This window comes from Lygodium microphyllum, chromosome 19 (genome assembly GCF_053477565.2).
Source record: "Lygodium microphyllum isolate KBCC chromosome 19, Lygodium_microphyllum_v1.1.10, whole genome shotgun sequence".
NCBI lineage: Eukaryota > Viridiplantae > Streptophyta > Polypodiopsida > Schizaeales > Lygodiaceae > Lygodium > Lygodium microphyllum.
Genome location: NC_141153.1, coordinates 62,410,849 through 62,482,937, shown reverse-complemented (window position 1 = coordinate 62,482,937; position 72,089 = coordinate 62,410,849). Strand labels below are relative to the sequence as shown.

At 41.3% G+C, this 72,089-nt stretch overlaps 1 protein-coding gene across 1 annotated transcript; it reads right to left on the bottom strand.

Moving 5' to 3' along the window:
* Window positions 1-40,166: 40,166 nt before the first annotated feature.
* On the bottom strand, window positions 40,167-41,882 carry LOC148019941 (large ribosomal subunit protein eL32z-like). The gene is made up of 3 exons (XM_087700146.1): window positions 41,723-41,882; window positions 40,571-40,752; window positions 40,167-40,468 (listed from the first exon to the last, which is right to left on the bottom strand). The coding sequence occupies exons 1-3, from the start codon at window positions 41,810-41,812 to the stop codon at window positions 40,339-40,341; spliced, it is 402 nt and encodes a 133-aa protein (XP_087556272.1). The 5' UTR covers window positions 41,813-41,882; the 3' UTR covers window positions 40,167-40,338.
* Window positions 41,883-72,089: the final 30,207 nt, after the last annotated feature.

Below are 72,089 nucleotides of genomic sequence, written 5' to 3'. Positions count from 1 at the left end.
TTTAATCCATCTTCTCTTTGAGCATACACCAACAAGTCCTATCAATTAGGCATATACCTAGCTTGGCTTACTCTCTGGGTTCTTTATGCCAAGGCTTGTATCCTTCTACTGGCATTGATTGCTCTAACACATTTAGGTGTTTGGCTCATGGTTCTTGGCTGCTACAGTGTTTATTACATGCCCGCTTCATGCAGGATCTAACCTGCAGACATACTTGACTTTGGATCACTATTAGCTCATTTTTTGCTCTCTTTTTCTCACTACTGTGATTTATTACAACAAGTTATTTTATGTAGACTATGATGTATTTACTAAGATTAATCATGTCATTTTGATGTGCTTTTGGTGCTATTTGGTGGACAGCTGGTCATTTTAGCAGCTTCTTTTATTTTCAGCCTATTTTGGAAGTGGTTTTGACAAATTTACTACTAATTACAACAAGTTGTTTTCTACATAGTTTGCCTCTATTTGACTCATTATGGCTAGTCATCTCAAAGATATGGCTTTGTTTAACATTGCCAAGTTGGATGGCACCAACTATGGCTAATGGAAGTCTCAAATATGGCAAGTTTTGGTGCAAAAATTGCAAATTAAGCCACTAACAAACAAAGGTATTAAACCCAAGAACATGGATGATGATGACTGGGATGATTTAGATGCACTATGCAAGACCACTATCATGTTATCACTCTCTAAAGAGGTCCACAATAATGTTGTTGAAGATGAAGGTTAGAGTGCATGGAATCTATGGGAAAAGATTCAAGAACTTTATGCAAAGCAGAGCCCTACTTCACATATCTATTGGCTTAAACAATTGATGGATCTTTGCATGGAGGAGACCCCATTGTCTCCTCATTTTAACTAGTTTCATTCTATCATGAAGAATCTACTTCAACAAGGTATTGAGTTTCAGGATAATCTGCGTCCTTTGTTTCTACTTGGCACTTTACCTTAGTCTTGGGATGTATTTCGCATTGCGATCTGTACCAACAAACTTGACGGGTTGAAATTGAAAGATGTAGATAGTGCTCTTTTGAATGAAGAAATTAATAGGAAAAACAATTATGCTTCCCACAATTCACATGCTCTATCCATTAGAGGTGGCAGAAGTGGCAAGAAAGATAATGATCATCATGGAAAGGACTCTCAGAAGTCCCGGTCTAAGTCATGTGGATGCAGCAAGTCCCATGGGCATAAGTTTGACCTTACATGCCATTATTGTGGAAAAGCATGATGCATATGGCAGCAGCGCCATAAGATGTGTGATGATAAGCATAGAAAAGGGGAAAGAAAAAGTGTAGGAGAAATCCAATAATAGCAATATTATATGTGCAAAGTCTAATGTAAAGATTGATGAGGAGATAAATGTTATGCAACCTGAGGAGTTCGATGGTGACTACATCTTAGCAGTCTCTTCATGTGATGCCTCTCAGAGCTAACTGAGGCTCAGTCTATGCATGCATAGTGTTTGCTCTTGGATTCAGGTGTGTCTTCTCATGTGACCCCTACCGTGAGTGGTTTCATCTTAACAGTCTCTTCATGTGATGCCTCTCAGAGCTAACTGAGGCTCTGTCTATGCATGCATAGTGTTTGCTCTTGGATTCAGGTGTGTCTTCTCATGTGACCCCTATCGTGAGTGGTTTCGTACCTATCACAGTGTATCTAGTAATGTGCATTTAGGTGATAATCGGTCTCTTGCTATTGTTGGCATTAGTGATGTCACTCTACAGCTTCCCTCTAGCATCACTTTTGTTCTACATAATGTACGTCATGTACCTACACTGACTAAAAGCCTTATGTTTGCTACGCAGCTTGATGTTGCAAGTTATCATATATGCTTTGGTGATTCTACATGGAAGGTCACTTGTGGCAGGCTTGTTCTTGCAAGAGGTGCTAAGTCTAGCAGCCTCTACCCCTTGGTTGTATCTAGTACTATTGACCATGTTTTGTCAGTGGTTTCTATCCCACATTTATCTCTCTGGATTCTCCTCTTGGGCATACGTCGCTTAAGGGAATGAAAATGCTTAGTGCTTTGTAGTATCTTTTGCCTTTTGACTACTCGCATTTTGAGTCATGTGATCATTGTTTATATGGCAACAAGCTAGGAATTTGCATAAAGAGTTTGGTATTCCATTCATGGGTGAGCCTTTGGCTCTTGTACATTCAAATGTATGTGGACCCATGCCCTATCAGTCATTAGGGGATGCAAAGTACTTTGTCACATTTATTGATTATTATTCACATAAGGTTTAGGCTTATCCCGTAAAGCAAAAATCAAATGTCTTGGCAGTCTTTCAGCATTGGCTTGCTTTAGATCTAGATATCAGCTAAAATGCCTAACGACCTATAATAGGGGTGAGTACATCTCACAGGCGGAGTTGACTTTAATGAGGTCTTATCTCCTATGGTTAGGATGACTACCCTATGCTTAATCTTGGCTTTGGCTGCATAGCTTGACTTGGACTTGTATTAGTTGGATGTTAAGATGGCTTTCTTACATGGGGACTTGCATGATGAGATATACATGGAGCAACCTATGGGCTTTGCAGAGAGCGTGGTAGGGAACCACCTCGTGTGTAGATTGAGGAAGAGTCTTTATGGCTTAAAGCAGGCACCTAGGGAATAGTACCACAAATTTTATGCATTCATGGAGTCATAGGGCTATAGCCATAGTGCTATGGATCCTTGCTTGTACACAAAGAAAGTTCATAGTGGTTCATTATTGATTTCGGTACTCTATGTGAATGACATGCTTTTAGTAGAGAAATCTCATGATGAGCTACATGCTCTTAAGGCGGCTAAATGAAAGATCTAGGAGGACAGGCCTCTCACATACTTGGTATGTGCATTACGTGTGACAAGTCTCAGAGACTACTCTATCTATCACAGAAGGAGTATATCCATAAAGTCCTTGAGCACTTCCTTATGCAGGATGTGAAACCTATTGGCTATCTATTGCCTTCTCATATGAAGGTATCATAGGCCGATTGTCCGCAAAGACAGATGAGCAAAGGGCACCTATACATCCACAGTGGGAAGACTTATGCATGCCATGATAGCCACTAGTCCAGATATTGCATTTGCAATTGGTGTTGTGGCACATTATATGGCTACACGTGGCAAGAGGCATTGGGATGCCATGAAGGGTATCATGATGTACCTAAAGGGCACTACTAATATGTGCATATGTTATGGTAGCCAGGATATAGGAGTTATGGGATACACTAACTCTAACTATGCAAGACATGCAGATAGTAGGAAGTCCACTTTTGGCTATGTGTTCACTTTTGCTAGAGATGTTGTTTCATGGATGTCCAGGGTGTAGAAATACGTGGCCCTTTCTACTACAGAGACCGAGTATGTTGCAGCCCACTGAGGCTTGCAAAGAGGCCATTTGGTTGGGTCGTTTGGATGCGGACCATGGTATTGTAGATGCTATCCATACACTACATTCGGATTCTATGAGTGCTATCCAGTTAGCTAAGACGAAACACATTGAGGTGAGGTATCACTTCATTTGTGAGGTCATTGAGGATAGGTTTGTTGACCTTATCAAGATCTCAACTGACTAGAATCTTGCAAACTTGCTCACGAAAAGCCTCTCTACAAAGCGCTTTGCCTTCCTTAGGAGGTTGATGGGCGTTGGATGAAATGACATCTTTCCTCATCCTTCTGTATCTATATATGTGTTATAATGTCTTTTCTTTTTTCTTTTCACTCCTCAGTGAGGTATTACTACATTGACAATACCTGCACAGGCACACTATTATAGGCGATGGGTGCCCATCATTGTCACTTCCTTCTTTATTCTTTTAGTGACATTTGAATCAAGGAAAGGCTAGTCACACATTGTGACTATTGGAGTTTCCACATTGTGTATGTCTCTCTCTCTTGCTCTTGCTCCTTCCACCATAGCTCTTGCTCCCACTCGTGCTTCCACTTCAAGACTCACCTCCCTTCAATCCTACCTCCTTTGTGGGATCTAGACCACTCAATCCTCATAACATGCTTTTACCTTAATCTAAAAAGATGATGCCAGGAGGCATATTTCACGGTGGATTGCGTGCCACAGTGGATTCCGTGAGGTTTTACGGTGGATTCCATAAACTTTGTTGACCGGGGCTCATACACAAAGTGGATTCTTTGTGAGAGAAGTTGATGGGAACGCCTATCCTTTTCGGGCGTTTCATTAATTTAGTGTGTATATGGGTGATTCCATAGTGGGTGATTCCGCAAAATACATATTAAATTAATAAACGTTATGAGTTTAAAGTGCACACTCGTGATAAATTAAGGTTAGGATTGATTTCTAACCAGTTGATTTATTTATGTAGCTGAAGACTGCTAGGTATTCACTTTTGTCAGTTTAATTGTATTATTTTACTAATGATTGTGAATGCTTCAGTTGATATGTAGAGATAGCAGCAATGGTGGAGGAAATTATTGGAGGATAGCGTGTATTCGAGTTATCACTTATATTTTGACGGGCGCATGCCTTAGGCGTGGCGCCTATATTTTGTCGCGCCTATTTATTGAGGCGTTGGATATTTATTTATTATTTTGTATGCGCATGGGCGCATGATTATGATATTTGTATTTGGACATTGTATTGGGTATGCCTGACTCTTTAGGTGCCCGTTCATTAGCTTTATTTCTATTTGTGCTAAAGCAAACTCAAAAGCCAAAAGCGTGCTATTTTGTAATTTGGGCTATTATTTGAGCTTAAAGATGATTAATACATAAAATACATGCTTTGTGGAGCGCTCACACAAGGCATGGGGAGAGATTGCACCCAATTGGTCTCTTGTTCATGTCGTGCATGCTTTCTACCTTGAGTTTTGTGCAAAAAGTAGAGTTCTTTTGTTCTTGGGGACCTTTCGGCGTTCACTACGCGAGCATATAGCATCCGATCTATGCACCAGTGGTATCAGAGTGAAGCTGAGATCGAGAGCTTCCAATCGCTACCCATCTTGTACGAAGGCGGAGCTCCTAGAACGATCGAGCTCTACGGTCAGTCTCATCGCGAACGGTCGATATGGGTGGATTCCTGGCGGTCAAGAACCTCTGTTTACAGCCTCTGATCATGAAGGACTAGCCTGCAACGGCGGAGGACCACTCCAATATCTTCTTCTCCAAGTCGTCTTCTCACAGTCAACATAGATAAGTCCATATCTTTCATAAAGCTTAAAAGCTTAAGTTTAAAGCTTAGAAAGCTTCAATCTTTTAAAACGGCGGCAGGGCGGCAGCATCCATGAAATTCGGCGCAAAAAAACGGTCCTCCCCCCCTAAAATTCATCGTTTACAGTAAGACTAAGCTTAAGCTTAGTCAAGTAATTTCAAAGTCACACAAAGCTCCGAAGTTTCTTAAGTTTCATAAGTTTTGGTACTCTGCAAGTCCATCAAGTCACCAGAAGTCAGAACTGACTTATGCCCAAAACTCCCATAAGGACTGTTCTTACGCAAAAGCACTGAACTGCAAAGTTGTTCCCTAGAAGACTCTCTTCGCATATGCAGACTTGTTGAACCAGTTTCAGCACACGCAGAAGGACATACACAGAATTTACAAAGATTTCAAACCCCGCAATTGCCAAAGTTGAAGACCGTGAAAGCCAAACAAAAATCTATAAGCCTTGTACACCCGACTTTAACCTACGCTCATCCCGTTAATTGGATTTTGAGAGTGTGAGTTCTTTTGAAGTTTTGCAAGATGACGGAACAAAATATGGATGATTTAATGGCTGAAGGCGATCTTCCTGAACCTACGGTGGAACAAAAGTTGGATTTAATTATGATGTAGTTGGATGAAGAATGAAGAGCTCGGCAAGCATTGCAAGTTCAATTGGCTAATTTACAAAGATCGACTACCGACAAAGAGAAACCACAATCCGAAGATCTTATCCGACGAACCATCGATGCGACTCTCGAAGCTCAATCTATCCGCAAAGAAATAAAGATAAGTAAAAAAATTTCAAATTCTATACTTTCAATGGCACTCGGGATGGAAAGACTGTTCTTGCATTCATCAGTCAGTTTGACGATTACTTTCATGAGGAAACATACGCTAAAAAAGATAAAATCAAGTGTGTCACTAATCACTTAGTGGATAGAGTATCTCTTTGGTGGACCGTGGTTCGTAAGAGCATAGATTGTCCCACTACCTAGGAGAGTTTCAAGAAGAAGTTTACGTAGAATTTCCTTCCTCCACAATTCCATGAAAAAGCCATAAAGCAATGGGACCTTCTTCAGCAAAGAGATCGTGAGCCTATTTCTCAGTACACCGAACGCTTTTGAAATGCCTTACTCCAATTATGCATGCTTGAAGACGTACCTAAAGCAACTCACAAGCACAAGTATATGTCTGGATTACTTGGGCATTACTACGCTGAAGTCAATATGTTCAAGCCTGCAACTCTTGAAGATGCAATTTCTTTAGCTCATGACACTAAAGACAAGCTTCGAGGAAGAGACAAGCGTCCACAACAATTTCAAACAAATGGTAACTATGGTTCTAAGCAATTCAATTCAAATTTTAGAAGATTCAATCAAAGTCGATTTCCTTCATCATCTTTCCGTAAGTCTTGGACAAAACCACCTGCTTTGGCATCAAATACCAATCAAAACCCTAAGCCATCTTCACAGCCAAATCCTAATATTCCTAGACTTCCTACCATTGCAAACAATGTATCTAAAGCCAAACCTATAGTGTGTTACAAATGCCATCAACCTGGACATCTAGCAACCAATTGCCAATCGAAGAAGCCACCTGTCCATATTAACTATCTTGCAGCAATGGAAGATGAAGAACATGAAGAAATGTCTGACTTTATGGAAGATGAGGATGACGTAACTACTCCTTCGGATACTTTACCAGGTATGCCAACTCCACATTCTTTGTTGACAATGAAATGTTTAGTGCATGGAAAAGAAAAGATTATTTTGCATGATGATGGTAGTACACATGATTTTATTTCTGCAAAGTTAGTGAAAGAATTGAAATTACAAATTGTTCCTACTCATTATCACATTAAAGCAGCATTCTTAGGCACAAGGTATAATGGAACATAAGAGGTGCATGATTTAGAAATTCAAATTGGTGAATATACTGAAAGAAGGAATTTTCTAGTTGTACCATTACAGTCCAGTGATATTATTTTAGGTATGCCTTAGTGTCATCAGCATAATCTTGACATAGATTATTTCATGCATTCAATTAATATTCATTTTCAAGAAAAACACATTATATTGTATGGTATGCATGCATCTAATGCTTTTCCACTGCTTACTCATACTCAAGATAAACGTGCAATACGTAAAAGTAATAAATCTTATCTAATTTGGGTGAATGAACTACAAGCTAAAGAAAAACATATGCACCCTAGCCATAAAGAATTCCTTGCACAATTTAAAGATTGTTTTGCTGAAGATCTACCACCTGGACTACCTCTTTCACGTCCTGAAGACCACTAGAACTGGTCATAGATATTCTAGATATTTGGTCAAGTTTAAAAACCATCCTGTTGAAGAGGCCCAATGGATGCACGCTAGAGACTTAAATGCTTTCCCCACTCTGTTAGCTCCACATTGAGCTAATAGCAATTGAGGACAATTGCTATCTCACCCCGGGGGTATGATGCCAGGAGGCATATTTCACGGTGGATTCTGTGCCACGGTGGATTCGGTGAGGTTTTACGGTGGATTCCGTAAACTTTTTTGATCGGGACTCATACACAAAGTGGATTCTTTGTGCGAGAAGTTGATGGGGACGCCTATCCTTTTCGGGCGTTTCATTAATTTAGTGTGTACATGGGTGATTCCGCAAAATACACATTAAATTAATAAACGTTTATGAGTTTAGAGTGCGCACTCGTGATAAATTAAGGTTAGGATTGATTTCTAACCAGCTGATTTATTTATGTAGCTGAAGACTGCTAGGTATTCACTTTTGTCGGTTTAATTGTATTATTTTACTAACGATTGTGAATGCTTCAGTTGATGTGTAGAGATAGGCTCTCTCTCTCTCTCTCTCTCTCTCTCTCTCTCTCTCTCTCTCTCTCTCTCTCTCTCTCTCATAAGGTTACCATTTAATGGGGATATTCACATATTGAATAAGAGAAGGGTGTGTTTTATTCATGATAAATTTTTATATAGGGGACTTTTAAATTTGGGCTTGAACAATGTGATACTATGGGTTTACTTATAGTAAAGTAAACCCTTGAGTTATCTTACATACGTGTAGGAAAGTCTGGGTGAACATAGCCTTCAGGTTGCTCCATATATACTTCCTCAACCAAATCACTGTTCAAGAAAGAATTCTTGACGTCCATTTGCCATAATTTCTAGCCTTTGTATGCTACCAAAGCAATGACAATTCTGACTGTTGCCATTTCAGCCACCAAACTGAAAGTCTCCTCATAGTCAAGAGCATATTGTTGCGCATACCCTTTTGCAACCAGCCTAGCCTTATAGCGTTCTAATGAACCATCTGACTTGCACTTAACCTTGTATACCCATTTGCAGTCAATGGGGACTTTTCCTTCAAGAAACTCAACAAATTCCCATGTCTCATTTTCAACCATGGCTGCATACTCCTCATCCATGGTAGCACACCAGTTATCATCTATAACTACATCATCAAACTTTGTAGGTTCTTTGTAACCTGTCACACTAGCCATATATGCATAATGGCGGGCTGAATAACTAGTGCATGTAAACCTATCAACTGGATTTCTAACTCTCATAAATCTCCATAACTGTGGCTCACTCTGAGCTTGCCTCTCATGAGGCGGTACATAACGACTCTACCTTGCTCCAAGCATCATAACAAATGGAATGCCCAACTCACTATCCGAACTATCACAATCAGATGACTCATAACCTGTTGTAAGTGGACTTGTCACATCCTCAATCATCTTTTCTTTTCCCTTATCCAATCTCTCCCTCATTGACATATCCGTGTCAGTGGATGTAGGAGTACGACTCCTCAAGCATACTGACCAAGGACTTACTATAGATGACCCATCACCTGTAGGACCACTCATATATGTACTCATTATAGGTGTATTTTCAGCATTATTAGTGCTTGCGGATCCACTAATAGCCACTGCAACAGGATTACCATACCATGATGCCAACTCACCAAAAACAACATCTCTGCTAATCAATGTCTCATGTGTAGACGGTACATAACACTTGTAAGCTTTCCGGTCTTGTGCATAACCAAGGAACACACTCTTGAATTTCTTCCTCTTTTCATCAGGAACATGCACATATGCAATGCTACCAAATACCTTTAAGTGTGAAATGTCAGGCTTATGACCATACAACCTCTCATATGGAGTTACTCCATGAATCCCTACTGTAGGGGTTCTATTCAGCATATAGACAGCAGTCACTAGTGCTTCAGCCCAATAACCATTTGGCAAACTCTTCTCATTCAGCATAGCTCTTGCCGATTCCATTAGTACCCTATTTTTTATTTCTACTACACCATTTTGCTACGGTGTATAGCTGCAAGTTAACTGTCTTCTGATCCCATGTTTAGCAAGGTACCTGTCAAAGTAATTAGAGATATATTCTCCACCTCCATCTTATCTAAGACATGAAATTTTACAACTCAACTCATTTTCAGCATGCTTCTTGAAGTCCTTGAATGCATCAAACACATCATCCTTATGTTTCAGTATGTAAAGCCAAGTATACCTACTACTGAAATCATCAATGAAGGATACATAGTAATGAGCACCACCAAACGAAGCATTATGAGACGGACCCTATACATCAGAATGTACCAACTCAAGGGTCGTGAGCTATTCTGTAATGTCTCATAAATGGGAACCTTGTCTGCTTTCCAAACTGACATACATCACATACATATCAAAAGTCATGATACTTGAACTCAGGCATTCCAAGCACAATCTCCTTCTATTGCATAGATTTCAGCTTTTGTACATTCACATGGCCAATCCGCTTATGCCATATCTCAACATCCCTTATAGCACCATCATCATGTGCAAACATGGTTGCTTTCAATTTTGGAATTGACACATCAAGAGTAAACATTCTGTCATCTCTTTGACCTCTAGCAATCAATTTGCAGTCATTACCATATTCTTCAACAAAGCATCCATCTCTATTAAATCTCACCTGCAGATTCTGTTCTGTCACCTGTCCAACTGACAAAATATTCTTGGTTATTGTAGATGCATGTAGTACATCATGCAGGCTCTTTTTCTTGCCATCAGGCATCAACAACGGAACAATTCATGTGTATTGAATGTCATGTTGGGTGCCATCCCCAATACACACATAACCATGTGAATCTGCAACGATCTCATCAAATCATTCTCCATAGGGTGTCATATGATTTGAAGCCCCTAAATCAATGTACCATCTCTCATATCTGTTCTGCTTAGATGCATTCTTAGACACATGCTGCATGACAAAAAATCTGTCAACCTGCTCATCATGAGCACCACTAGAAGATGCATAGCGCCCATGTTGTTTGCCCTTTGCCTTCATATCTCCCTACTTCTTGTAACAATCCTTTGCAATGTGTCCATATCTGCCGCAGCAATGACAATCCTTATCTCTGTTTGACTGATCATTTGACTTCCATGAACCAGATCCACCATCTCTACCATGGGGTGATCTCCCCCTACCTCTAAAGCCACCAAATTCGCGCTGGCCCTGTGTATTTGTGCCATGCCATGCATTTTGTTGATGATGTCCATAAGCATTTCGAGTGTCTTATCGACCTCGAAAAGAGCCATGGCCTCTGTCGCCTCTACCACACTGGCTAGAGTAAAGAACATTGTCTCTGCTTTGAGACGTATTACAACTTGTATTCAGCCCAAGCTTAACTTCCTCATGTAGCAGCAAAGCAATCAGCTCATCCCAATCAGGGGATTCAGCTCTCACAAAAATAGACATATCAATTTCTTTATACTCTTTGCCAAGTCCATTCAATGTCACTGCAATTATATCATCCTCAAACACTGAAGATCCAATGGTGGCAAGCTGATCCGTTGTGTTCTTGATCTCTGTAGTGTAGGCCTGAATGCTTTTGCCATTCCTAAACATGTTATTGAACTATTGCTTTAGCTGAATCTTTCTTGCATGTGTTACATTTCCATAATTCTTCATGAGTATGTCCCATGCATCCTTTGGGGAACTCCATCCAGTAATTTGTATAACCATAGCATTTGATTTTCATAAGGAAAACCGATGCAACACCTTGCATGCTCTCTCAGTCTATAGCTTATGAGCCCTTTTCTAATCATTTGTCGGATTTCTTTCATGCATTTCAGGTTCAGCCTCATCACCTGTACATAAATTACAATAACCTCTGCGAACCAAAAAAATCTTCATACGGAACTTCCATAAAGTAAAATTTTTGTTGTCCAGCTTTTCTCCCACAATTTGAGTGATATTGTCAGTGCCTTGAGCATTTGCCATAGTTGCAACTTAGGTATTCAGTGATGTATACAACCTGTAAGTATCTAACTCCTTTTCCTACAGTTCAGGACCAGTTTCTTGCTATTCAGGACAGTTTTCTGCAATTCATGACAGTTTTCCTGACAACCTGCTTACTATAAATTATATTCCAACAATTAAAATAACACAGTCAACTAAGCATAAACCAAGCTCAAAACAGCTAACCCACTGCTATAACCAATAGTATTTTCTTTGTTAAAACAGGAGTATTCAGACCTCAAAACAGCCCCAAAACATCTCATTCAATTGCCACTCTATGCAAGAGTTGATACATGTCCAACCGGTCAGAATATATTGTATGTATGTCAAGTGAAGATGATAGGTATCCTTCCTGCAGACAATAACCAGTCAATACCCTAGTATAACCAGCAACAAATCAATCCAAACTTTGGACTTTCAACACTCACAATATCCCAAAAAGCATCTACCACTCAAGTGGTATGATCCAAGCATTTGTCAGTAGCAAGTAAGCATCATAGATACTTCAACCCTATAGGTATATTATTTCCAATTTCAGGATAGTAACCAGTTCACTATTTCCAGCTTGCAAAGAAGCTCCAAACTTGAGCATTTAACACTCCAATATCACCCTCAAATGCATGATAATAAGGGCATATACATTGTTAGAATGAAAGCCACCAATGCCCTGGAATCACCTGTAAACAGTCAATCTGCAAAGGTTTGTGCTGAATATCTTAAATTCTGTGAAGAAATTGAAAAAAAATTCTTCTACAAAGTTGTAGATCATGTCGAAATGGTCAAGAATGGAGGGTCGTTTCTCCAAAAACCATTTCTATAGCAAGATATAGCTTCTACAAAAAAATGAGCTGCAGGCACAGTCTCCTTTGATGACGTTTTCTTTAGATATGATATCTTGATGTCAAATGGCCACTGCCAAGCCTTCAGCCTTTAGGTGTTCAAGCTCCGATACCATGTTGGAAGAGAGGGAGAGAGATAGAGTGGAGCGGAAGATGAGTCTCAGCTCATTGTTGTTCTTCTTCCATTATTCTTCCGTCATAAAAACTGAAAGAGACTTACACACATAGGTATAACTAACCAAGACTAATTGTGGTTAATTCACTGACTACACCGACTTATTGAATGTCACGCACATGTACAGCTGTATCCAGCTAATGTCAGTCACACACATAAAGATAGACTGGCTGAAGGGTAGCGGGAGCTTGATATTCTAACAATTTCCACTTGTAGGCTTGAAGACTTATTGAAGGTTTATGCTCCTAGATGTATACATGATGTACTTTGGGCACTTGGATCCTATGAGCTCTATACATTGAACTTTATTTGCTAGTTTGGATACTGTGGATTTACTCCAGTGGGAGTACTTAGTATTTTTTAATGCAAATCTTGGTTCATTTGAGTCAATGGGAGACTCTCTTATGCTTGATTGGCTTGTGATATACTATCAATGCATAGGTTTGTGACTGTGGACTGATTTGCCTTTGATTTGGGCACCTTTGTACCATTCATTGTCATTGGGTTGTCAATGGTGAATACATGCTTGGCATACATCATGCTATGCATCTATGTACCTAACACCTTGGATGCTTTGACAATCTTTGATACTTGGTGATTTATGTTACACTCCTAGTTGCATTGTTCATCCCAATTGCTACCCTGATTTTCTTGGCAATGGAAGCTTATTCTTTTGCATGTTTTTTTATAGTTACATGTTCATTTATTGTAGTTTTATGGATAACCATATTAAAAATCAGTTTTGAGCAGTTCTTTTGAGAGCAGACACTCATATTTGACACTCTAGTGCTTCTTGCTTGTGGACAATAGTATATTAGCTCAATCTTCCTCCTATTACACTCTTTTTGGATTGGCTTTGGGGTGACTTGTTCTTATTACAACATCCCATACTTTCTTTGTTTGGCAAACATAATGGTAGGTGCTCCAAATGCTTCCAATGGCAATGCTATCTTCAACATAGAGAAGTTCGATGGTAATAACTTTCAGTATTGGAAGACTTAGATTTGGCAGGTATTGGTGTAGAAGAAGAAAGTTAAGACATTGAAATTAGAGGGCATAAGTCTAGAACTTTATGATGTAGAGAAATGGGAAGAGCTTGATAAGTTATAAGTCTACCATCATTTTATCATTATCAATGAAAGTGTACTTCAATGTCATTGATACTGAGGAGGGTGCTTATGCATTACAAAAAAATATTTGTGATCTCTATGATAAGTAGAGTCATGCAACACTGTTGGCTTAAGAAACTCATGGACCTTTGCATGAAGGAAGGGATGTCTATATCTTCTCATTTAAATGGGTTTCATTCCATTTTCAGTTAGCTTACTTTGCAAGGTCTTAAGTTTGAGGAGAATGTAAGTCTCTTTTCTTGCTTGTTACAATACCTGAGTTTTGGAATACGTTTTGCACTGCTATGAGTGCAAACCCTCTTGAAGGTGGCTTTTAGCTCAAGGATGTAGAGAATGTTTTGCTTACAAAGGAAGCAAACATAAAGAATGTTGGTGTAGCTTGTACTTGTAATGCACTTATATTGAGAGGCAAACAAGGTGGTAATGAGAATCATAATCAAGACAAAAACTCATAGGCCAATAGGAGCAAGTCTAAGTCTCGTGGCCAATCATGTACTAAGTCCCTGGTCCTAAGTCATATCTTACTTATCACTATTTGTGGGTAGTAGGTTCACATAAGGCCATAGTGCCTTTCCACAAGGTACACAATGATAGGGGTGAAAAATGCAAAGGGAAACTACAGGATAATGTCAAACCTTTTGATGATCATAGTATTATTCCTAAGTCGAGTGTTAAGATAGAAGAGATACATACCTTGGAATCTAGCTCAAATGATTACATACTTACTGCTTTATCACTTGAAGCTACTTAGTTGACCGATGCTCTGTCTTCTTACTCTCAATATGGGCTTCTTGATTCAGGGGCTTCATTTCCTATTACCCTATATTGTCATTTGTCTTATACATCCCATAATGTTACAGGTTCTATTAAACTAGGAGATGACACTGCATTGGATATTACTGGCATAGGTGATGTGAGATTGCAATTTGATATTGGTGCTCCATTTTTGCTTCATGACATATGTCATATTCCGTATTTGACTAAAATCCTTATCTTCACTCATCGACAATTGGATAATTATAGGTACCATGTCACTTTTGATGATTTTGCATGGAAGATTACTCAGGGCAACCTTACTTTTGCTGAAGGTGCCAAGGTTGGTAGCCTCTATCCTTTGCTTGTAACTAGATATGTTGATCATGTCTTAGCCATGACTGATCTTCCTCATGTATCTCTTTGGCATTGTCATCTTCGGATATGTCTCTTAAAGAAATGAAAGTACTCACTCGTTTACAATAGTTACCGCCTCTTGACTACTCATGTTTTGACTCTTGTGATCATTATCTATATGGCAAGTAGATATGTAACTCTCATAAAATTTTTGGCTCTATGTGCATGTGTGAGCATTTGGCTTTTCTTCATTTAGATATTTGTGGTCCCATGGCCTATCAATCACTAGGTGATGCTAAGTACTTTGTGACATTCATTGATGATTATTCGTGTAAATTTGGGTCTATCCTATTAAGCAAAAATTAGAGGTCTTAGCTACATTTCAATGCTTTCTTACTATGGTTGAGAATTAATCTGGGTATAGGCTAAAATGCCTAAGTTCTGAAAATGGGAATGAACATGGCTCTAAGGCATTTGAGCAATTTTTTTATGAGAGGGATATTAAGCATTAGTTGACTGCCCCTAATAGCCCATCCCAGAATGGTGTTGCAAACCATATGAATAGGATTATTTAGGAATGAATCCGCAGTATGCTTAGTCAAGGAGGCTTAGTACAGTACTTTTGGGCTCAGGCACTTACTACCATTAGGGGAGTTTTGAGGTCTCAAAAATGCCTTTTAGGATGTGGAGAGAGAGTGCTCTAGACCAATAAGAGCAAAGCCTCTGTAACGGAACTTCTATTTTAAAAGTTTTTAAAAATCATTTTACAAAAACATATAAATGTAATAATATTATGAATTTGTATTTTTATTATCTATTTTTAGTCTCTTATATTTGTGATTATAACATCTTTTGCATTAATGGCATAGAGTCTTGACTACTTTTATTTAATGATATATCTAGATTAATGATAATGACTAATGTAATCGAAATTCAAATTAGTGAAAAGCATGGCGCTCAGTTTTTTCCCTCCTTTCTTTTATTCCTCTATTGTTTTTCCCTCCGTTATGGTAGCCTAGTCCTCTCTCTCTCTCTCTCTCTCTCTCTCTCTCTCTCTCTCTCTCTCTCTCTCTCTCTCTCTCTCTCTCTCTCTCTCTCTCTCTCTCTCTCTCTCCTACCATAGATACAAAAATTCGACCTTCAACAAGGCATCCAAGCTCCCAAATCACATCCATATCAGTGTTTAACTCATTCCAAACTGATGGAAGATGGATTCCTACTATCATTAGCAAAGGTAGTTGGATCACCATGCAACAAGCAAAACATGGAAAAAGGCAAAGTCATGAGAGCTCGTTTATCTCTACTTGGAAGGGCAGAATCTGAGATTTTAAGCTTGGAGCAAATAAGAATAGCATCAAAGAGGTACTAGTGCAACATGTGTTCATGCATAGAGAGCTGTATTTGGAACCTGGATCTTCAAAGCTTCCAATGCATAGACCAAATTGTAAGAATTTGATTCTTAAAGTTTTTCCTTTCTTAAACATGGTTTAGGTTTTTCCATTATAATATTTGTTTGTCTTGTAGATGTCTATCCCTCTAATCTTGAGGAATGGCAACCAGTGGAGTCTATTATTGATGTTATTGATGTTATACATGGTTCAATTGGAGAAGAAATGTATAGAGGCAGAAAGAAGACAGGGCTTGCAGAGAATGGAATATTCTTTTATAACCATTCTTATGTTATTCCTATGCGGCGTTGCCAATGGGGATCAATAAACCTCCTTCCTTTGCCAGATTTTTCAAGCTTTGAGTGGCCTTTGCCAAGTCCAGCTACTAGTGAGGGCTATAGATGTAAGATATTTTCTGAGATCCAGAAAGCACTAAAATCTAATATCTCAAGTAGGCTAAGCAAAGTTACTTTGTTTATGCCTATTAATATATTTATTGATTTCTTCTCTAATATGGAGATAAGAATAACAAAAACCATGCTTTCAGTGAAGAGACTAACATATGATCATATCATACAATTTGTTGATGAAGGATGGGATACAAGGACAGAAGGAAAAATTATATGTAAGATAGATCAAGACTCTATAGCTTGTAAATATATGATTGCTACTCAAAATTTTATCCTTAGCTTTTACTATAGTCGATGGCATTTTGTTGGTAGTAGTCTAGTTGCTTTAGACCAGAATCTTGATGATTTCAGCAAAGATCCTATAGTGGATCTTGATATTTGGTTCAACGAGGATATTATTGCAATCTTAAAGATCAGAAAATCATGTACGCTACATCAAGTGAGGATGGATTTACAAAATGAAGACATTGAACTACCATGCTCCTTCGTATTCCAACTTGATAAGAAACGAGTAAGTTTTCACATCATATTATATCTACTTAGATGTATATTAAGATCTCACTTCCTAACTAACAAACATTTGTAATTTATTTTTTACAAATATCAAAAATGAGAGAAAAGAATATACACTACAAGGACATTCAAGAAAATATATCTTTACTGTCAATATAAAATATATATACAAATTTTGTAGCAGATGTCTATTTGCCATCTCTATGAGATATACAAGGGCTGAAGGGAAAATTTCTATATATGAAGGCTTACAAGGCGATATGGCAAAGCTATTTCTTTTTTTGAGAACTATCCTTTCTAGGAGTCCTTTTGCCTTTCTTTGATTTCTTGGGTATAGAAGGTGTGGGTAAAGGTGTTAAAGCTATGGCTTCACCTTCCTTATTATAGGCACCGCATCTCCTTCATTGTGTAAATCCCCACCAATCTCTGTTGTTGGTTGTATACAATTGACCATTATATACTTCAAGAGCTTTGCTCTGGCATACCAAACATGCTCAGATGCATAGCAATCCTTCGAAAACTGTCACACATTTATAGAAAAAGAGTTTTAGTTCATTATTGTTCTTACAATAGACTATATTTTTATCATCAACGGACTATTTGCAATGAATATCTATCTTAAAGTTTAGCATCTTTCATATTACCTTTACATGTTTATCATCATTAAAATAAACAAAGTTAGTCATTCTTCTAGCATTTGCAATCACCGTCCAGCCCACAAGAATGGCTATCATCCTGATGAGGACACTGCAACCACCAACACAAAGTAAAACTATGAAATTTACGAATGGTAGTTCATAGAATAAACTTATGTTTTAATTATTTTAATCAATAACTTACCGCAACTTGTCTATATTGCATTGTTGCAAGCAAATCAAACGGCATAGGGGGCCTTTTCTCTAGCTCTTCAATTAATCTTTTTGCACCTCTATATATAAAATATATTGAAATTTAGAGTACTTACAAAAAAAAAAAAGAATTGAAATATCAAGGAGCCCTTGGATAATATAACTTACAATTTAGCATTTCCATGGCTTTCTTTCATAGAGGTGATTTAAAAACATTGCTTATCCACACAATCTATTGCAATCAAGCTCCAATGAGAACTGAAAGCAATCATATCTCAACAAATTAGTAGGATAAAATCTCAAAAACTCTAATAGAATATTAAATCACTTACTTTTCATTATATGGAATTATAAGGAGCTCCAAAGTATCGAAGTCAATCAGATTGAGCCACTGCTCAACAAAACTTGTATCAAGCTCGTTCCTCAAAAAAAATGAGATAGATGAATCAAGAACCTCAATTTTTTGTTGCATATTCAAAGGAAACTCATGCATTACACACCTAGAAAAGGCATAGAAATAGTAAGTATAAACAAGAAAAATCTTATTGTTAAAAAAATATCAAAAAGTAGAAGTAATTATGGGTGGATATACCTTAGGCTAGCAAGAATAATACTATCATTTATTTCTCTTCTTTTATCCTTAAGAATTTGAACACATGCAGCATTAAAGGAGATAATCTCAGTTCTTTTACCTAAGTCACCAAGTAAGAAACAAAACACATTGAATCCTTTTGGATTAGCTGCTTCAAGAAGGGTGGCCAACTCATTTTCAAAGGACTCTAGTTGCTCTGCTTCCCTTTCTTCAGCCCTTTGCCTCCTATACTCTCTCCATTTATTTGCTTGTTCCTCTTTAGCTTTCTCCTCTTTTTCATGTTGCCTTGTATCCCTCTCATGGGTGACATCCTCAACCTTGGGACCCGAATCATCTTTCTTTCTCCGAGCTGGGGGCACATTAAGGATATTAAATGTCTTCTCATCAGTGTGGGGAATTGGCTCAAGTACCTTTGAAAATCTATATCTTATCCTCCTAAGAATTACCATGTCCTTGTCCATGAGTGTGAGCCTATGAGCATGAGCAGCACAAATATAGGCATCTTGAAAAAACTCAACTAAAAAATCCTCTGTGGCTTCTTGTATACAATTAAGGGTTGTTCTTGTCCATCTGAAACTATCCAAACTATATTTGTCACAAATCTCCCTGACAAGCCTTTGAAAAGACAGCTTTGGAATTGCATTGTTAAGAGCCTTTATTGCCTTCCTAATCTCCCTTAGGCACCTGACATTTTGAGAAAACTTTCTCTTTGGCTTTGACTTTCTAGAGAGCTTCTGAGGCTTTGAAGATTTATGAATCTTTGATGTTAAACCCCTAGGATCAATATTCTTCTTCCTTGCTATTGCTTTAGTCCTAGCCATCTGCCAAAAAAATACATGTTACTTCTTGTCCAGTGTGTCCAGTGAAACACGAGTTTCAGATAAGAGACCTCCTTGCAGCATGTTGTTTTCGCATTTCACCAGACAACACATAAATAGCAAAAGAATCAACAAAACGAAGAAAAACAAAATATTAATCTAAGGAATGCCATTACAATTACCTAAAATCTCCACACCATTAAAGCCATAGAAGCAATGTTATAAAACATTAGGGAAAATAATTCTTTATAATTCTCATAGGCTCACACTAGGGAAAAAGTTCGTTTATAGTGGTCATACGCTCATAATGTTATAAAACATTAAGGAAAAGTATCAAAAAAAGTGCATTGAATGGATGCCTGGGCATTGAGAAGGACGGATGCAGAAAACCATACCTTTTTTGGCCCTTTGCTGGGAAAAATCCGTTTAGAACCAATTTTGGTGAAACGCGAATACATTCTTCACAACCACAACTCGAAGACCCTATTGCATGACCACAAAAATGTGCTCCATGACCATAAAAATATGAAATGAATTTGGCCGTTGTTTCCCTTTATTGGGGGATTTTTTTAAAATCGATGGTACATGCATTACTTGGCGAAGTGTTAAGTAAAGCACGTGCGACGTATTCTCGAAAAAAGAGAGTGTGCACGTCTTCTGAGAAATTTGATACGGTGTGTTAAGTGAGACACGTGCTCACGTATTCTGAGGTATTTCGTGCGTGCAAAAATATTAAAAATTTCATCCAAATTTGCAGTAGCGTTTATTTTTCCATCATTACGTAAAATTTTTCGTTGGAACTATCAACACACGTTTGGCAATCAATATAAAAGCTTTTCGAAGTCATCCTCTCCGATATTGTCTTTCTTTCTCCGGAAATTTTGTTTCGATTTCCCTTCAAGGTCCTTGCTTCCTGTTTGAAGAGCAGTTCAACAATTTTTTATAGGTAACAAAATTTTGTTATTACAAGTATCTGAAAAAAATCTCATTGATTAGTATAGAAAGAATTTTTAATAACACTTGAAAAATTATAGATGTCATGTGCTTTGTGTCTTTTAAAAGGAGCATGGCACTTCCAGAAAGGATTTTATCATAAATTTCTATATTTTAATAGAATTAATTCATAGTTCATGTTTCTCTTCTTGTTCTACATCTATTAACCGATGAAACGCAAAATAATGTCTCTGGTTAGTGGTATGTTGCTAACTATCACGTTTCACCGGTGAAATTTTGAAATAACTTTCGTTTTCAAGTAGTGTCCGGTGAAACGCGATTTCTTCACCAGCTTTTGCCTCTGGACACCTTGTTTTCGCGTTTCACCGGTCACTTAAAAAAATTTCTCCTTTTTTTATTTTTTGTCTTGGAAAACACAATTTTGGGGTCTCTTTCCATGGTTCTATCGTGTTTTATTGGACATTGTTGCCATTCTGCTTTGTTTTCAGGGAAAAATCTTTTGTTGGTCGAGATGACAAAGAGAAAGCTATCTCTGGAAGGAATGGATGAGAATGAGCTAATGGAGACTTCTGATGATAGGCTCTTTGATTTCTTACACACAACTGGAAATTCTTCCAAGTTTAGCTATATCAGGGAAATTTTCAATGTTCCTTTTGATTTGAAGGAGTTATTTGAGGATCTTGAAGATAAACTTAAGGAGTACATATGTTTTTATGATAGACATGTGCAAGGTTTAGAAGTCAATGGATTTGTTCATTATAGTGATGTCATGGGAGCCACCAGTACAGCCAGGTCAACTTTGCTAGGCAGGTTCAACCTCATTAATGAGGAATTCAAGAAGAGAGAAATATGTTTCCCTTTCCACAAGTATCAACACCGATGCCTTCTGATCCACAAGGACGTTGGATTTATTGTGTATCTTCAGTACATGGAAAATTCTTCTCCAGATATAGACCAACAGGGAAAGCTAGAGGATATTGCAAGTATGGATAAGGAGGTCGAAGAGAATGAGGAGATGTTCCAAGAAGATATTGAGAATCAACTTGTCCAAGGTTTTGATGTAGGTTTGTTTAAGAGTGACAATATCACAATGGTGGAAGAAAAGGAGATCGAGCCAAGTGCACAGGTTGATGAAGAAGGTCCTCTTGCATGTGTTCCAACATTTTCCACTTATCTTATCAACAAGAAGAGATATGTGTTGCTAAATGATATTCAACATCTTTTTTATCTTAGAGAAGATTATTGCTTAGCAATCCTTGCAGGTTGGGGCCAAAATGACATGAATTTTATAGGTTATAAACAAGAACCACTAGCAAGTCTTGATGTTGAGGGAGAGAATTTCCAAGACAGCTCTATAACCTTACATACATGTATTAATCAGATCGTAGAATACGAAAAGGGGGGGCTACCTACTAAAGAAGAGTTCTTGCAGGTCTAGAAGAAACTTCATATTGATGATGTAGGGTATGAAGAGAGATTGAAGTCTCCATCAGATGAGAAATCCAAGAGTTCAATAAATCTTTATGATGATAGTCTTCTCGAAGAAGACGAACACCCTAAGGTATGAAATATAATTCAAAGTTACCCATTAAGTTTATGTTAGACTTTATTATGCATTATAGATAAATATCTTATATTTTATAATGTTGTGGTTTGTTGTGTAGATTGAGATTGAAGATTTGGACAACTTTCTTGGAAGGGCCAAGGGCTCTAGGCCAATGAAGCTTGGGAAAAATCAAAGCCTTGGCCATTATATTGGAAACTTAAACAATCAAACAATTGTAATATATCATAGTAGATTGTCAAGCTCTCCAAGTCTACCAATGATGGCTTTGAGAGCTATCTCAAAGGTAATTGGATCTCAAGTTTTCAGCAGAGGTTTGGACAAGATCATTTTAGTGGAGAAGGAAGAAGCCATAAGAGTTTTTGTCTTCATGCCTAGATATAGCGGATCTAAAGCTGGATATTTTGGAGTTCTTGACTCCTATTTGCTCTCTTATGTAGAAGATAATAAGAATTTGAAGCTTCTTCTAGGCTATCGGAAATAGGAGTTTTTGAAATACATAGGTCTTATTGAGTGGGATGAAACAAAATATTCCTCTAGAGGCCCTGTCGAGCTACCTAAAACCAAGGACTCCTCTGAAAGCCCTGTTGAGGTACCTAAAACTAAGGGCTCCTCTGGAGGCCCTGTCGAGGTGCCTGAAACTAAGGACTCTTCTACAACACAATCAGACTAGAAGATGCCAAAGATCAAGGGTTTCTTGAAACCCATCTTTTCTCAACTTTTTGTTTGATTTGTAACCATTCTGTAAATCTTTGCTTTGCGCAAGAATTTAAATATCCATCTTTTCTTCTTTGGGTAACAATTTGTATAGTCCTTGCTAAAGATGATGTATTGCTTGATGTGGTTGTATCTTTAAGCTTGAATTTATGCCAGATTTGTCGATAGAACCATTGAAAGACCTCTAATAAACTGTTGGCTTTGTGTCTTCCACCTCCATGTCTTGTGTGTCTGAAATATTTTGTTCTTGCTTGATAATGTGATTTTTCCATACCTTGGGTTGACCAGATAGATAGAGATCCATATTGTTTAATAAAGTATGGAGCATGGTTGTATAAAATATGCCGCATAGTCAACAAATAAAGAAAGTTATTAAAAAACATTATATGAGTTCGACAATGAAGAAACAGACATATACAAACTTCTTACCATATAGTGAGTAAAGTGTTGATCACCCTAAGCTTCTGTCATCGCTTTTTTGATTAGGTTCAATTGGTTTTTAAAGTCTTTGAGATCATTATCATTCCATTCAGTCTTATCACAATAAAAAAACACTTTGTCTAGTGTTTCCCAAACTTTAGCTTTTCTATTCCGAGCTTGTCCATTATCAATGTGATCCTTAACTGCATTATGTAGGGATTTCCGCTGATTAAATTTAATAGTTGAGCCACCATTTCTCAAGTTTATCTTGCCAAGTCTCCCATGAAAGCCTAGAAACCTTCTAGCCTTCACTCCACCAATAGATGGTTTTTTTGGGACACAATTACCATCCTTAGACTTTTGAAGATCTGGTTCAATAACAACATTGCCACCATGCAAACCAATTGCAGAGAGAAACTTTTCAACCTTTGTTATAGCATCTGTTCTAGTTGATAATGGCTTCAGCTTCCATGCAAATCCTATATAGAGATGAACAAGATTTTTAATTATCCTGCAAAGTGTATGAAGTGTACAAATATGGGCATTCGCTAAAGGAATGTCCAAGTCTGGTTTAAACTATGGATCCTTATTGTGCCTAGAGGGAGCTCTATTCCAATTGCTTGAGTTTAACTCTGTAGATGGCGACATGCAGTATAAGCAAGGAGATCTCGAGTTGGCTCCCTTTGATACATTATACATACATTTCAGTGTCTTTAGGTCACCAGCTATGTGCCACTCAATCCTATAGTTCCCAAATCCTTCAACGAATAGCTCTTCTCCTGCTTATTGCCTTTGAATAACATTAGGTATTGATATTTGATGAAAAACCCAATATAATATATCAAAATTCTCAGTATCTACCTCAAATGCTCCTAGCCACCAGATGTTATATTCAGATTGAACACTAAATGATGTTGAATGATTGCAATGACCTGACGAAAGTGCTCTATTCATCAAGGTGATAGAGATTCTCTCCAATTTTTTACATTTCAAAATCTCACTTTCATCAAGTTTAATCACAAATCTAGCCACTCCCTGTGCCTCTGCTACTGACAAGTCATAAAATTTGATCATTAAGCATTGTAGGGTGGGCAAGTCAAGGAAAATATTGTTAAATTCATTGAATGTGGTTCCTTTTTCTTGCCCTTGAAGGTAGCCTTGATATGAAAAGGCTCACCTAGAATCCCCATCACTTTGTTATTAACTCTCTGTCTGATAGTCCTAACCACAAATAGCTTCGGAAGTATGCAATTGTGTACCTCTCCTTGCTTCATATTTGATTGTAAAAGCTGGAAAAGTTGCATATAAGCATCTCGAGACTGATACCAATACTATCCAGTGTCTTCTGTACTAACTCAGAATCCAAAGAATGATCCTTTACAAATGACTCCAAGCATTGTTTCTTTGCCTTTTTAAATTTTTTCTTCTCCAAATATCCTTTGAAACTACTGAAGGAAGAAGTAACTCAATATGAAGATGATAGAGAGGTCTTTTATGAGAGCTACAGAGATCATTGGATGATTGATCCATAGCTGAGTTACAGAGATCATTGGGTGATTGATCCATAGCTAAGGATATGATTAGAAGCAAGAACGAAAACAAAGAAGAGACTACTAAGGAGGAGAAAAAAAGAAGAGAGAAACGATGGAGGGAGGCAATCGAGTATCCATCGAAATTCAAATTGAATATTAGTTTTCACTTTAATGAGGAGAGGTAAGATCTTCATTATGACAACCTTTGCCAACTTTATGATGACCTAGATTTCTAGGTTTGATGTGACCCCACGAGAATATCACGACAATGACTTATTAACGAATTTTGATATTTTAACTTACCAAAATATAAACAGTTTAAAAATTTTATAAAATGATTTTATTTCTTAAATTGTTTTCTCTCTCTAGGATCTCTTACAGGGCATTTTCGAGACCTCAAAACTCCCCTAATGTTCCATTCACTTGATTAAAATATCCTCATGCACTGCTCTTGGCAGTAGAGTTACAGAGATGGCGTCGTCAAGGAAACCTCCCTCATATGCATACTTGAGTTTCTTTGGATTGTGAGGATTTCTTCGATATCCCCAAAGACAAATGCAATAAGCTAGATCCGAAGTCCATCGAATGCATCTTACTTGGTTATGATTATATAGGTGAGATGGGCTATCACCTTTGGGATCCACACGCTCAAAATGTTATTCATCAGCCATGATGTTGTGTATCATGAGAAAAAAATACATATGAGACCAGAGCTAATAGTTGAGATACACATGGTGATCTTTTAGGTGGAGCCTCTTATTACAATATATAGCCAACCCCAATTAGACAGTGTGTTGCTATATCTATTGATGATATAGTGGCCTAGGATCCACCTAGTATGTAGGATCATGATGTTTGATAGAGAGGACAAGACACATAGGTCCCAGAGCCAAACAATCTTGAGACACTCCACTAGAGTCTCACATTCTCTTGATCATTTTTGAGACCTCTATACATTATATCATGATGACAAATTTTGGTGAGCCCCTTACTTATGAGGAGTATATATGTAAAAGTGATAATCACTCTCAAAAAAGGGCTATGTAGTCTAAGTATAATTCACTATAGAAAAACCATACATGGGATTTGGTTTCTTTGCCCAAAGGGATACATGCATTGGCATGCAAGTGGATACACAAATTGAAGAGTACCCCTAGTCACCCTAAGCCAGCATATAAGACCAAATTAATTGCTAAGGATTATGCATAGAAGAAGGGAGTTGATTTTGATAATATATTATCTCATTCGGTCTAGATGACTACCCTATGCTTGTATTGACCTTGGTTATGCAAATGGATCTGGACTTGCACCAAATGGATGTAACAATGGCTTTCTTTCATGTGGACTTACATGAGGACATTTATATACAGCAACATGAGGGCTTTGAAGAAAAGAAAAATAAATACCTAGTGTGCAAGTTGAGAAAGAGTCTTTATAGACTTAAGTAGGCACCTAGGAAATGGTATGACATTGCGAGTAAAGACACCTATGCCTAGCCTGAAAGGGAAGTGGAACCCAGGAGAAAGAAGCTTCGCAATGAGAGCTATGACTGGATGGAGAGCAAGAGCAAGAGAGAGTGTGAAACTCAAAGTGGAAACTCCAACAACCACAATGTGTGGTGGGCCTTCCTTTATTCAAACTATCACTAAAATAATAAATAATAAGTGACTGTGAGACGGGCGCTTGCCACCTGCAGTGTGCATTGGCGGGTACTGTCAGTGTAGTAATACACGGGCGGCTAGGCGGAGGCACCTTTACCCCCAACAACCTTCCACTTAAAGGCGAATTTGCCCCAATGAGAGAAAAAAGAAAAGATAGTACAACATGTACACATGTACAATAGGATGAGGAAAAAGACGCCATCTCATCCAACATCCATTAGTCTCCTGAGAAAGGCAAAGTGCTCAATAGTAAGGCTCTTCGTGAGCAAGTCTGCAGGATTCTGCTCAGTCGGAATCTTGACAAGGTCAACAAACCTGTCCTAAACAACCTCGCAAATGAAGTGATACCTCACCTCAATATGTTTCGTCTTTGCATGGAAGACCGGATTCTTGGCCAACTGAATGGCACTTATAGAATCTGAATGCAGTGTAGGCATAGCATCTGTCATACCAAGGTCTGCAATCAAACAGCCTAACTAGAGAGCCTCCTTGCAAGCCTCTATGGCTGCAATATACTCGGCCTCTATAGTAGAAAGAGCCGTACACTTCTGCACCTTGGGCATCCAAGAGATAGCCCCTCCAGCATAAGTGAACACATAGCCAAAAGTGGACTTTCTACTATCTGCATGTCCTGCATAATCAGATTCAGTGTACCCCATGACTCCCATATCCTGGCTGCCATAGCAAATACACATATATGTTGTGCCCTTCAGGTACCTCATGATACCCTTCACAGCATCTCAATGTTTCTTGCCAGGTGTAGCCATATAACATGCCACAACCCCAACTGCAAAAGCAATATCTGGACGGGTGGCTATCATGGCATACATAAGACTACCCACGGCTGATGCATAGGGAATCTTGGCCATCTTGGCCCTCTGCTCATCTATCTGCGGACAATCGGCCTATGAAACCTTCACATGTGAAGGTAATGGATAGCCAATAGGCTTAACATCCTACATGTGAAAGCACTCAAGGACTTTATGAACGTACTCCCTTTGTGACAGATAGAGTAGTCCCTGAGATCTGTCACGCGTAATGCGCACACCAAGTATATGAGAGACCTATCCCATGTCTTTCATCTCAAGGCTCTTCTTAAGCTGAGCCTTAAGAGCATCTAGCTCCTCATGAGTTGTCCCTGCTAAAAGCATGTCATCCACATAGAGTACCAAAATCAATAAAGAACCGTGTCACGGGCTTTCTTCGTGTACAAGCACATATCCATAGCACTATGGCTGTAGCCTTGTGACTGCATGAATGTATCAAACTTATGGTACCATTCCCTAGGTGCTTGTTTCAAGCCATATAGACTCTTCTTTAGCTTGCACACTAGGTGTTCCCTGCCAGGGTCTGCAAAGCCCTTAGGTTGCTCCATGTAAATCTTGTTGAGAGTCGTGGACTTAGAACTAGATGAGCTATGGTGGATGCAAATCAAACACACGATTATTAGAATGAGAAATTGTAACTCAAGTGAATTAGGTTCCAAGATAGATTAGCTTGGACTCATAAACACAATCTTGAGTGACTCAAATTGATTGTACCATTACATTGAAATTAGTGTCAAGTACATACCTTTATAGCTTTTTGGATAGTACCACTTTTCTTTTCTGTGCTTATGGGATTTTTGACATGTCTTCCTAGAGCTTCTAGAGCATACATCTTTATTATATGTCTCATACAAAGCCTCTTGTGGGCAAGCCTCTTTTGGGCATCATGTTAATCATCATTTGTTATTATCAACACCCCTCCTCAAATGATGAGTTCCTACACTTGCTGGCTTTTGCCCCCCCTTCATGATGACATGGCCCGGGAGACTAGCTCATAGGCATCCTAGTCAAGTTAAAGCTTGAAACTTTACATCTTTGGCAAGGTTTTTACAACGTCCACTATGGGAAACAAGATCCACCAAGGGAGATCCACTATGGAAAAATTTTCAGCAGCGAAATGTATCTTCTTCATCTTCCTTTTGCTTTTTTGGCATCCTTTGGTGATGTCCTAATGCTTTTTAACTTGTGCTCTAGTATTCTTTCTTTGCTGGTCTTCATGATATTCTTCCTCTTCTTGTCGTGCTCTTTATCTCTATGTTGATGTGTGGTACATGCTTTCACCGATGGGTACGTGGTCTTGTCTTGACAAGCTCTCCTTGACATACATGGCATAGATCTTCAAATACATACATTTTAGGATTTTCTAAGTAGTGCAATGGCTTGTGCATACATGATGGATACATATTTCTTTGGATAGCATTGGGGTTTGGAGTACATTGACATTGGACATTTTAGAGTGATGTAGGCAAACCATCTCAAGTGTGGGAAGGCCTTACCAATCGACTCAATGGCAATGTCTAATCCCAATGTGGTTTCACAAAAAGATGCTAGTAGTGATTTGATCAATAGAGCATTTGCATATAACGAATCTTTTGTGAATGAGTGTGAACTGCCTATTAGAGTGAGTACACCAATGAATTCAACCGCTACGAGTGTGAACAAGGCTTATAGCACATAGATTTGGAAAATAAGTAAGTGTTTAAAAAAAAGGTTGAAAAGAGGAGAGAGTTTTGACCTTAGTAAATAGAGTTTTAATTTAGAAAGAAAAGATAATGCAGTCGTGAAGCGCCGTTTTTTTTTTCGTCTCCTCTTGGTCTGATCTGCAAACTTCTCTCTCCTCTGTGGACTCGTGCTGCAGGGATTCATAGGCACTCCTTCTCTCAAAGGTCATGGAAGTAACTCTCTACACAGGCGAAGAAGCCCTTGTCTCAGCAGAGATGCAAAAAGGAGGAGGAGAGGCTAGCCGGCAAACTTTGGCATTGACGTGTGAGACTGGGGTCGTTTTATCCACTTCTTTGGACCATGTCCAAGAAGCTGTGGCAGCTCTGAGAAGTGGCAAAGTCATCATAGTACCAACTCTATGACTTAGCTGTGGATGCATGTTCTGAAGAAGAAATCAAGAGGATTTATGCCATCAAAGGAAGGAGTAGTAAAAACCCTCCCCTTATCATTGGTGATCTTCGTCAGTGCGTCGGCTGTTAGGTTGGAGCAGCGTGCAATAAATCGAGTGAGTGGCGATTGGCTAATTCATCCGTGGGAGGATAGTTGTGCTTGTTGTGCGAGATGTGACTATAGCCATGAGAGTCTGAGCATGTCACTGACTACGGGTAGATCTGGACTTCGACGTAGCAGTTTCCTTTTTAGCGGCAAGCAGCAATGATAGATCTCTTCTTCATTCTCTTCCTTTGCCACATAACAAATCTTTGATCTGGATCACGATTCACTAGGCTTTGAAAGTTCCCTAAGAGTGTGGTGTGCCACAGCTGGCTCTAAGAGGGAGTAGTTGACTAATCAAACTCGTTTTTAATAGGAGCCCTCTTCTTCTTTCTCTTTTGTGGTTGAAACAGAGTAAGCAACACCAGTAATCTTAACCCTTCTCTTACTAGTAGCCTTATTGAGTCATCTGCAAGCTTGACATTTCTTTTGAAGTACCAAAACTTATGCTAGAGAAATTGAATAGAGGCCCGTTATAATGTCTACAAATCAGCCTCAATGATGGCTTTGAAGCAAGGCAACTTCAAGCCTCAAGTAGATCCCTCAACTTGCCCTCTTGCTTGATAATAGCCACCAACCAATTTTAGCTAAAGACCAGTCTTCCTATCTTGAGCTCTATGACCTTGGACCTCTTGAGCTCCTTTACCTCATATGCAATGGTAGATGGCTTTGAGAGATAGAGGAGATGATAAAGAAGGAGATTGAGAAAGGACACACTCTAGCTAACTAGCTCAGCCATGGCTCTGATACCATGTTGAGAATCATGGACCTAGAACTAGATGAGCTATGGTGGATGCAAATCAAACACACGATACATGATTAGAATGAGAAATTGTAACTCAAGTGAATTAGGTTCCAAGATAGATTAGCTTGGACTCATAAACACAATCTTGAGTGACTCAAATTGATTGTACCATTACATTGAAATGAGTGTCAAGTGCATGCCTTTATAGCTTTTTGGATAGTACCACTTTTCTTTTCTGTGCTTATGGGATTTTTAACATGTCTTCCTAGATCTTCTAGAGCATACATCTTTGTCATATGTCTCATACAAAGCCTCTTGTGGGCAAGCCTCTTTTGGGCATCATATTAAGCATCATTTGCTATTATCAACAAATCTCATCATGCAAGTCCCTATGTAAAAAAGCCATCTTGACATCCATCTGGTACAAGTCCAAGTCAAGGTGTGCAACCAAGGCCAAGACGAAGCGTAGGAGGGTGGTCATCTTGACCACAGGAGAAAAGACTTCATCAAAGTCAACACCATGCTCCTGCTTAAAACCCTTAGCAACCAATCAAGCCTTGTATGCCAGCTTGGGATGTCCAGGGGTACTTTTTAGCTTGTACACTCGCTTGCATGGCAAAGCCTTCTTACCCTGAGGCAAGGAAACCAAATCCCAAGTCTGATTCTTATGCAATGAGTCAAGCTCAGACTGCATAGCCCTCTCCCAAGAGTGACAATCACCCCTGTGCATCGCCTCATCATAAGTGAGAGGCTCTTCTACATGATCTGTAACCAGTACGTAATCCATAGAGGGCACAAAATGGTCAGGAGGTTTTCTATCTCTAGTAGAATGCCTCAACCCAAGATCTGCGCCTAACCGACATCCTGTCTAACATCAGCATGTCTAACATCTGGGCCATGAGCATCAGGTGATGTTGCACGCTGTCTAGCTGGTCGTGGAGCGGGCTGAACGGGAGTAGGTGGCTCCTCCTGAAAGATAACCTGTGTACCTCAACCACTTTCTCAGGCTGCATATGCATTTTGTCCTCATGAAAGATGACATCATGGTTGTGGATCACTTTCTACGCCTGCGGATCTCATAGACGATAACCCATCTCTCCTGCATCTCCATAGCCAATGAAAATGCATTTGACCCATCGAGTGACTGACAGGGCATGGTCTTAGCTTTAGTGGAGATTTCACTACTATTCATAGTGGACAACAAGCTATTGTTTGATAAAGATTATGCTCACTATGCTTTGAAGCTACTCCGATACCACATATTGGATGTACTGACGCTTTGGTTGTCATGTATGCCTATGGATATGTTTATGACATGCTCCTAAGTTGATATTGGAGCCTATATACTTTGAAATTGGCTATCATTCATGTCCTTAGATGCTACTTGGACACTATAGTCAGAATCTTGCAGACTACTTGGGTTCAATGCTTCCGGATGTATGTTCTATAGATCTTGGATACTCAAATGTCTTCACATGATGTTTTAAGCTTTGCTTGCTCAGTTGGTATTTGACTTTTGCTTCTGTGGAGCTACTCAACTTTAAGTACTGAGACACATTAGCACTTGGATGTATTATAAAGCATTTGGTCTATGCATCTTGAGCTTATTACAATGAGATAGTGGGACTCATTGTGACATGTAAATGCTATCTTGATATTTATTGGATGCAATTACCCTATCATGGGATGATTTGATCTCTTGGCTTGGACCTAGTACTTATGTCTATCAAAGTGTTGTCGGTGGTACTTACGCGCTTCTAGGTTATATATTGACATTTTCTCAATGGGTTATGCATCTAGCAATTCTCTTCATTTATCTTTAAGACCTACCCTATGCATGATGTTTATGCCAATTGTATGTATGATTTCTAACACACTGCAGTTGTAATAGTCTTCAATGATAGTTGTTCCCGGATTCTTCCTTTCTAGTTGCTCACAATTGGTTGTTGACATATTGCTACAATTTATTACAGCAACCTATCATTTTAGTTATATGCATTCTATTTGAGGGCAGTCACCTAGACTTGACAATCTTTTGCTTTAGTTTGTGGAAAGCTCGTTACTTTGGTTGTATTTCCTATCTCCCACTTGATTTAGCAGTGGTTTTGGGACTGATTTGCAAGGTATTACAACATCTCATCTTGCCCTTCTATATACTTGCTTGGTCTCATTATGGCTAGTGGTTCTCACGACGATGCTATCTTCAATATTGAGAAACTAGATGGCACCAATTATAGCTATTTGAAGACCCAAATATGGTAGGTTTTAGTGCATAATTTGTAGGTTAGACCACTCAAATATGAGGCTGTCAAACCCAAAAATATTGCAACTGAGGATTGGGATAAACTGGATGAGCTATGCAAGTCCACAATCATTTTATCACTCTCTAACCAGGTTCACTACAATGTTGTAACTGAAAAGCAGACTGCATTTTGGTTCACTACAATGTATTGGTTGAAACAGTTGATAGATCTTCACATGAAAGAAGGGGCTTCTATGTCTACACAGTTGAAAGAAGGGACTTCTACGTCTACGTACTTGAATGAGTTTCACTCTATCACTCATCAACCATTTAGCTTCGTAGGAGATTGAGTTCAAGGATACTTTGTATCCTTTATTTTTGCTTAGTACTCTACCTGAGTCGTGGGATAATTTCCATAAAGCTCTTTGTGCTAAGAATAGGCTAAAATTGCAAGATGCTAAGAGTACCCTCTTGATAAAAGAGGTGAATAGAAAGAATGTGGATGCTTCTCGTATGTCCCATGCATTGACTGTGGGAGGCCAACAAGATGGAAATGGCCATGGTAGAGACTCTAGCAAGTCCCAGTCTAGGATACATGGACAATCTCGCAATAAGTCCCATGGCCGTAAGTCAGGTCTTGTCATTATTATGGAAAAGCAGGTCATATTCGGCCATAGTGCCATGAAATGTGGGAGGACAAGCACAAGGAAAAGGGAAAGAGTAAAGTGCATGACAATAATGATGATCACAACATTGTGCCTAGTAAGTCCAATGTCAAGATTGAGGAGATCACTATGGTGCAGCCTCTAATGATCTTATCTTAGCAGCTTCTTTGGATACTTCATAGGCTAACTGATGCTTTCTCACAACATACTCAATGTTGGTTGATAGATTCAAAGGCTTCCTTTCATGTGCCCCTCATAGAGAGTGGTTTCACTCCTATTGCAATATGACTGGATATGTCCATTTAGGTAATGACCTAGTATTGGACATAGCTGGTATTAGTGATGTCGAGCCGTGTTTTGGTTTAGACAGCATGTTCACTCTTCATGGGATTTGACTGCCCCCTACACCCCTCCCTAGAATGGTATTATCCAACGCATGAACATGACAATTTAGGAGAGAGTTTGCAGTGTGCTTAGCCAAGCAGGCTTACCCTAGCACTTTTGGGATAAGACAATTACTACTACCGTATGCTTGATCAACGAGTCTCCTTACACTGCTATTTATTGCCAAATTGCAAAGGAGGCCTAGCCTAGGAAACCCCCATCATATGCTCATTTACACGTCTTTGGTTGTGAGGCATTCTACCATGTTCCCAAAGATGTTGGATCCTAATTCCATGAAATGCATCTTTCTTGGTTATGAGGATGCAAGTGAGATGAATTCGGTTCCTTTACCTAGTGGCAAGAAGGCATTGCCTACAATTTGAAAAGTATCCCTCCATACCCCAAGCTTGCTTATAAGGCCAAATTGGTAGTTAAGGGTTTCAAGAAATAATGTGGTATTGACTTCGATGAAGTCTTTTCTCTTGTGGTCAAAATGATAACCCTATACTTAGTACTAGCATCGATTGCTCAACTAATTCTAGACCTTTATCATATGGATGTAAAGATGAATTTTTTACTTGGAAACTTGCATGATGAGATCTATACGCATCAATCTAAGGGCTTTGAAGAACAAGATAGGGAACACCTAGTGTGTAAGTTGAGAAAGAGCCTTTATGGCCTTAAGGAGGCACCTAAGGAATAATACCACAAGTTTAATGCTTTGATGTATTCACATGGATATAGCCATAGTGGTATGGATCCGTATTTATACACAAAGAAGACTCATGATGGGAGCCTCATGATTTTGGTACTATATGTGGATGATATACTTATTTCTTGGAGAGCTTGTGATGAACCAAATGCTTTAAAAACTTAGCTCAATAAAAGCTTTGAGATGAAGGACATGGGACAAGTCTCGCATATTCTTGGAGTGCGCATTACCCATGATCTCTCTAAGGGGCTCCTTTATCTATCACAAGAGTATATCCAGAAAGTCCTTGAGTGGTTTCATATGCAAGACGGTAAGCCTATTGGCTATCCTCTACCTTTTCATGTAAAGTTATGGAGTACACTAACTCTGGTTATGTAGAACGGATAGAAAGTAAAAACTCCACCTCTGGTTATGTCTTCACTTTTGCTAGAGGTGTTGTTTCTTGGATGTTAGGGGTGCAAAAAATGTACATCCCTCTCTACTACCAAGGCCAAGTATATTGCAACCACTAAGGCTTGCAAGTAGGCTCACTGGTTAGGCCGTCTGACCTTGTTATTATTAATGTAGTCCCTACACTCCGTTCGAATTCTATGAGTGCTATCCAATCAGCCAAGAATCTGATCTTTCATACGAAGATGAAACACATTGAGGTAACCTACCACAACATCAAAGAGGTCATTGAGGACAGGTTTGTTAACCTTGTCAAGATCTCAACTGACCAAAATTCTACAGATTTGCTCAAAAAAGTCTCTCAACTGAGCATTTTGCCTTTCTTAGAAAATTGATAGGTGTTGGATGAGATGACATTTTTCCTCATCCTGTTGTACTTATGCACATTTGTACTTTGTCGGTTTTTTCGTATTCTCTCCTCGCCAGGGGCACATTCGGCTTTAAGTGGAAGGTTGTCGGGGATAAAGACGCATGTGTCTAGCCGACCATGTATTACTATACTAATAGTACCCACACACCTATGCACTGCAAGTGACAAGCACCCATCACTGTTACTTCATTCTTTATTCTTTGAGTAACATTTAAATAAAGGGAAGGTTGGTCACACATTGTGACTATTGGAGTTTCCACATCTTGTGCGTCTCTCTCTCTCTCTTCTTGCTCTTGCTCCTTCCACCATAGCTCTTGCTTTCGCTCACGTGCTTCCACTCCGAGCTCACTTCCTTCATAATTTTAATACCTTTAGGCATTCATTGGGTATGGGTTATTCTTGCAAAGATATGGATCCAAAACTTACACAAAGAAGGCCAATGATAGTGCTAGCCTTATCATTTTGGTGTTATATGTTAATGTTATGTTAATTGCTCGGAGTGCTCATGATGAGTTGGATGCTTTGAATACTCAACTAAAGAAGAGCTTTGAGATGAATGATATGGGGTATGCCTCTCATATACTTTGTACGTGTATTATGTACACTCTCTCTAAGGGACTCCTTTACTTGTCACAAAAGGAGTATATCCATAAAGTTCTTGAGTAATTTTATATGCATGCAGTAAGCCTATTGGCTGCCCATTAACTTCTCATGTGAAGGTCACTCATGTAAATTGTCAAATGATGAGAGAGCCAAGATCTCATATGCATCTGTGGTGGGTAGCTTGATGTATGCCATAATATCCGCTACACCTAACATAGCATTTGCAATGGAAGTCGTGCCTTGCTATATGATGGTAACACTTAGCAAGTAACATTGGGATGTCGTTAAGGGTATCATGAGATATCTTAAGGGCACTGCAGATATGTACATTTGTTACGGTGGCCAAGATACTAGAGTCATGGGCTACACAACCTCTAATTATGCAAGAAATACAAATATAGAGAGTCCATCTCTTATATCTTCACTTTCGCTAGAGGTATTGTTTGATGCAAAAATGCACGATCTTGTCTCTTAGCAAGGATGAGTATATTGCAACCACTAAGGCTTGCAAGGAGGCCCTATGGTTAGGCCACCTTGGTATGACTATGACTCCTACATTGCATTTAGATTCCATGAGTGCCATTCAATTGGCATGTAACCCGATCTTTCATACAAAGACCAAGCACATTGAGGTATGTTATCACGTCATCAAAAAGGTAGTTAAGGGCAAGAAAATAAAGCTTGTCAAGAGGTCAATTGATGAGAGTCCTATAGATCTGCTCACTAAAAGTCTCCCAATGGAACGTTATGCCTTCCTTAAGAAGATGATAGCCATAGGATACGATGATGTCTATTCCTCATCCTATTGTACTCACATGTTCAGATTGTACTTTCTTACTTTTTTCTTGGTTTCTCCACACTCATGCACATTCATCTCTAAGTGAGAGGTTATTAGGTATTGAAGGCTGCTTGTGCCTAGCCACCTTACTGCCTGTATACTTGTACTCTATAGGTGGCAATCACCTATCACTGTCACTTTATTCTTTATTATTTACATGACAACAGAATAAGGAAAGGCAAGTCACACATTATGACTATTGAAGTTCCCACACACCAATCTCTCTCTTGTTTGCTTGAACCTTCATAGCTCTTACTTCTGCTTGTACTTCCACTCCTATGCCACCTTTCAATTACTTCGCCCCTATTAATAGCCATTAGCTATTGGATGACAAGAATGAAATGCATTGAGCAAGGAAAAATGCCATCCAAGCTCAAGGTTTTTCTACATGACCCATGGAGAATGGTCAATCGGGGCCACATTTCCTATAGAGGGCTGCACAAGATCATGGCGTCGAACCATGTCTTAGTTATATTGTCACTCAAGATGTACGAACGTTAGTGGTCGTTTTCCTTTTAGATTGAAAAACTTTGTCAATGATATTGGTTTTGTGAGGGCTGCCAAGAGAGCCTATGATCTTGGGGGATACACTCAAAAAAGGTAAGTGTACTGCATGCAATCAACAAAAGGATTAATACTTTAATTCAATAAAATGTATATAAATTTATAGAATTACATTAACATGAGGGGCTTCTTATTACAAAAATGTCATTTTATTTCCTTGTAATACATTATTAAAGGGTATTTTTTAATATCCTTTAAACACAAGTGATATGGAGGGTTTCTTATAAGTGCAACCTTTGAACTTAGAAAAGTGCTAGAAATCCCCAACTACCCTTGACTTCAAATGGAAGAAATGTGTTGAAGCACTTACTTTTTGTGCAGATAATCATGGAAGGCAAATGACTACATGCAAAAGGAGAGATCTTTAAGCCACCACACATAGTAGATACTACTTGCTATAAGCATTGCTTGTTTTACCCAACATTGAGTACCTACCACAAAAGTTCTTACTTAAGAAGCATTTTTGAAATCGCAAGAGAACATGACTATGCAAACAACCAAAATCCAACTTAAAGGAAGTTGGAAAGTTTGGGGGACACCCTGACCTAATTTTTTTGTTAATGCCCTCAAATTAAAACAAAAAAGAGAACATGACCATGCAAACAACCAAAATCCAACTTAAAGGAAGTTGGGAAGTTCAAGGGACACCCCCACGTAATTTTTTTGTTAATGCCCTCAAATTAAAACAAAAAAAAAGAAACAATAACAAGCATAAAAGATAATAATGGTGTCATCACACATAAGCACACAATTACATGTCTTTTTGTATCACCTAGCATCAATGGTTGGCTTTGAACCTCTTATTGGTGCAACATAGGAGTGTCAACTAGCAAAATTCCTACATGAATAGCCCTAATTCTTGCACAAGAGGCCTTACTCTTGTAAAGGCCCTTCATAGAAGAAGTTAAGGGAATAGTTATGAAAATGAAAGTTGAGAGTCCTAGAGTCTTGACAACTTAACCATGAAGACATTTAGCAACTATAGGAGGTGTACTCCAAATTAGTTGGGATGATGAATTATCTCAAGAAATCAAGTCCCATGCTTGAGTGTTTCAATTGGCCTAATTAAAATTGTTCTTAAGTCTCCCAATAGATCTAATGTTGCCAACTGGCATCAACTCACCATGCTAATCTTCTCCTACAAAGTGATTGCTAAAGTCCTTGAACTAAGGATAAAACATCTTCTAGTTAGGATAATTTGCCCCAAGCAAACTGGGTTAATGTTTGGAAGGAAGATCCATGACACTACGATCAACTTGGTCTTTTCCCTATCTCATGCCCCAAGTCTCTAGTCACTTTGTCCTAGTCAATATGGACCTAGACAAAGCATAAGATAAATTTGGTTGGTCCTTTATCCTAAGAGCACTTTATGCCCTCAACTTTCTATTGGTAGGGTGAGCACATTATTCAAGAATGAATCAACTTCTATTAATAAAAATGGTATCATCACTAATCCCTTTATGTAGAGGTCTATAAAGTAGGGATGCCCTCTCGTATCTCTATTTTTTGGCTCTCCATGGTCTCAACTCAATTTATGTGAGTCTGTAGTGGCTACACAAAAAGCAACGACTGATGCACTCCTATAGATCTATTCAAATTTTGATGAGCTCTCAATTTTTAAGATCAAACAATCCCAAAAAAAGCTAATCTCTCTCTTTGGGGTGAGCATGAGAGTTGGATCCTTGGTTATGGCTTTAGGCTAGGTAAGCCTTGCAAGATTATTCATTTTTTGGGTGGGCCTAATAGGAATCAGCATCTCCATGCAATAAAGGTACCAATGGCTTTACAATTAGTTGATGGGGAAATTTATCAAGTGGATCCCCTCCCCCGCTGACCTTTGTTGAAAGCCAATGGTCATCAAGAGCATACTTTATAAACGCATTCCTAAGCTGAGTTCTATACTCCCCTCATTGAAAACCCCGGCCGGCAAGTATTTGTAACGATGCAAACAAAGGAGATGGTTTAAGGGCCTGTCCCTTCCCATATCATCCCCATGAGCATCTGGTCAGAGTAAAGGAATCCCCATTAGGCCAAGGTTACAATTAGGAGAAGGCAACTGAAGAGAGGTTGGAAAGTCATGCCCTCATTCAAACTTAATGCTTTCCAAGTGGAGGCTTACACTTGAAGAACTGCTGCTGCACTCTTCATTGACTAAAATAAAAAGATTTCTGTAACCCCACTTTGTCCTTTCAGCAAGAAGAAAACCATAAAAGCACATCTTTTGGAACTGCATTCACACTGCCCTGGTCTGGAGGAAAATTAAGCGAGGGCTCATAACACTTGGTGCCATTTCTCCCAAGTTTATAAGGGCCAGGAGAAATGAATTTGCCTCTAAAAGGGTAACCGGGAAGACCCTCTTCTAAATGTGTTGGGCAGCTGGTTACCAGCTGCATAGCTGTCCTCAAAGTCTGTTCAATCTAAGCACTGCAGTTGTAAGCTGTTCTCTCCAAGGTCAAGTTCTATCACTTAATGCTGTGCTGCATCCTATGATGTATCTTTCCACCATGTTCTTTTTTTGAGTCAGTTACCTCTTACCACATTACAAAAAAACTTCAAATACATATGAATTCAACATCAACATAGACATGCAGAGTCATAGCCTTCACGGATGTATTATTGAGAGTCTTCACCTAGTAGGTATGCAATAGAAATCTCAATGCCATTTAGATGCTTTTCCCATGAGTAGATCAATCCTGGCATAGACATTGCACAGTTCAACTTCATCCCAGTTTAACACAGGATCTCCGGATGGTTATTGGAAGACCCCAGTTTAACAACAAGAGCTCATTGCAGCACAAACTACTGTCAGCGTGACTAACCCATTGTTCAAATCTGTGACGAGCTAGCAATATGCAGACTGAATCAGAAAAGGAGCAGGCAAGAACCACTCACTAAGAGAGTAAAGGTACCACCCAAAAAGGACCACTCAGCTTTGCAGGTACACAACCATGGATTGCCTGCACAATTAACATACTTACAGATGATGTATGACAGATGTATTAGCCATAAAACTTTTCACATATGCTTGCCAGTAACTTTGAGAACACTAGCCTTGAATCCAAAAACAAGACAGTGGTTAATACTAAAATATAACCTTAAAATTTGACAGAGGTCAACAGCAACATCTGTAGCCAGATTCTGGTTACCTTGAAAGCTTCAACAGTCAGACAAAAAGACATTATAGGTGTTTAACATAAAACAAAACACCCAAATTAACATTCAGTTCAAGGGCAATAGCGACACATGTTCAATGGTAATAGGTGAACTATCACCATGAACAGAAACCACAAAAAATGGGAAGGAAAGAAACCACTGGAACCAGACAATACAAACATAAATAAATGAATATTAACTACATAGTCAGGAGGAGAGAAAACAAGAACAGACTGAACAATCACAACAACATGAGAACATATCAAGATTTCCAAAAATTAAATTTCCAGGAGGTAGGGTAGAAAACAACCACCCTCAGTTAAACTACAAAAATAGAGAATAGCTTGTATTGTTCTTTTCCACTGCTGTCAGCTCAAAAGGAAATATGAGCTTTGCACTCTCTCTAGTTGCTAAGACAAGTAACAGCTCTACTCATCCTCCTGACTGCGCAACCTCGCAGAAGCATTTGTCACAGAGATGTTAAGCTGAGCTGCACGCTCCACAATTGACTTTCTTTTCAATGTGGATACATTGTGCGCTATCTCAGCACAGAACTTCCTGTATTCAGCAAGGCGATGGGTACTCAATAGGGTTTCTAAAACCATGGTCATTGAAATATCCAACCTGACTTTAGAAACAGATACTAAAGATCAAATGTACCTGTTATGCATCATCAACAAATCAAGCTCTGCAGGATTGTGTACCAAAAACTTCTTGAAACCATTTGGAAGCACGTGCCTAGTCTTCTTGTTGGAACCGTAACCTATATTTGGCATCAATATGCATCCTTTAAACTTCCTTCGCACCCGTGAATCAATACCTTTTGGCCTCCTCCAGTTTGGCTGTCGATTAAAGAAACCTCAGTATTCATTAAATAATTACCATCCATTAAATAATATACTACTGTCAGGGAGACGCACTCACAAACAAGTATACCCAGGAAAATCAACTGTAAGTCCATATTCAAATAACCTCAAAACAAACAGCAGCCACGTCCAATATTTAGACTCTACATTTAAGAAGACACATCCAACTGTCAACGTTCCAGGTGCATACCTTAGTGCAGAGTTGCAAAAAAAAAAGCTCTATAGTGCGCTACAGGATATGCCTATAGAATGAGACTACAGCAAAACTAGGGGGTTGCCGCTCTCAACAATGCATGATGATAATCGGCAAACAATTAAAAAAGTTTGGAAACCCATCCAAATATTGCTGCCACGTTAGTTATCAATAACCCTTGGCGATACGAAAAAACCAGCAATACAAGGCAAATTTAACGAAATAATTTCCTGGCCTGTCCCAACATTTAGAGGGCCTTGCAGGCACTAAAACAAGAACAACCTTTAAAAGCACTTCTTGTCTCCTCCAAACATGGAGGTCGTCTTTACAGGGAACCTTGACTTTCGGGTTTAAGACACCTCAACTGAGTTCTCTGAGTTTAAGGTTTTGTAACTGTCCAGATCGTAACTCAGAACCCTTGGCTGCATCTCTGTAGATAAGCGATTGCATATCACAATATATAACACCCTAGACATCACCTTGATCCACCTTGTCAGGAAAGGGAAACGCCGTAAATGCAGGCTCTCGCGGACCTCCAAAGAAGGGTTGGGAGATGCAAAGAGCAGGACCATGTTCACCATTTATTCTTACAGATGAGCAACATCCCCCTTAGAACAAGACGCAGGCAATAAGTTGCCTGCAAGAGAGGTCTATGATCCTAAAAACGACGGAAGGCAGAACCGATTCGGGAGGACTCGGCCCGGCAGAGTAAGCTGCCATGTCCAACTGCACAAGGGGGAGGAGCTCTCTTACCTTGACAGAGATCTTGCGGTCGCTCTGGGCGCGCTTGAACTTCTTGATGCGCTTCTTCACGACCTTCGCCTTCACCAGGGGAGTCACCATTTTCACTCTTCTTCTTCAGTCCTTCCCCTCTCTGCGTGTGAGGTCGCGAAAGGAAACTGATAGCTTTCACAGCGCCCCTTTGTAGCTAAACCCTAATGCTGTTATTTTCTTGTTGCTTTTCTTATCTTATTATTATTATTACTCCACTATCATTAATACTTGTTTGAATTTGTGCATTATTTAAACCAAGTGGCATCTGGATTACCGATTCTTCATTACTTATAATCGAATCATAATTAGGATTAGGATTAAGATTAGGATTATAAAAAAAGGTGGGAGTTCTATTCTTTCTATTACCATTATACTCCTTGAACTTCTCAAATTGAACTTATCTAATTGCGAGACACACGACTACAATTTGGAATAGCAATTTGATGTACTTAATTATAATTGTGATTATAAATAAAAGAATGTAGGAAAGTGTTAGAATTTTGTGGAAATTTCCAAGTTTCCCAAAGTACTTTTTTATTCTTTTCTAATATAAAATTGATTCTCTCTAAAATTTGTCTAACACATCCATCCAAATATTATTACCATTGTCCATATTTGTATTTATTATGATTTTGGTTGTATCATAAGTATTCATGAGTATCGATAATATTCTTACAATTGTCTTTTTCTTTATAAATAATGCATTGAATTCATATTAAAGTGTGGAAAGAGAATATCTACAATTGCAATTGCCAAGGACTCAGTCCATTCCAAAAGGAGGAAACCTCACCCAAACTATAGAATCCCACAAAGCCTAAGTACAAGGGGTACCCCATGCGCGGTCCATCTAGCTAAGGGGTACTACCCAAGCCAAATGAGAAGTAACTTCCAAAACTAACAAATCCTTAAGGCCATCTTAGGTGCAATAGTACAACAGCGCCTTTTTACAAATCGTACGGATAGTAGGTTGAAGTAGCATCCTAACTAGCTAGCATCCTAACTAGCTAGAGGAATCTTTCAGCGGCTTCCTCTAATGTTTGTCGAGCTTAGTAGCATGCTAAATATGACCCATGTTTTTGTCTTAGGTGCAATTGTAAAGTAGCACCGCTTACAAATACAAGGACAATAGGTTGAAGTAGCATCCTACCTAGTTGAAGGGTTCTTTTAGCAACTTCCTTAGTGTTCATCATGAGCTTAGCAACATGATAAATATGGCCCATGATTCCTAGTGCATTAGGAAGGGGTACAGTGGGCAATTCACCATTGATATAGCAATTCATGGCCATTAGAGTGGCCATCACTTCTTCTTCAACGTTGCTAGTTATTTCTTCCTTTTCCTGTTGAGTGAAAGTATTCTTGGCTCTCTAAATTGAATATTTGGCCTCTTGTTTTTTATTACCTCCACCATACAATGAATGAAAGAGAGTGTTTGTGTCTTACCAATGAATGCCACATTATTCCTATCTTGCCAAATACTCCATAAGTAAAGTCCTCTAAGACAAGTCAATATCACAGTGGGAAGGCCATTTGCTTCTCCCAACAAGTTCATAGGCTAATAGGGGTGGAAGGGGAATATGAGTCCATCAAACCATTGGAGTTTTTCATTGTTGCTGGGACAATTGATGAACAAGTGTGAGATAGTTTCAATGTCTCTTTTACATCAAGGCACGTGTTCTATTGCCAATGCCCATCTTTTTTGCTTTCTCCTGCATCCAAACCACATTATGTAGTATCAATCAAAGGAGGCAAGATGTTTTGGGTGGGCTGGTTGCAAACTAGATATACTAGAATTTGTAGCTCCACTAGTCTTGGTTGAGAATCCACCTCTTATTTAGCTTCTCAACAAGCACCCTATTATCTATGGTAGATTAAGTAGTGGCAGTAGTTTCTATCTTAGTCTCCATCGAAAGGCCCTAAGCTTGACATGCAAATTCAAGAGGATTAGCATAGCATTCAAGAGATAGCATAGCATGGCACCATTGGAAGGTTGAGGTTGTTGTGGGAGGAGCTACATAGGCTAGGGATTTTGAGTTGTTGAATTTGATGGGATACATCTAGAGGTTGCCACATGAAGAAGATGGCAACCATTGCATAGAGAGACTGAGAGATAATTAAGGATGCACCTAGTTGGGGTGGGATATAATGGTACAAGATAGGCTGCAAGATGGCATCCAACATTAGTGATGATCGAAGATGAGGTAGTAACTACCATACATAGAGATAGCCTGCAACATTGTGGCCAAGGATAAAGATAGAGGGTTGGGAGAGGAGAGAGGTGGTCCAAAGGGGGTGGGCAGAAGGAAGAGCCATGAAGTTCCTAGCTTAAATAGCCAGGCAGCAGTGGAGACAAAAAAAGTATGAACGATATGGATATTCTTCATGCATTTTCAAAATTATGGGGGGTAATTGTTGTCTACAATATAATAAAAATTTCAAAATAATAAAGAAGGTAGGAGGGAGGAAGAATCTAAGGACAAGTGATGTACCATTAGATGAGGGAATGTAAAAATAAGAACTAAGTTAGAAATTATTCAAAGAGTACTTGGTTGGCAAGTCGACTTAGAAGAGGAGTTGGTGAAGATGTAAAAAGAAATTTTGTATGTGTAGAGTAGATAGGTTAAAAATAAGAATTTAAAAAAACAAGAAGAGAAAGATTCATACAATAGTACAAATATTTACAAATGGAAATAGAGGAAGGTGTTACAAAAATTGTTAGAGCTAAAAAAGGAAAACGAGGGATAAATGAGGGCAAGGATATTATTGTTCATATATATAAGAATCGAGAAGTCCCAAATAAAGCTTTGATCACCAAGTGTGTGTACATGTGTGCATATGTGTGCACACATGCATGCATGTGTATACTGAAATCCTTCCATAAGCATCACGTACATAAAAAGCCATTCCAAGGAGACCACAACCCTCGATCTATACTTCCTCCACTGGCATCACTAGCTCTAATCATATGTCAAAGATTTCCCAAGCTCGATGGTGGCAAACTCGATGGAGCACATATTGTTTCAAGCACTTCTCCCATTTTGGCAATAGTTGCATCTCTCATGCCCATCGATCTAGTCATGTTCTTCTCTCAAAACCCATGAAAGACAGAACAAACAAATCGATAAGGGTGTAGTGAGATTACAGTCTTACCTTCTCCTCGACATTGCAATGTGAAGGCTTGATAGTAGCTCCATGATCCATGTGATAGTCCTTGATCCACCTCCACCACTCCATAGCTCTCGATCTAATCCACAAGTGCTTAAAATGTAAGAGGAAATGGGAAGAAGAAGAACAAGAGAAGCAACCCCAACCTCTTCTCCAATCCACCTCTTACCCAAGAAGAAGGGGAAGAAGAGAAAAGTGTGAAGCAAGAAGGAAACTTCACTTTTCGAGTTCCTCACTCTCTCCCTCCCCCCCCTCAAGATGAAGCATAAGAAGATAGAGTAGAAGCAAGAAGGGGAAAAATGCTATCAAGTTTACACACCACAATAATGAGCTTATCCATTCACTTTCCAAGTTTTATACACAAGCTTTGGGTTGGGTTTCCACCATATTTGGGTGTTCTCTTTCCTATAGGTTCTCAGCCAATCATTCTACTTATCATATACATATTTGCCTTGCACCTACTATTACAAAAGTAAATAAAAGCTAGTGCCCACACCCTTTGTTGAGCTACAGGTCTTCCTTTCAAGCAAAAAATATTACAAGTTGCATTGGAGCTATGCTTGACTCTCAAAATAATATTACAAATTATTATATGACCATGGACATTCATTGAAAAATTATTATATATGTATTGGGATTAGTTTCCAAAATATATGTGGCATGTTATGCCTTTGTCATATTTGTGCTTTTACTTTGCACTTTGTCACCTTGCAGCATCCACTTTTGTTGGTTTTGCCACTTACCCCATTCTATGGCTAATAGGTTCACAATGGTCTCGATTTGGGTTGTTGTAGCAGTCAATGGAGCATTCATCCATATCTCTAGGATCCTCTTAGGAAAGGCCAATAGCTTTGGATGATACTATTTCAATGAAAACCTTGGTGGGCCAATTGGTAGTAAGAATAAGGTGCAATGGCAACATGCATCGATAGAGCTAGCCACATTTCTCACATGTCATTTAAAGGATTACTAGAATTTATGACCCCTACTAAAATTATTAATGCAATCCATCATGGCTATCACTTCATCAATGCAAACAACTTACTTAATGAAGGCTAGTTATCTTACTAAAGAAAAATTTTAGCTACTCGTAAGCATTTCCCTAAATTTAAGTAGGTTTCTTGGAATGATGTTGTAAATTTGCTCAAAATGAAAATTATCCATACCTTATGCTTATTGGACACATGTGGATGATTGCCAAGGAGTGGATATATCTATTTGTGCATCTAATCTTTGGTCTTGGCACAATGAGGTTTGTTATTGATACCTATCCTCGACAACGTTTAATGAAAGAGCAGCAAATCCATTGTATTGTGGTAAGCATTAGAGAAAGCCTTGATTGGCTAAATCCTTACACTCCTTGAGTCCATCAAAGGAGGGCTTTGGCACTAAGGCTATCTATTAAATGGACCTAAATGAGCCATTTTGAACTCAAGGCTACATTCAAGAAGCTAATGTAATACAAAAGGACCTTGGGGATATGGACAACCCTAAATTGATCAAATTAGTGTATATGCTCACCAAGACTGAGCACAAGGATTATATATCCTAGTTGCTTATTAAAGAATGCATGGTGGGATGAGAGAGAGAGAGAGAGAGAGAGAGAGAGAGAGAGAGAGAGCAAACACACAAAAAGTTATTTGTGCATACTTTGTTACTCTTATTGTTCATTATCTTTACTTATACATGAATATACAATGTGTTCATATACAAGGGGTACTTGTTGGGCCAATAGCCTTTATCCTAACAATGTCCCACTTAAAGGCCAATGCACCTTTTAGGGAGAGTAAATAGAGACATTGTCTAATGTCTATTAGCACTTCGTAATACATATTTAGCATTAGTGGTAGACAAGGCCGTACATGGTTATAATTGAGAGGCCCATGAGATTGCAACTCTTGTGAATGTGAATATAAATGTGTCATGGACTTCCTAGAGTCCACATTCACTTCAAAATCAGCATTTGCATAGGCAAGCATAGATGCATCCTTCCTTTCAAAGCAAATGCACATAGCTCTAGTGCCATTCAAGTATATCATGATACTCTTCTTGTTTCCCAATGCTTCTCGCCAAGGTTTGCCATAAAGCTACTAACCACTCTCATTTCATAAGCCATCTAGACATGAAGCTACGGTAACATACATCAAGTTAACAAGTGTTTATGCATAAGGTCTCTTGGCCATTTTAGCCTTTTGGTTGTTTAACTTAGGGTTGTCCTCTTGGCTAAGTTTCAAATACGAAGGCAACAAAACAGAATTAGCCTTCTCCCTCTATTGAAATATTAAAGTACCTTTCCAACATACTCTTTTAGAGACAAATAGAGAACCTTTTATGTGTGTCTCTGATAATTCACATTCCAAGGATATGATTTGCATTCCCCAAGTCCTTCATGTCCAAGGTTTTGTGTAACCTTTTCTTCAATGCATCCATATCCAATAGTGACTCCCTAATAATAAATATGTCATCCACATAAAGGACCAAGATTATAATGCTACCATCCATAAGCCTTCCATGTGTATAGATAGTATTTTGTCTCACTACTCGTCCAACCTTGAGACCTCATGAAAGCATCAAACTTATGATACAATTCCGTGTGAGCTTGCTTTAAGCCATATAAGCTCTTGTTGAGCTTACGTACCAACTATTCCTTACCCTACACAACAAAGCTATCTAGTTGTTGCATATAAATATACTCATGCAATAAATTTTTCTTAATATACATTTGAACAAACTTCTCCTTGGTAAGCAATGCAAGCACCATATGAAAAGTGGTCAACTTAACTACTAGTGAGAAGATCTCATCAAAGTCTATACCCATCTTCTTGGTTACTAATCTTTCCTTATACTTACATATGCATAAAATAGAGACATTTTCAAATTATAAATATATTTGCACGATAAAGTATGCTTGCCCTTAGGCAGAACTAACTCTCAAGTGGCATTCTTAGGACTACATAGCCTTACTCCACTTATGACTATTATCCTTGGTCATAACATCATCGTATGGCATAACCAAGAGAAGAATTGTACATCATTGGCGTAGCCACTAGGTTGTGGCACTCCTACCTCAATATGTCTTGGTTATCCTAGTCCTACATCATGCAAGACAGGTCGTACATGCTGCTCACATGGTGGTTTTTCATTTTTATGCAACATCACCTTATGTATCTCAATAGTATTTATGGGCTATTTATGCATTTTCTCCTCATTGAAGACTACATAATGGTTGTGCATGATATGTTTAGCCTTTGGATCCTAAAAGTGGTATACCATCTCTTTTGAGTCTCCACATCTAAGAAAAATGTTTTTTTAAACTTAGAATCAAGCTTGTTTTGCTTGTCATTTGAAATATGCATATAAGCTTCACAACCAAACACATGTAAGTGGTGATAAGAGGGTTGCTTGTTGCTGTCTCACACCTCCTTAGAATTTTTGCCATCCAATGGCTTGCTAGGTGATTGATTGATCAAGTGAATAGATATCTTAATAGCCTCAATTCAAAGTCCATAACTAGGACTTGCGTTAGATAGCATACTTTGAACTCTTTCTTGTATGGTCCTATTTGTCATTTTTGCAGCCCCAATTTGAGCTAGGTTTTCAAGTGTGGTCAATGCCCTCTTGATTTCCTATATATTAGAAAAGTTTTAGAATAGTTGAAAAGTATATTCATACACATTATTATTACTGTATTTTGCTAGTGGGGTGGGTGTGTGTGTGTGTGTGTGTGTGTGTGTGTGTGTGTGTGTGTGTGTGTGTGTGTGTGTGTGTGTGTGTGTGTGTGTGTGTGTGTGTGTGTGTGTGTGTGTGTGTGTGTGTGTGTGTGTGTGTGTGTGTGTGTGCACTTAGGACCACTGAGGTACTTTTTTCCCTCTTTAGGAGGTTTTTCCCCCCTAGCCTTGTATATATACCTATTCACTTTGAGTGTATACTAAGTCTTGTAAGTCTTCTCTACTGATATCACTCAATACAATTTGAGTTGTGATGTCTCAATAATCTTCTTCTCCAAGCTATACACTTGCATTCCTACAACCCTAAATTTAATAATCAATATCAAAGTGGGCTTTGACCTATTGAGTAGAGTCATCAACACCATCTACTTGATTTTCTCAAATTGGGGTGAGATTTGGTAAGCATTCACGGGTCGACTAATATTGCAAGTGAGTCCATCAAGGCTCGACATCATTAAATGTTTTATTCCAATTTATTTTGGCCTCCATTTGCACTGCTATCAATACTACATAGGCTATTTTGTCATTTTGTTCATAATTTTTGACACTAGTCATTTCTACAGAGATATGAGACCTTACAATCTCTTTTATTATGCTACATAGCACATGTTGGTCTTATGCATATTTTTCACTATATAGGAAACCTTTCCATCAAGTATAGTCAATATCCATGGCTAGAAATAATGATGTACTCAATATTTGTTGTTGAGGGACAAGTTGGATGGAACCAACTATCTGCTATGGGCTTACATCATGTGTCATGTATTGGTTGCAAAGGGTATTTGGAGCATTTTACATGGAATTGAAAGATGTAATGGTGGTATTCCAGAAGCTGCAAGTACAGTAGAAACAATATAAACATATGATGATGAGGAAGGAGGAAGCTATAGGTTCAGGTTTTGCTTCACTTGAGCACTACCACCACCTACTCCTGATTAGATTTGTTGGAATGGGCAAAGATGCATGCTCGTGCTTTGATTGCATTGTTTGTTAAACGTACCATGATTTGACATATTTGATCATGTAAGACATCTAAGGATGCTTGGGATACTTTGGCCTATTTGTATCAAGGAAGAAATGAGGCTCATATTGCTTACCTATGTAAGTAGTTAAAAAGTGAACATGTAGATGAAGTGACTCCATGGACAGTTTTTTGACAAAACTCAAAAATCTTAAGGAATAGTTGATGGTTTGCAAATGAGATTTTGCTAGCAGACAAATCACTTTTACAATTGCTCTCAATGGTTTTCTTGATTCTTATCAAAGGTGAGACTCATTGTGACATGTATAAGCTCTCTTGATATTTATTGGGCAGTTACCCTATCATGGGCTGATTTGATCTCTTGACTTGGACTCGGTACTTATGTCTGTCAAGGTGTTGTCAGTGGTATTTATATGCTTCTAGCTTATATATTGAGCTTTTTCTTAGTGGATTATGCATCTGGCAGTTCTCTTCATTTACCCTTGAGAGCTACCTTGTGCATGATGTTTATGCCTATTGCATATATGGTTTCTGACACACTGCAGTTGTGACAGTCTTTAGTGCTGGTCTTGGGAGGGTCTCCCAAGTCTTTCTTCCATGAACTCGCATATAACACCTCATTAATAATAATTATTATCTTCATAATGAGAGTCAGTTTCATAATTAGAGCTATTTTTTTTTTTACATATGCAACATGAATCAATTTTCTTTGGAATGTATATGCACATTAAAATAAACTAAGTAATGGGGACATTACATTTTTCCCTCCTTAGAGAAATTGAGATGTCCTCATCTCGAGAGAAACTGGGGGGTATTCTTTCATAAGGGTTACCTCATCGACCCAAGTGGCATCCTCTTCAAGATAATCCTTCCACTGGATGAGATATTCTCTAAGGGTCCTATTCCTAAGGATTCTTTCTTTTACATCCAAGATCCTATCAAGTTGAAGTTCAAGTAAACCTTGGCTCAGCATTACAACTTGTTGATCATCAATAATATGATCAGGATTAGGTACTATTGAATGCTGAAATGACTAGATTTTTTGGTTGATTTTTGTTGTTTTTTAGGCCTGAATGGTTGATTTGTGATTGATTTTGAGAGATGACTAGTTATTTTGGAAGTGTTTGAGAGTGTTTTGGATGATATTGATTATGTTTTGGAAGCTCATGATTATTCTCAGTAGAAATATGAGGTTTTGTGATGTTCTGATTGGTTTTGATACATTCTGTTTAACTTCTGTTTTGTTTTGATTATCTTCTGTATGAAGCATGAATTGATGATTGATGAAGGTTGAGGTCTTTTGAAAGCTCATTGAAAGGTTTTTGATAGTTTGGAATGGTTTTAGTATGAGTTACGAGGTTATGATGTTTTCTGTTGACCTTCTATAATCCTCGGTTGAGCTTTTGTAGAGCCTATGTTCCTGCTCTATTCCTGTTTTGTTTTGTTCTATATGCCTCTCTAAGTGTCTGTGAAATGTATGTTGACTTTGGGAAAGTTTTCTAGCCTTGGAAAGAGGTGAATATAATTTCAAAAGAGCTCAAGGAAGTGGAAGAAGTAGCTGTTGAAGACTCAAGAGAAGACTGGAGTGAAGTGACAGTAGTGAGCTATGAAGAGTCGCTGTAGTGGCTCTGGTGACCTTTCATATCACACACACCTCTTGGAAGGGTCATCCACGACCAAAGAATGATTATTATGAGTGATTATTGAGCATTGTAGTGAGGAGATGATATACTATTGATTGAGAAAGAAAGAGAGAGTTAGAGATAGCCAATTCTATGCCAAACAATGTATCTATCTATGAGAGACTGTGAGAGAGAACTATGAAGACAATGAAGATGAATCATATGTGATATTTTTCCATTCAAAGTGGTGTCTCTTTTGTTTTATCTTTGTTGGTTGATGAATTCTATGAAGAATATGAAGAGAATGATGAATTTTGTTGAAGATAAAACCGTGGGAGATATCTACTATGATGCTGCATGAAGCTTTGTTCTTTTCATTGTTGTGGTTCTCTAAAGAATGAAATAAAAGTTTATTGATGTTACAATATAGATTTTTTTGCAGTAGAAATCCTTTTTCCTTGGTGTCTCTCTTGGGGCTCCATGTTTTTTGTGCGCAGCCAGGGAAATCTACCATCAACAAGCATTAGAAGAGGCTGAAAATGAAGGAATGACATTGCAAAGAAGAGAAGAATTCAATGGATGTTTGCAAAGTTCCTTCTTCCATTGAAGAATTGGAGATTCTTATTTCCAAAGCCACTTTTCACACTAATTTCATCCCACAACGGCGAAAACATATTACCATCATGATGGAGGCTCTATGTGGTGGACTATTTATTATTTCGGTTGAAGCAACATAGATGAGCATCTTGATGGCAAATTGTTTGGGAACAAACTGAAGTGCAGAAACAAAGAGAATGACCATCCATGGAAGATTTGGCACTCATTTAGAAGTTTCTAGACATCATCAAGTGGGAGATTGTGAAGAAGCTTCAGGAGTCATGATCAGTGGAGGTTCATGAAAATAAGAAAGAAAAGAGTTGGAATTTATTCGTGGATGCTCAATAGCAAGACACGTGGGATGCCTAGTGCACTGACGATCTCATGTTTGTCTAGTTAGCAACCCACTAGAAGTTGGTGGATAGAGTATTCTTCACAACATACACTATTGAAACCATCATAAGCTGGCATTATTATGATGATGGCACAACAACGATCATCAGAAGAATGAGTTTTGATACCTCTGAATGGAATATCTCCCCCTCTGTAGTGGTTTGAAAGTTGAATTTAGAGACATAGAGAATAAGTAGAAGAGATGTTGGCCAGAGAGTCCTCTAGAGATTGAAACTCCCTCTAATTCTATTATGTTGAGTACAGACCAACTGACTGGAGCCAACCCCTTGATGAATGATGCAATCAAGAGGCAAGCATTAGATCGAGTCCAAAGGTATGTGAGAAGAGAGAAGGCAAAAATCAAGGCTGAGAACGAGCTTGCAGTAGAAGCCTCCTTTGATGCCTTAAAATCACTCTTTATAGAAGTCCCCATGGTGACTCTGTCCCCTTTCTAGTCAAATGTCCTGAAAATATTGATGATAGGTCAATAAATGTAGTTCCATTACCAACTTTTAAGGGAGAGTACAATGAAAACCCTGATATTCATGTAGTAGAGCTTATGGTAGCATGTGTGGCTGACAATACCAGAAACCTTGAGCATTGGTTAGCAATATTCCTCGCCACTTTGAAGGGTGCATCGTTTCAGTGGTATGAGAGACAAGCAGTAGGAACATTTGGCACATGGGATGACTTGAAGTTGCCCTTCCTCACTAAGTTCAAGTGTGAAGGTTTTGAAGAGCGGATGCGAGAGGAGTTCATGAACTTAAGGCAATCCTTTGGAGAAAGAGTAGAAGCTTATGTCTCGCGAATGGAATCCATCTTGAAGAGATGGACCAATCATCATTTGGATAAACGTATCCAGAAAGGAGTGTTCCTCAGAGGCCTACAACTAGAAGTTTACAAGTTCATGGAATTGAGAAGACCAATCAATCTGCAAGCTATAGTGGAAGGTGAAAGATTGTATGACGAAGTTGAAGCAAGGCTGTCAATGGCCTCAAGAAGAGGAATCTTACCTTCTCCCATGCCAGGAATGGTATACCCACCAAATGCAGTTCCAGGGATAGTTCCCTACCCCTACCTCCAGATGTAAACAATGCCGCAGTACAATGCACCTAATCCATAGTGGCTGTCGTAAGTCGAAAGTGCCTCAAATGATGGTTCAACCACAACATCAGTGGTCTCAAACAATTCCTCCAATGGCGACTCAACAACAGTGGAATCCTACCCACTGGAATCAACAATCCCAAGTCTCAACACGAGCTTTGAATTAGAACCAAAATAGAGGACCTCCTGGATCAACCCAACCAGTGTATGCAGTAATTATAGAAGCTTCCTAAAACCCTACTACAAGTATTTCAGGAGGTGAAATTTTGAAGGACTACCTATCCAATTCAGTGGCAAGTATCAAGAAAGAGCTTATGGATGCTCTTACAGAGCAGCTATAGACGTTGAAGGCGAATACCGCCAATATATCCACTCTTACGGGAGGCGGGAGAGATGTAATGCGTTCTAATATATAGTGCAAAAAGTGCCATCAAGAAAGACATTTAGCCACTAAATGTACCCAAAAACCAACCATTCTTGGAGCCTTTTATTCATATTATTTGAAGAAGAACCATACAAAGGATATTTAATCTTTGAAAGAGATGCATGAAAGAAGAAATAAAGAGATGAATATGCAAGATTCAACTTGCTAGAATCCAATATGACAACATAGGACATTGGACCAAAGCTTAGGGAGTTTGGTCCTAATTTTGGTCCAAGGAGGTTTCCCTCTCAAAGTTATAGAGAATGATTGTCTACTGGCGTTGGTCAGAGATCAAAGGTGGAATGTTACAGATGTGGAGAAAAGGGACATATCTCATCGAATTGTCCAAACCCTAGAAGATATGTGGATTACAAGCCCTTATGCAGTCGATGCAAAAAGGGGAAGGCCACATTGCAAAAGATTGTCCAAGTCCAGCCCCTATGAAATTTACTTTTGATACCCAACAGAAGACCTAAGAACATGCTTCCAATTTGGTGGAATTGGAAATGGTTGCAATAATGTGAGAAAAGAAAGAAGAATCCGTAGTTCCAAAAGAAAATGTTCCTTCTACCAAGAGTGTGAAGCTCAACCTTCCTCGGGAAAAGCAAAACAATGCAATCCAGAATAAGGAAGTATAGAGCATTATAGAGCCACATAGAGCTACAAAGATAGTTGTAGAGATTGGACCAAAGGTCTAGGAAATAGAGGATGTAGAAGTACCTCGAAGAAGTGCAGATGTTGCCGCTCCTAGAAGAAAAAGGGAAGATAAAAGTGGGTGTGGCCCCATTTCCCAGTTGATTGGAAAAGCCTATGGATCCTATCAAATAATATGATTTGGTCAAAGACCTAGACACCTTTAAACCAAGCCTAACATTCTGACAATTGCTGATGTTGTCTCCTAGTTGCCGAAAAAAATTCAAAAGCATCTTGACAAGAAGACGTGACCTAAGGACTGCTCCCCCAACAACAACAAAGTCCAACAGAGCCTCAGAACCCGTGAAGGAAGTAGATGAAGCCAACGCCTTCCTAGATCCTAGAACCCCAGAGATTGGCGTATGGATTGAAGGGTGCTTTATTATAGATGCACTGATTGATGGAGGCCCATCAGTAAACATAATGATGGATGTGATAATGAAGGATATAGGCTTGCAAGGAATGCAACCTACACAGTGGCTTATCAGATTGGTAGACCAAAGTAGAATCAAACAATTGGGCATCCTCCCCCATACGTAAAAACAACGGAGACTATTGGCTGACATATTTGGTGGTCAAACCCAATTCTTACGTGTTGAGAATAGCAAATGATGCTTAACATGAATGCCCGTAGAGGCTGGATGTGTGCCCAAAAGAGGCTTGCCCATAAGTGGCTTTGTATGAGAGAGAGACAATGATGTATGCTTTAGGAAGAGATGTCCAAAATCCCATATGCACAGTGAGATACAGTGGTACTATCCAAAAAGCTATAAAGGCATGTACTTGACACTCATTTAAAAAAAAGTAACTATTAGGTTGAGTCACTCAAGATTGTGTTTATGAGTCCAAGCTAATCCATCTCGAAACCTAATTCACTTGAGTTACAATTCCTCATTCTGATAATGTATTGTGTGTTTGACTTGCATCCACCATAGCTGATCTAGCTCTAGATCCGTGTTTTTTAACATGGTATCAAAGCCATGGCAAGCTAGTTCTAGCGTTACTAGTGAGTCGTACTCTAGCATAAATGGATAATAGGAGTTGAATCCACCTTAAGGCCCTCTGTCATATCCATACCTTAAAGCCCATCCTTCTCTACTAGTGCAATCACTTCCGTCTTGAACTCAACCACTAATGTAACCAGCTTTAGCTATCCATCTGTGTGCTTTATTCTCTTCCATTGAATCATATCATATCTGCATGTAGATAGAAGAACCGTGAAGGAGGACACATCAACTTCTTTAATATCAATTTTTTATGGTGGTCGTTTTCAAAGAGCCAAATCCCATGTTTCTAGTGCTTGGAGTCCTCTATCCTTGCTAGAAAGAAAAAGAGTTTTGTCGACAGTAGGGGCTTCGTAAAGTAGCGCGGGGCAGCAGGTGTGTTAGTGCTGCGTAAAGCAGCAGGGGCAGTAGGTGTGTTAGCGATTGCAGAGCAGAAGAAGAGAAGACTAAAAGAGCGGCGTGTTAGTGACTAATGAGCAGCAGAAGAGGAGGCTGGAAGAGCTGCTATGTCGAATGCTGATATACAGGAAGAGACAGAGAAGAAGTGATAGAGCTTGAAGCTCTAAAGCCTGATGATCCTGCCAAGGGTTGCTTTTGCAGAGGTCGACTCCAGCAAATCGGCACCGGTCTGCTGTCGAAATCAGTGCCAAACGACCATATGTGTTGGGAAAATCCTTTTTTGATTCAATTTCCTTATCATTAAGGTTAAAAGCTAGGCTTAGTTAATAGAGTCTATTCACACCTAGCCTCCTCGCAAACCACTTCACAAGCCTATTTCACACTCATCTCACACTGCATCATCAAATTGCCTTCACATTTAACTAACTTTCACACTATATGTGTCCCAACTTGGCTTGAACTAAAAGAACGGATTGTTAATACGCTTGATAGTTATAAAAAATCCTAAGAGGTTACTTGTGATTAGAGTTTCTATTGAACTCCTATTTTTGTAAGGGACTAGACACTGCCCGAGTATACTTGCGGTAAGACCTTCCTGCATGAAATGATTTGCTTGCACAAGTGCTCAAAAGGAAAGTCAATGCCAAACGAAAACCCAAAAACCTTGTATCCCGAAATTCATCTCATGTGTGAGAGTTTGTCAAACAAAGCTCATGTATCCATCAGTGTACTCACATGTAAAAGTATGAAGCAAAATGACCGTGTCAAGAAGATTGAAGCAAAAAGAGAAGTACCACACATCGACAAAAGGGATAAGAAGCACAACAAAAGCCAAGGAGCATGAAGAAAAAGAAGTCCAAAAAAGACGAAGAAGATCAAAGGTTGCCAATGAAGCAACAAAACAAAAAGGATAAATAAAATATTTTCCGCTACTACAAACCAACAAAATGTTTTTAAAAAATTTCCTATAGAGGATCTCAAATACCCTGAGTGGATCTGTTTCCCATAGTGGATTTAAAACCCTTACCAAGAATGTAAAGTTTCAAACCTTAACTTGACTAGGCTGCCAAAGAGCTAGTCTCCTGGTCCATGTTTGCATATAGGGGAGGCAAAAGCCAGCAAGGGTAGAGACTCATCATTTGAGGGGGGGTGTTGAGAATAGCAAATGATGCTTAACATGAATGCCCGTAGAGGCTGGATGTCTGCCCAAAAGAGGCTTGCCCATAAGTGGCTTTGTATGAGAGAGAGACAATGATGTATGCTTTAGGAAGAGATGTCCAAAATCCCATATGCACAGTGAGGTATAGTGGTACTATCCAAAAAGCTATAAAGGCATATACTTGACACTCATTTTAAAAAAAGTAACTATTAGGTTGAGTCACTCAAGATTGTGTTTATGAGTCCAAGCTAATCTATCTTGGAACCTAATTCACTTGAGTTACAATTCCTCATTCTGATAATGTATCGTGTGTTTGACTTGCGTCCACCATAGTTGATCTAGCTCTAGATCCGTGTTTTTTAACATTATGGGACCTCATACCCTCTGCTGTTGGAAAGACCTTGGCTTTTCGAAGCAAGAGCAAGGACTGATTGGTTGAAAGGAACCCTAACCCTCGGTAGAGGACCCAATAAAGTGGTGTTGAAATTATATGGATCGCAAAAAGGCAATGGATCTACGTCCATCAAAGTCATAACAGACTCCTCCAATGAAGTAACAGATGGTACATCAAGAGATGAAGAGGCTGTCAAATAGATCTTTCCCAAGAAAACATAGGCACAATCCCTAATAGTGGGCACTGTAAGCCAACTATCGAAGGGAGCAAAGTCTTTGTCCATGGGAGAATACCTCTTGCCTAAACTTGAATTGACTTTTGAAATTACCTCTAATAGCGAAATAGAAGCATGGATGTACTGTTCTCCCTGTTACATGGCAGTCTCACAAAGTTAGAGACAGAGTCAGAGGTAGAGACAGAAGTAGAGACAGAGACAGAGATAGAAGCAAAAGAGGACATAACAGATAACTTGCTCTTCTTTTACTACAGAATACCCATAGATGTAGAAACAGAACCTAAAGAGAACGAAAGTGATAATGCACATGAAGATTATGAAAGCGAGCTAGAAGGATATATCCTACTCACATAAGGCAGATATGAGGAAGACATTCCTGAAGCCTCAAAAGCAGAAGATCCCTTTTTGTTTGACATAATGATTGTGGTACCCTTTGGACTGATCCATGAATCATGTCATATGCAAAGCCTTTATAAGAATTGGATTAAGAAGAATAAGCCTTCCTTCGGTAGTGGCTCTTCTCGTCCAAAGCTACCCTTCCTTAAAGAAAATGATGAGGATGCACCTTGCCAACAACCTCCAGCCCTGCAGCTCAAACAAAACGCAGGAAGTTCATGTTATGTGACGGTCTTGGATGCATATTCAAAAGACGAAATCTCGAGCCAAGAAGTAATTTATCCCCAACCCAAACTCGAAACCTCAATGATACCTTTTCAACCTCCCAAAAAGCAAGCTAAGCCTCCATTAAAAGACAACAGTAGTTCTAGTGCATCAACAGAAGATGAGACCACTCCCTTGAAGGAGTCGAAGAAGTAGTCCGTGGGACATTTATCAGTGAAGTGGAAGGTGAAAGGCAATTGACGTTCGTGGATGCTGAAGGTATTGAACGTCACCTGCAAGTGGGTCTAAATCTTCCATAAGAGGAACTACTGGTGCTACAAGACCTAGTAAACGAGAACTTAGACGTGTTTGCATGGCCGTATAAAGATCTAAAAGGGATTGATCCCACAGTATGCCAACACCACATTGACCTAGAGCATGATGCCAAACCTGTGAGGCAAAAGATAGAGCCGTGTGGGAGCTTTCGCTCAACCGCCAAGACCCACGGACCGCTTATTGTTTCAAGCATTCCAAGCGAGCTCTAATGGCTATCTCTCACCTAGCCGACGCGCCGTCGATCCTACAAATGCAGTGAACTTACCTTGATGCTCGATCGAGTACCCTCCTCTCTCTTGCACTCCGGTAGCTCCACGATTCTAGATGCTAGCTCAAGCATCCTCAAGCCTCCTCCATCTCCAAGCTCCATCCTCCATAGCCACGCGCGCAAGAGAAGAGAAGAGAAGTAGAGAAGAGGAGATGGTGAAGAGCTTCACCCTCTTGATCCCTCACTCTCACACACACTCACTCCCTCACACTCTCACACTCCCTCTCTCAAGAGCACACACAAGCAAGAAGGGGAGAAGAAGAGAGGAAGAAGAATACTAGTTTTGCCACACACCAAAGAATGAGCTCCTCATTCACTTTTCAACTTTATATACAAAACCCTACTTCCCTTTTGGGCGGTCATCCCCTTTTCCCTTTTTTACATGGCCGGTCATAGCCTAGGCCCTGTTTTCCATTGTCCCTTTATCTTCCTAGCTTCCTTTTCCCCGCCCTTCTACATTTACAAATTGCACGGGTGAGAGTCTGGCGCTCTTTTACAAGATTTTAGGGTGCGCCTTTTTATTCAAAAATGCGCCTTTTCCTTTTTGTGTTTACCTTGGACTTTTAAGGTTGTCCTTGTGCTTTTGGCCTTTTCTCCTTTTCTTTCTTTAGTCAGGCTACCTTTTTTCCGCCTTTGCCCTGCGTCTTTTCCACTTCTTTTGCTTTCTTCGTACTTTCTTCGTGTTGGGGTTAACATTACCCCCCTCCTAGACGAGTGCCAGTCCCATGGCACTCATTGTCGTAGGTAGCAGGTGGTAGCATGCATCGAAGACTTGGGTGACAAGGACTCCTGGGGCGTGCACTGATGAGTGGCACACGTGGGGGTTTGTTGGGGATGTTGCCTAGGGCGATTCTTTCCGGGCGTGTCGGATGTTGTGGGGGGCAATTAGGGTTGGACGTTGATGAAGAACGAATGATACTTTCATTGTGGTCTTCAACACCTGCAATTAAAAACCTCTCAGGTGGTCTCTCCCTAAGGGTAGTGCTAGTCTTCTGATAGTGCATAAGACATATTTGATTAGTTTGGGAGATAGGTCGAACTCTAAGCAAGCTGAGAGTATTGTCCTGCACTTGAGGACCCAAATTGTGAATATAGTTTGGTGTAGGCATTATGTGAGTGCGGTGTTGGTGCATACTTAGATATTACTTAGGTAGAAGACTTGTCGGAGTGGTGCCTTGTAGAGCAAGGAGCTAAGTTGGTGAAAAAATGTGTTAATGAAGAGATGGAGTACACTTTTTGAAGATTGCTGGAGACGTCATTATGGGCTTACCATTGTCGTCGAAGCCTTGCTTTTTTTTTTTTCTTTTTTTTTTTGGCCATGATGAGGCGTGTACATGGAGGCAGCGGTACAAGGCATAACAGGAGTTTTACTCCTCGTCATCCGAATAGTGGGTAAGGGTTGGTGGGGGGCGGGGGGCCTTGTTAAGGAATTTTCGACTTAACAAGTAGCCCTTGATGTGGAGGCGGGTTTTGAGGGTGGTGGTAGAAAGAAAGGGGTGGTTGCACTGGGTGAATTTGCTGTCGTTCATGCCTTCCAGCAGTGCACCACAGAAGGATGGCAAAAGAGCAGCACGCATCATGAGGCGAGTCATGGTGTTGCTGTCTATGGCGTTGGGGTCAAAATAGAGGGGTGGAAGGTGGCGTTCTTGAGGTGCGGGTTCCTGGTGTACTAGGATCCTAATTAACCTAAGATAATTACAGGTGGTGATGAATGCGGGGTCGGGGCAAGAGGTGAATTTGTTAAGGAATTTATCTATAGAGCTGTACAAGTCGGGAAGGGTGAAGAGGAGAGCGTTCCTATAGGAGGTGGTATTGGCATTATAAATGATGGGGAAGTCGAACCTGCCGTGGATGGACGGGTTGAAGTCCACTCCTACCCTTCGAGGATATGGCATAAAGGTGGGGTCGTTCCTCTCTGAAGGAAGGGTGTTGCAAAATGCCATCCACGCTTCCAGGTTGATGTAAAAAATGCGCCTCCTCCAAGTGGGTTGGCAATTATAGCCTTCCACTCTTCGAGGTACCTGGAGGACTTTGTCTTGCCAAAACTCACGGTCCTCGGCTCCCCAAACAGTTGGGTGGGCCTCACGCTCTGCTAACCATTTGGCCTTGAGCCTGGCCCCCATGGCAATGACATCCTCCACCAACTGAATGGGCAGCACCCTATTCAAGACAGTGGGAAACTCGAAGCGCAGGTCGAAGGGGTCGCGGTTATACTCCTGCTGTTCCCAGATAATCATTTCGGCGTGGTATTCAGCAGGGGAGTCTTGGGTGCGCAGTGGAAGAGGGGCAGGCTGTTTCTGGACAGGTCTAGCCTTCAGCTTTCTTCTTGCCTTCTCCACCATCTCCTTTCTACGGTTAGTTTGGGCCGCTCTTCGCTCGGCAGATGTGTCAGGGGGTTGCACTTCGGCTTGTTGTGGTTGAGGGGGTGGTGGGACATACTCCTCTTCCTGAGGCCCCAGGTCGAGCTCCGGTTCACCCCCTTCTGCTTGCTCGACTTCTTGTGTTTTCTCCTCCGTGAAACCAAGGTCGTCCATCTCCTGTGCCGTCAGGCCTACTTGTGCTAGATGTCTTCTCTGCTCTTTTAGGCTATGCGGGCGGGCCTCCTAGCTTCAGCGGCACGTGCAGGCCCGCTGTGAGAGCTCTGCGTGCAATGGTTAGCTTCCTTTGCAGTTGATCATTGGGTTCATCTCCTTCTGGTCGGGTGGCGTGGAGCAGCGTGTTGAGAAAAGTGCGCTGCTGAGCTATCATAGAGAGCTGGACTGCTTCTGCCTGATTCTCAGCCAAGCACCCTGTCTCCTTCGGCCTTGGCTAGCCGGTGTGCTAAGTCTCGTACTCTCTGCTCGTTATGATTGGACCATTCTTTTGCCCTTCTCTCCATATCTTCCAAGCTTTCCCCCTGATGGAGAGTCATTGCCATGAGTTGTTGTTGCTGGGCTTCGAGCTCATGGTGCAGGCGGGACTGCTCTTGGTGTTCCTCTGCGATCTGCGCATTGAGCTGATCTAGCTTTACCTGCATCCTGCGCACCTGTTCTGTCCTTAACTGATCCAGCTCTGTAGCCTCCTGTCTAATTTTCTCAAGCTGACTTTGCGCTTCCAGGTTGGATGCAGATAACTGGTCATTCTTGCGTTGAAGGTGGGCAGTTGTTTCCCTCTCCCTGTTGAGATGCTCCATTAGGATTTTCCTTCTTCCCTCCCAGGTAGCGTCGCGCTCCTTCAGGGCTCTTAGTTCTTCTGCCTCCTTAGTGCTGGCCTCCTCCCTAAGCACAACGATTTCCTTTTGATATTCTGTTATCTGCTTCACTCTATCCAGCTGGAGGGCGGCTTGGGATTCGCGTTCCGCTGCCAGCTCCTCCACCGCTATCCTCCTTTCTTGCCTAGCCGTTTGCAATTGTGCGAGCAGCTCCTTCACGTAGTCATCGTAGTGGCCTGCTGGAGGTAGGGGGTGGGACATGGTTGTAGTGGTGGCAATCTCTTCCAATTTTTGTCTTTTCACTTCCGGCCCTGGCTCCAGTTCGGCCATTGCTGCCCTTTTGGCACCTGAAGCTGGGGTGGCCCCGGCCGCTTCCCTTGCCAGCTCCCTTTCCACCAAAAACTGCAACCAGGTGACCACGTTGCTTTCATCAATTTTTGGGGTGTGCCCCTGGGTGGCGGTGGTAGGGGGTGTCACCATGATGGGGGTGGCTTGCATGGGTGGCACGAGGAGAGGGGAGACTGGCCTGATTGGGTCTTTTCCTTTTCCTTCTGCAGGAGGCAGGTGCACAGTTTTCGGCACACCAGTGCTGGGACCGGGTGCTTCAGGTTGGTATGGACCCCCTGCTCCTTCCACGTCTCTTCTTCGCTATTCCTCTATGGAGCGACGGGTCGCCAGCTCCAGATCTTCTTCTTCCCTCCTTCTCAGCTCCTCCTCCTTAGCCCTCTTTCTTCTTTCCTCCTCTTCCTTTACCGACTCCCTTTGGGCCCATTCGAGCTCTTCCTTCTCTTTTCTCCTTCGCTCCTCCTCTCTTTTTCCGTGTAGGGCTTTAGTCCGTTGCTCCGCCTTCCTTTTTGGTGTAGCCTGGGGTTCTCCCTCCTCGTCGGTATCCGTTTCCGTTTCATCAGACTGCTCTTCCACATGAGGCTGGGACTGCGATGGCGATTCGCCACTTTTCTCGTCATCTCCCTGTTTGTCTTCTCCCGCTCGTCTCTGCCCTATCGCTTCGTGGATGATCGCGGTGAGGGCACCTCCAAAACCTATGGTGGAGGCCTTGGAGGATGAGGCTTTGCGGGTTGATCGGGGTGAAGGAGATTCTCCTGCTACGGCCCTTCCTCCTGTTGCCAGGGCCTTTGCCAAAGCCTCAATTGTCTTTCTTACGAACCCATTGAGGTTCACCTCGTCCAGTGATTGAGCAGCGATGCTTTCGAGTAGAGGTACATTGATTATGGACATGATGCTGTTGTACCGCTGACTCAAAAACAGGGTATGCATCATCTTCGCCTGTAGCTGAATCTCTTGATTGGGGATGTCTACCAGGCTGATTTCGTCGTTTGTGTGGACCTTCACTTTGTCCATTCCCAACATGGCATAGACGTCCCTTTTTGGTTTCTTCTCCACCTTGTTTGGAAGCCCTAGTGCCCTTTCTATTAGTTCAGGGGTCAGTTCGACCTGCACTTGTCTGGTGGCTTCCCTGTCCCGCACCGTGACGATGCCCCTGAAGGTGCGCAGGAACTCGGCGCACAGGGTGTAGTTTATCCTCTGGCCCATTGCATCTAGGTACCTTTGTAAGTGGCATTGCTCTATAATTCGTCGTACCGCTGGTTCCTCAATGACCACGTCTTCCAAGTTAAATATGTGGCGGAACTTCAGCTGGTTGAATGGTCTCGTTTCCACCGTGAGGCCGTATCTCACTTGTTCTTCCTCCGAGAAGGGGAGCTTGCCAGCTTTGTCTTGACTTGCCATGGTCGCCACCTGCACATTCAGTCAATTAACTTTTTAGTATTTTTTGGAAAAATCCGTCCCAGGATTGGAGGTTGTGGGGCCAAGACATTCATGTTTATTTGTGTAGGAGCCAATCGTAGAAGTTGGGGTTATATTCCAGGTGTGCAGCGCAGTCCAGGTCACAGGGTTGGATGCCTACATGTGTGATGTACGTGAGGACATCTGTGAGCAAATCACCGGAGTTGACCCGACTTGCGATGTGGAGCTCTTCTTCTGTCAAGATGCGGTCGAGATAGGGGTGCCCTAAGATATGATTGTCCATGGTCCGACCGCAAAGAGTGGTTAACACTCGATACGAGGTAGGCGCGACGTAGGTGGGATCATACTCGGCCATTTTGATGGCTCGGCATTGTTCGGCGTTGGTCATTATGCGGCATCCATCGACTTCCCATTGCAATCTAAGAGCGTACCACCGCTTCAAGAAGGGTGATTCTGTATCCGCCAGGTGGGACAACCTTGCTTTCTCTTGGCTAGTGATGGCAGACATCGTCCGTGGGTCAAATGATGTGATGAGGCATTGCTTAATGGCTTGCTCTTTGGAGACCTCGTGAGCGAGCAGCTCGGCGGCAGAGCGAGAAGCTTGTGCAAAGGCGAATTCAAAAGTCTCCCAAGAGCAAGGCATAGTGCGCACGTTAGTTGCAAGGGGTTCTGCTAATAGTCCCAAGTCCAGGCAGTCATAGCTGAGGGCCAGTGCAACAAAGGTGGCATCGAGCTATTTGATGCAGTCCACCACATCATCTCCAGTGTCCTCTGCGAGGTCAGCGACCAGCGTTAAGAATGACTTCCGTTCATAGGAGGGCTTAAGGCCGACGGGTGGTTGGGGTTTGCTGGAGCTGGAGGTTCTGACAATACAGGGCTGCAGCTGGGGGCCCGTTTGAGTCGGCAACCTGGGCATTGGTTGGACGGATGGGTCGGGTTTGATCTTAGGGGCTATGCTACTGCAGTCAGGTAGGTTGCTGAGCGGCGGGTTGGGTTGGTTGGATAACGCCACTTGTGGTGATGGCCGTTGTTTGGGTCGTTGGGCGTGTGCGACGCCCGTGGGTTGACACATAGAGGAGTCGGATAAGTGGGATGAGCCCTGCGATTCGTGGTCTTGAGGTGTCGGGGGACGAGGCCTTGAGGTCAACGTAGAACTAGGGCGTGTGACAGTTGGGATTTTAGGGATCCACAGCGAGGCATTCCCCTCATAGTAACCTTGTGCACGCAGGAGGACTTTAGGGACCCACATTTGTTTAATCACGCGACACTTGCGATGATGGCATCTTGGTTTCCTAGGTTTAGGTTTGTAGGTCTTCCGCGGACATGCACGTCTAGTTCTAGGCAGTTCTCGAGGCTTCTTAGGTACCCATTGCAAGTTAGTCTGTTGGGGTTTTGCTTTTGATGCGGCGGGCCGCGGTGCATGGGGATCTGGGTGTGGTAGATATGCATGGCCCCCCTCCTTAGTCCTAGGTGTGACTGTTTCTATCGGTGGCCCCGTGAGCGGTGATGGGGTTACGAGGCCCTTGCTGAAAGTCGTGACAATAGGCACGTTCCCGATCGTTAAGTGGATGCGTTGCAACTCATAATCAACATTGCAGCGGGTCTGCTTTTTAAAAGTTCGCCCGAGCAATGACTCTGTGCTTGCATCCATGGCCTTTGGTAAGACATAAAACAGCATGGGGAGAGTTTCAGACTCGATAGAAACGGCGACTCGGCATGGATCGGGTAGGATTGAGCCCCGTATGGGCTCAATCTGGCTGTTGTGGGATGAAGTATTGGTGCGCCAAGCTGGGTCCAATGCTCATGCGTTAAAATGTTAAAATCCGCCCCCTCGTCAATCAGGGCATTGAAGGAGCACGTCTGCTTGGCCGTGACTGTGATGCGGAGGTAGGCGGGTTCTACAGGCTCCTCCTCATTCTTGCAGATTTCCATAATTGTGGCTACTCGTATTTTGACGGGTGGTTCTACCATTGGTGGCTCATGCAGCGGATGAATGGGCGGATAGTACTTCTTGATTCGACTGCTATTGAAGAAGCCCATTCCCTCACCATCCAGTGTTTCCAGCTCGACATTACCAGTTTGGTTGATTGTGCGGACCTTAAAGGGTCCGAGACCTCTGAATTTCATCTTTTGCTTATGTCCTTTAATTGAGTAGAGGAGCACTAGGTCACCCTGCTCAAACTCTCATTGCTTGACATGTTTGTCAAACCAGCTTTTGCGTCGGGCTTTCTCACAGATAAGTGCGTGGGTGGCTAGGAGACGAATTTCTGACAGGCGTTCTAGCTCAACCAAGCGTTGCGTCCATGCTTCCTTCCCTTCCCATCATTCTTGGAGTGCTATCCTCAGGCTAGGGATGAAGAATTCTAATGGGAGAATAGCTTCAGTCCCATAGGTTAGCCTAAAAGGCATTTGCCCAACGGCCGTTTTATAAGCTGTTCGGTAGGCTCACAAGGCTACCATCAACTTGTTATCCCAGTCACTTCGTGAGGCTGAGACTACTTTGGTCAGGACATTGATGAGAATTTTGTTGGTTGATTCAGCCTGGCCATTAGCCTGAGGGTAGTATGGTGAGGATTTGCGATGGATGATGAGAAAGGTGGATAGGAGATGGGCTATCACTTCGTTGATGAAGTGCGTTCCCTAGTTGCTAACCAGTTCGATGGGGCAACCAAAACGCGAGATTACTTGCTCCCATAAGAACTTGGCAGTCGTCCTAGCGTTGTTTCTCCGCGTGGCTCTCGCCTCCGCCCATTTGGTGAGGTAATCCGTGGCCACCACGATGTACCTGGCTTGTGAATATTGTGTCGCGGGGCTGATGGGTCCTATGAAGTCAATCCCCCATTTTTCGAAGGGTTGGCGAGCGATAATAGGGGTTAACTCCATTTGATCTTTACGAACCGGGACTTTTGTGCGTTGGCACTCGTCACAATGCTTGACAAATTGTGTGGCATCGCGGAAGAGTGTGGGCTACCATAGTGTCCCCGCTAAAGTGTCCTCCTGCAATACCGTTTGCGCCTCTGAGACCACATCGTGCATCTCATGCTCACATACGCATCTACGTAGCAATCCGTCTTGCCCCAGCCTATAGAGCTGGCCTGCAATCAGCTTGTAGGGCTGGATTTTCAGGATTAAGCGCCTAAGCCGTGCCCGTTCTATTGGTCGTTCGGGCAGCCCATGCTCGAGCACTTGGACTATGTCGTCTGCCCAGTATGGTGTCAGATTGGCCATGAATAGGTCTCTTTCACTGGACACATGGAATAAGTGGCTGTCCGGTAACTCATCCATGATGCCTTGTCCAGCGGCTTCTCCTGTGGGTATACAGGACAGATGATCAGCCATGTAATGTTGTTTTCCCTTCCGTACCACCACTGAGAAGTCGAACTCTAGTAGCAGGAGAAGCCATCGAGCTATACGTCGTGTAGCGCAAGGTTTGTTCACTAAATAGAGCAGGGCTTGATGGTCTACGAAGAAGGTGAAGGGGGTGGCCAGTAGGTAATGCCGGAACTTCTTCACGGCGAATACCATGGCTAATCCCTCCCTTTCCGTTGTCGAATAATTCATCTCTGTCTCAGCGAGTTGCCTGCTAGCAAAACTCACTGCGTAATCTAGGTTATGCTCGCCAGGTTGGCACAACACTGCCCCCACGGCAAACTTAGAGGCGTCAATGTGTACGTGAAAAGTCATAGTCCAGTCTAGGGCTCATAGGATAGGTGCCGTTGTTAGGGCTTTTTTCAATTCTTCGTAGGCCCGTTGACATGCTTCAGTCCACTCAAAGACAATTAGCAGTTTGTACAATGACCTAGCGATCAGCGCGTAGTTCAATACAAACCGCCGATAGTATCCTGTGTGACCTAAGAAGCATTGAACTCCCCTGTAATTACCTGGGGGTGGAAGGTCCACGATGACCTTGACCTTCGAGAAGTCCGTGGCAATGCCATTCTTGGACACCACGTGTCCCAAGATGCATCCGTGCTTCACCCAAAATTGACATTTCAGGGGGTTGAGGGAGAGACGGTATAAGCGACACCGTTCAAAGACCACGCGGAGTTTGTCGAGATGTTCGGTCCAGGTCGAATGGACACACAGGTCATCGACGAAGACCTCTAACTCCTTGCGAAGCATGTCCTTGAATATGGTGCACATGAGGCGTTGAAAGGTGGTGGGGGCATTGGTTAGCCCGAAGGGCATGACTACGTATGCAAAGATGCCCCACTCAGTGGCGAAGGCGGTCTTGTGCCTATCTGCAGGATGCACTTGCACCTGATTGTACCCCGAGAAGCCATCCAGGAAACTGTAGGCTTCCTTACCTGCCACTCTCTCAAGCATGTGCTCGGTGTACGGTAAGGGGTAGTTGTCTCTCTTTGTAGCGGCGTTTACTTTCTTGTAATTGACGCACACTCGAATCTTGCCGTTTTTCTTCATCACAATGACTATGGGTGACACCCAGTCTGTGTGCTCAATTTCGTAAATGAATCCGGCTCTCATCAGCTTGTCGATTTCCTCCTTGACAGCATGAGCGTGCTTTGGATTCATGGGGTATGGTCGCTGCTTGATCGGCGTTGCATCCATTGTCATGGGTATGTTGTGAGTCACAACACTCGGATCTACCCCTCGTAGCTCATCTAAAGACCAAGCAAATACGTCTCGGTACTCCCGCAAAAGAGTGACAAGGCTGGACTCTTCTTCTGTGGTCAAGTCCTCGGCAATGAACACTGGTCGGGGTACTTCCCCTTCCAGGGCTAGGTTTACCTCCTTGACCTTGGCTGGCCCTTCGATTGGTTCGCTGGTTTGCCCTTGGTGCTTGGCACTTAGCAAAACCACTACCCTGTCCCCTCTTTTGAATTTCGAAAAGCGCTTAGGGAGGTCTTGCGGCTTCCTTTGTTCCTCTGATCGTGCATCATTGGGATGCTTAGCCTCGTCCTGCCGTAACCGTCTGTGCCTCAGGTGGACAGGTAACTCTCCCTTGGTGCGTCTGGTCATGGGTGGCCTAGGGATTTCTGGGTCACCATCTGAAGTAACTTCAGACTCAGAGTTAAATTCCCCATTTTCACTAGAGGAGGTGGTCTCCCCTGGCGGCCGCAGTTCAGACGGCGATTTGGTTCTAAGCAGTGCTGCCGTTCCTGGTTGGGCCAGGCCAGCTTGCTCAAAATCCACAGCTCCCATCCGTTCCAACCAAGCACGATCGCATTTCGTACACATGACTCCTTGGTCCACTCTAAGGGCCGGTCTCGTCTGTGGCTTAGCATCTGCTCGGATTTGCTCAATTTCTCGCCCTTCGGTGTCGTATTCTACGGTATCCACCTCACCCTCACTTCCTTCATCGAAGGATTGGTAATCTTCGTATTCGTCACAGGAATCTGCATCGCTAGACTGCTCATCGTCCCCCAAGGCCTGCTCTGCCTCGTCTTGTTAGTCGGGAACCAACGCCCAGTTATACCTGAGGTTTAGTTCATGTACCCTGGTCCACTTCCACTCGGGTTCTTCCAAGAGGTCCTGGAGAGGCTTGAGATTGGTGGCTGCGTTGCGTGCCAGTCGGTCCGTTAAGTGCCCCAGTATTCCCTGGAGTTCCCTCTTGTTGGTAGGCACTTGGAAAATGACAGGCTTAGGCCCTTCATGGAGGCTTACTGCCATCATGTAGACAGGTGTAGGGAGTGTTTCTTTTAGCTTGCCAATTGTTTTGACAGCCTGCTCGTACACCTCATGATCTGAGAACGGCAGGTCGAGTGTAGCGAGAACGTGCATCCAATCCCGCTCGTCCTCTGGGCATGGGATATACTTAGTTAAGGACCCATAGGGTTCCTTGTCCATGGTGTTTCCCTTGAGCAGAGTAGAGATGGCGTCTAGGTTGACTGGCGAGGTCTTCCAAGTGTCCATCTCTATTCTCACCGCGTTAGTTCGGTTGCCCAGGAAGATCAGGCTGTTACCCCAGTCTTCGATAACTCTAGCATTGCGCATCCAGGGTCGACCCAATAAGATATCATAGTCCACTCCCTTCATGACGATAAAGTCGACAGAGAACTGGACTCCTGCAATCTTCACTGGCCAATTCTTCAAGACCCCGAATGGCTTCACTTGCATACCGTTTGCTAGCGTGACGTTAAACCGAGCAGCTTCGATAGGCAGGTTTTCCCACTTCTGTAACACTGCGTGGCTAAGCACACTAACCCCAGCTCCTGTGTCTACAATCCCCTTCCTCGTTGCGTCTCCCAGGGCTAGGACTGGCAGGACTGCATGCATCTCCGAGCCCTCCTAGAAGGCGTTGACGTGCAAGGATTTAGGCCCGGAGTGTAGCGTCAAACTTGGCAAGTGCGTTTCCGCGTCCTGGTCTTGAGGATCTGCTGGGGCCTGCTCTTGCGGTCTCTCGACCTAATGCTTGAGGTCCTGCCATAGGGCAGAGTGCTGCTTAAGTAGATCTCCCAGGCCAACCATTACAGGGGTGGTCACTAGTGTGGTCAGGAGATTGCTAAACACTCGTCCTTCCCTTAGCCCAGACTGTCCGGGCCAATGGCCGCGGTTGATCTGCGGGTTTGTTGCGTCTAGGCTTGGCCTCGATGGCACTGCTTGTGGCGTAGCAACCTCGGCAGACTTAGGTTGGGGCAGTGATAGTGGCGTGCTCATGCTGGAGAGATCATCAATCTCGTCCTCCGTAATGGGTTCAACATCCTTGAGGTGCTGTTGAGCTTCCCTCACCCATTCCTTCACCTTTTCTATGGCTTCCAATTGCCACTTGGGGTGTGGGTATTCCTCTACCTTAGCGCTTCCACTTTGGGCTGTTTTAGGGGCTGAAGTCTCTGCCTCTGTGTCTGAGACTTTCTTCCCTTGGGGTAAGGTCGTAACACTGTCCGTTTTTAATGCGACCTTAGCCTCTGATCTCTTCTTTTTCCACCTACGACTCTTCTTTCCTACTGAGGTTGCGTCAAGGTTGCTAGGTCATGGCAGAGAGATGCCGGCCTACTTCATTTTTGCTCGGGTCATAACTCGCAAGGGGATAGATGTGGCCTCCCCATCAGGGTTTTCAACACCAAACAGCCCCAGCGGGATGGACGGAAAATTAGCTGAACCAAAAGGTGACTTCCGTTTTGGGCAGTCTATGAAAAGATGGGTGATTCCTCACTCTGCGCACCTTTGGTCAGCTTTGTCCCTGTTTTGCTGCTCTCTTTCGGGGCAGCGTGATGAGACGTGACCGGGGTGTCCACAAGTCCAACAAGTGACCGGATCTTGTGGCTGCCCTCCTAGGCCTCTACCCCGTCCTCGTCCTAATGCCATCACCGGCACGGGTCGGTAATCCATGAGGATTGCATTGCCCTCGTCGTCATGCGAGACGTAAGGGTATATGTAGGTTTCTTCGTCACTGGGCTCCTCTACGTAGTGTACAGGAGCATTGCTCGGTGGGTGGGTCACATACGGACCAGGCAGTCTAGGAATACCGGTAGGATTTATGTCCAGCCTAGGGACCGCTCGTTTCATATCATTAGGCATCGGTAGGGCTAGCGGGGCTCCCCTTCCGAAGAATGGCTGTGGCCTGTTAGCCGAGTAAAGCTGGCCGTAGGCTTGCGTGTATGGTAGTCTTCGTGGTAGTCTACAATGTGCGGCATCGTGGCCGAACCTACCGCAGTTAGCGCAGGGTCTTGACCTAGGGTCCTGACACTCTGCTGGCAGGTGGTTTCCTCCACAGTACACTCACTGGACGTGCGGACGTGTCAGTCGCCTCAACATGTCTTGTATTTTGGCCAACTCCATCTTGACCTTGGCCAAGCCGTGGTCCGTCTCAGTGGCCTTTCCCTTATCTTGCGATGATGGGTTTGATCGCTCGCTAGAGGTTGGCATTCGCTCTAAACTCTGTGGGTTGGTTTCTTCTAGGTTTGAGCTCCTGGAGCTCCGCTCTTTCAGCTGGTCATCAACCCTAATGGCTTCCTCAAAAACCCTAGCCACCATGTCTCGTTGCAAGCTTGAGTTGCCTGCTAGTGCCTTGTACAATTCCTCATCCCGAATCCCGCTGATGAATACGGTCGACACTGCCCTGTCAGTAGGTCTTTTGCCTAAGGGGATTCTTTTAAGGAGGCTTCTCACGTGGGTCACATAGTCGCAGATGCCCTCCTTCTCCTTCTGCTTGACGTTCATCAGGCATACTAGCAGGTTGTCAAAGTATCCGGGTTCGGCAAACCTCTTGATAAAAAGGTCCTTGAGGTTATTGAAGTTGGCTCATTCTATGGCGTCTAGGCTTGTATACCACATCCTACCCTTATCGCTTAAGCAAAGTCCTAATGCTTGCGAATGTTGGGCCTGGTTGTT

Excerpts from the sequence above, each read along its gene's own strand:
- LOC148019941 (XM_087700146.1), bottom strand. The coding sequence starts at position 41,812 with ATGGTGACTCCCCTGGTGAAGGCGAAGGTCGTGAAGAAGCGCATCAAG. Across the intron at positions 40,753-41,722 it reads ACCGCAAGATCTCTGTCAAG|CCAAACTGGAGGAGGCCAAA; the intron begins GTAAGAGAGCTC and ends TTTAATCGACAG. Across the intron at positions 40,469-40,570 it reads TTGTTGATGATGCATAACAG|GAAGTTCTGTGCTGAGATAG; the intron begins GTACATTTGATC and ends TGCTGAATACAG.